Source organism: Coregonus lavaretus, assembly GCF_964263955.1.
Source record: "Coregonus lavaretus genome assembly, chromosome: 31".
In the NCBI taxonomy this organism is placed as follows: domain Eukaryota; kingdom Metazoa; phylum Chordata; class Actinopteri; order Salmoniformes; family Salmonidae; genus Coregonus; species Coregonus lavaretus.
Window position 1 is genome coordinate 31,687,921 of NC_140018.1, and position 72,089 is coordinate 31,760,009.

The window sequence follows — 72,089 nt, forward strand, 5'->3', positions numbered from 1 at the left end:
AGATAATGTGACGAGATCCTGAGGCCCATTGTCGTGCCAGTCATCCACTGCTATCACCTCATGTTTCAGTGCATGGTACCATGTCGCAAGGATCTGTACACGATTCCTGGAAGCTGAAAATGTCCCAGGTCTTCCATGGCCTGTATACTCACCAGACATGTCACCCATTGAGCATGTTTGGGATGCTCTGGATCGACATGTATGACAGCGTGTTCCAGTACCCGGCAATATCCAGCATCTTCGCAAAGCCATTGAAGAGGAGTGGGACAACATTCCACAGGCCACAATCCACATCCTGATCAACTCTATGCGAAAGAGATGTGTCGCGCTGCATGAGGCAAATGGTGGTCACACCAGATACTGACTGGTTTTCAGAACCTCTGCCCTACCTTTTTTTTAAAGGTATCTGTGACCAGTCGTGAAATCCATAGATTAGGGCCTAATTTATTTATTTCAATTCACTGATTTCCTTATATGAACTGTAACTCAGTAAACTCTTTCAAAAATGTGCATGTTGCGTTTATATTTTTGTTCATTGAATAAGGACTGGACATGCAGTTAAATGAAAGTCGGATAAATGAAAAGCTGAATTTTGGTGGGGTCTCAGATAGGGTTAATGTGACTTCTTTGCAGCCAATGTCAATATCCACTATAATGCCGGGAGCCACTTGCGGATTTGACAGCTCTAGAGCAATTCCACATCCAACACGTCAAAATAACCATACGAAACCAATTGAATAGAGCCCTAAGTGTAAGTCCCAAATGGCACCCTATCCCCTTTATAGTGCACCACTATAGTGCACTACACTCATAGGATCTGGTCAAAAGTAGTGCACTATATAGTGAACAGGGTGTTTGGAACGTACTATATATCAGGATGGATGTGTTTGTTAGTGGAGAGACCTCTTCGTCCTTTAAGCAAGGTCTCACGAGGCCTGAGTGGACTGTTGATCCCTGTGTGATTCTGCAAGCGAGAGAAGGATGAAAGCCCATCAGAGAGATGCTAGAAGGAGGGAGCTTTAAAGGCACAATCTGGGATCTGGGAATCTGTTCAATGTTTATTTCAATTCTAGTTACTCTTGATATTCATGGGAACAAGTGACGGCTGAGATTGCGGTTTTGCTGAAAACGTAGCTTTAATATATGGGATCTAGGAATCTGTCACAAAAATGTAGAGACATTCTCAAAACAAGTAGAGTGGTTGCATACCATTTCGCTGACAAATCCCAGATTTGAGATTCAACAGAGGCAAGCTAAGCCTCTAGACACAGAGAATGGGTGTGATGCCTGGCACCTACCTGCTGCCGAGTGTCATTCTCATCCCCCCGCCAACCAGCCGACTCGCTCCAGTCCCTGTTTATGCCATCTCCACACAAAAAAGGAGCTATCTAGAGCCTAAAAGGGTTCTTTGAGGTCTTTTGGTTCCAGGTAGAACTTTTTTGGTTCCAGGTAGAACCCTTCCCCCAGAGGGTTATACATGGAGCCCAAAAGATTTCTACCTGGAACCAAAAAGGATTCTCCTATGGCGACAGTCGAATAACCTTTTTTTCTATAAAGCCCTACTTTTGACCGGAGCCCTATGGACCCTGGTCGAAAGTAGTGCACTATAAAAGGGAATAGGGTGCCATTTGGGACAGAGTGCAACCTTCAAAAGAGAACTGACACTATAATCAGTCGTGTCAGCTTTGATCTTGGAGGAGAGAGGGAGAAATAATGACATGCTTTCTGGAGGTGCTTTTTTCACAATAAATGAAAGTCAAGAATACATTTGAATTTTCAGGCTAATGAGAGCTGGTCCCCCAAGGAGGAGGAGGAGGAGGAGCAGGAAGAAGAGAGGAACCGTGGTGCCGGTAATGCTGTTGTGGCCCTGAGGAGCAGAATGCTCTATACTGCAGTTTTCTATAGATGCTGCTCCCTCCTGCAATGTAAAGGAGCTCACTGTTTACCTAATGCATTTCCAAATTTTCTTCTAGTTTTGAAATGGTAATAGGCATCTATGTGGTGAGAGCCTTTAGTCTATTGATATTTACGTTAGAAACAGCTTTTATATCAGGGATCATCAACGATATTCAGCCACGGGACGATTTTTGCTTGAGCGGATGATCAGGAGGCCGGAACTTAATTACAAATAATTTGTATACTGCAAGTTGTCCACAAGAAGCCCAAACAGATACAATATTTGACTAAAACATAATAATTTCAAACCTTGCTTACATTTGTATACCAAACATTGGGAACACTTTCCTTTGCCCTCAGAACAGCCTCAATTCATCGGGGCATGGACTGTACAAGGTGTCGAAAGCGTTCTACAGGGATGCTGGCCCATGTTGACTCCAATGCTTCCGGCAGTTGTTTCAAGTTGGCTGGATGTCCATTGGGTGGTGGACCATTCTTGATACACACGGGAAACTGTTGAGCGTGAAAAACCCAGCAGCGTTGCAGTTCTTGACACAAACCAGTGCGCCTGGCACCTACTACCATACCCCGTTCAAAGGCACTTAAAATGTTTGTCTTGCCCATTCACCCTCTGAATAGCACACATACACAATCCATGTCTCAATTGTCTCAAGGCTTTAAAATCCTTCTTTAACCTGTTGCCTCTTCTTCATCTATACTGATTAAAGTGGATTAAACAAGTGACGTCAATAAGGTATCATAGCTTTCACCTGGATTCACCTGGTCAGTCTATGTCTTATAATAATAATATATATAATATGCCATTTAGCAGACGCTTTTATCCAAAGCGACTTACAGTCATGCGTGCATACATTTTTGTGTATGGGTGGTCCCGGGGATCGAACCCAGCAGGTGTTCTTAATGCTTTATATACTCAGTGTATGTCTCTCTATTATGTGTGGGAATACTTTGGAACATATTTCCCTAATTAAAATTACTTGGAGCTGATTTGCTGTTGTTTTTACAGTCTAATGTCCAACAATAAAACATAAAAAAAACGTTTTTCTCCCAGAATTATTTAAATTGTTGCTGGGGGGCAAATAAATCTCCTGCGGTCCTCCGGTTGGTGAACCCTGTTTTATGTCCTGCCTCTTTATTTTCTTGAACTATTTACCTACTGCACTTTCTATATTGTTAAAAGGTAACATTACATTATGTAAGAGTGAAAGGAAAAATGAAAACATGCATATCATACATTGTGTTTGTATAACGCTTTTCATGACACTCAAAGACTCTTACATAAAACAGTCAAGAAGTGAAAGAAAACATCACTATTTGTTACCTATTTAGGGCTCTGTTTTAACAAACCTAATGCAATGGTACAGTGCCTTGCAAAACTATTTTTTCCTATTTTGTTGCATTACAACCTGTAATTAAAATAGATTTTTATTTGGATATCATGTAATGGACATACACAAAATAGTCCAAATTGGTGAAGAGAAATTAAAAAAATAACTTGTTTCAAAAATGTCTACAAAATAAATAACGGAAAAGTGGTGCGTGCATATGTATTCACCCCCTTTAATATGAAGCCCCTAAATAAGATCTGGTGAAACCAATTACCTTCAGAAGTCACATAATTAGTTAAATAAAGTCCACCTGTGTGCAATCTAAGTGTTACATGATCTCAGTATATATACACCTGTTCTGAAAGGCCCCAGAGTCTTCAACACCACTAGGCAAGGGGCACCACCAAGCAAGCGGCACCATGAAGACCAAGGAGCTCTCCAAACAGGTCAGGGACAAAGTTGTGGAGAAGTACAGATCAGAGTTGGGTTATAAAGAAATATCCGAAACTTTGAACATCCCATGGAGCACCATTAAATCCACTATTTAAAAAATGGAAAGAATATGGCACCACAACAAACCTGCCAAGGGAGGGCCGCCCACCAAAAAAAACGGACCAGGCATGGAAGGCTTTAATCAGAGAGGCAACAAAGAGACCAAAGATAACCCTGAAGGAGCTGAAAAGCTCCACAGCGGAGATTGGAGTATCTGTACACAGGACCACTTTAAGCCATACACTCCACAGTGCTGGGCTTTACAGAAGAGTGGTCAGAAAAAAAGCCATTGCTTAAAGAAAAAAAAAGAAGCAAACACGTTTGGTGTTCGCCAAAAGGCATGTGGGAGACTCCCCAAACATATGGAAGAAGGTACACTGGTCAGATGAGACTAAAATTGAGCTTTTTGGCCATCAAGGAAAACGCTATGTCTGGCGCAAACCCAACACCTCTCATCACCCCGAGAACACCATGTTTTTCATTGGCAGGGACTGGGAAACTGGTCAGAATTGAAGGAATGATGGATGGTGCTAAATACAGGGACATTTTTTAGGGAAACCTGTTTCAGTCTTCCAGAGATTTGAGACTGGGATGGAGGTTCACCTTCCAGCAGGACAATAACCCTAGGCATACAACTAAATCAACACTTGAGTGGTTTAAGGGGAAACATTTAAATGTCTTGGAATGGCCTAGTCAAAGTTCAGACATCAATCCAATTGAGAATCTGTGGTATGACTTAAAGATTGCTGTACACCAGCGGAACCCATCCAACTTGAAGGAGCTGGAGTAGTTTTGCCTTGAAGAATGGGCAAAAATCCCAGTGGCTAGATGTGCCAAGCTTACAGAGACATACCCCAAGAGACTTGCAGCTGTAATTGCTGCAAAAGGTAGCTCTACAAAGTATTCACCCCCCCGGTGAATAGTTATGCACGCTCAAGTTTTCTGTTTTTTATGTCTTATTTCTTGTTTGTTTCAAAATAAAAAAGACTTTGCATCTTCAAAGTGGTAGGCATGTTGTGTAAATCAAAGGATACAAACCCCCCAAAAATCAATTTTAATTCCAGGTTGTAAGGCAACAAAATAGGAAAAATGCCAAGGGGTTGAATACTTTCACAAGCCACTGTAAATCTTAGCGCTGGTGGTAGCGCTATAGGTCCAGGGGTGTGTCCAATTATTTTTTGCTATTTTCACAGTGGGAATTATGGGCGCATTAGCTGGCAGTGGCACGAAAGGGCTGAGTTTTGATTAATAAATAAGTTGTAGGGCTGGCTTTTGATTAATAAATAAGTTATAGGTGTGTCGAGGCTTGACCCCTCATTGGCCAATCAAAACGGGCCCCATTTCTAAACATTTTGTTGATTCAGGTTGTGTATTTACAGTATTTTATGTATTGCGTTGTTATCAACTCCAATAGTGTATTAAATAGCCTAATGAAACATGTAGGCCTATACCATCTTTGATAAATATGTTGAACATGTTTTTCTGTCACGAATTCAGCCGAGGCTGCCCCTCCTCCTTGCTCGGGCAGGCTTCGGCGTTAGTCGTCACCGGAGTACTAGCTGCTACCGATCCATGTTTCTATGTTCTACTTGTTTTGTCTGTATTGGTGTCACCTGTTTTCCATCATGTAATTATGTCTTCCCTATTTAACCCTCTGGCTCACACTGTGTGTTGTGCGTGTTTGTCCATGTTTTGGTTGTCGTATGTGAGCGGGTTTGTTCCTCCCTGCGTGGAAGTATGTTCATTGAGATACCTACGAGTAAAGTACGTTTCTCGATCAGCTCTGTGTCCTGCGCCTGACTTCGTCCTACCGCACTACCTCCTCCAACTACACCACCACCTACACCGCTGTCCACCGTTTCACCACCTGGGTCCAGTGGGATTCGGCTCTCGCTCCCGAGGGCATACGACGGTACAGCTGCCGGGTGTCAGGGTTTCCTGCTCCAGGTAGAGCTATACCTGGCAACTATCCACCCGGCTCCCTCGGGATACGAGAGCGTGTCCGCCCTCATCTCCTGTCTGTCCAGAAAAGCGCTCGAGTAGGCCAACGCCGAGTGGGGAGGAATAGACGCAGCATCTGTCCGTTATGAGGAGTTTACCCGCCACTTTCGGGCGGTATTCGATAATCCACCGGAGTGGAGAGTGGCGGGTGAGCATCTATTCCACCTCAGACAGGGGAAGAGGAGCGCACATGATTTTGCACTGGACTTTAGGACTCTGGCTGCCAGCGCAGGATGGAATGAGAGGGCCCTTATCGACCACTACCGATGCAGCCTAAGGCATTGGCTTGAGGGGGCTAAACACCCTTTTCTCATTTTGAGTGACCATCGCAATCTGGAGTACATTCGGGCGGCGAGGAGATTGAACCCTCGCCAGGCAAGGTGGGCCATGTTCTTCACTAATTTTGTGTTTACTCTTACTTACAGACCAGGTTCCCAGAACACTAAGGCAGACGCCCTGTCCTGACTGTATGACACAGAGGAGAGGTCCATTGAGCCCACTCCCATACTTCCGGCGTCATGTCTGGTGGCACCGGTGGTGTGGGAGGTTGACGTGGACATCGAGCGGGCGTTACGTACTGAGCCCACTCCCCCCCAGTGTCCAGAGGGTCGTATGTACGTGCCGCTTGAGGTTCGCGATCGATTGATCTATTGGGCTCACACGTCACCCTCCTCTGGTCATCCTGGCATCGGTCGGACAGTGCACTGTCTTAGTGGGAAGTACTGGTGGCCCACTTTAGCCAAGGACGTGAGGGTTTATGTTTCCTCCTGCTCGGTGTGCGCCCAGTGTAAGGCTCCTAGACAACTGCCCAGAGGGAAATTACAACCCCTACCCGTTCCACAAGGGCCGTGGTCCCACCTATCGGTGGATTTTGTTACGGACCTTCCCCCCTCACAAGGAAACACCATGATCCTGGTTGTTGTGGATCGGTTTTCTAAGTCCTGCCGTCTCATTCCTATGCCAGGTCTCCCTACGGCCCTACAAACTGCTGAGGCCCTATTTACACACGTCTTCCGGCACTACGGGGTGCCTGAGGATATTGTATCGGATCGGGGTCCCCAGTTCACCTCAAGGGTCTGGAGGGCGTTCATGGAACGTCTGTGGGTCTCGATCAGCCTGACCTCAGGTTTTCACCCCGAGAGTAATGGGCAGGTGGAGAGAGTTAACCAGGATGTGGGTAGGTTTCTGCAGTCCTATTGCCAGGACCGGCCGGGGGAGTGGTTGGGTTTTATCCCCTGGGCAGAGATGGCCCAAAACTCACTCCGCCACTCATCCACTAACCTTTCTCCCTTTCAGTGTGTAGCTGGTCCACTCCAGGAGTCTGCAGTATCTCGTGGAGTGGGAGGGATCTCGTGGAGTGTTTCTATGTTCTACTTGTTTTGTCTGTATTGGTCTCATCTGTTTTCCATCATGTAATTATGTCTTCCCTTTTTAACCCTCTGGCTCACACTGTGTGTTGTGCGTGTTTGTCCATGTTTTGGCTGTCGTATGTGAGCGGGTTTGTTCCTCCCTGCATGGAGTACGTTTCTCGATCAGCTCTGTGTCCTGCGCCTGACTTCGTCCTACCGCATTACACTGACGCCTTGACATTTTCATTCTACATAGTTCTAAGTAATTGTATGGCTTCAATATAGAAATATATTTTTAAACAGCATTCACACTGATATCGGGGCTAGACCTACTGTAAATTGCATTATGGCTGAGCCATGGACATGCCAAAGGTTGTCAATAAGCAATATTAAATTCACTATTGATAAGTCTTTAAAAGAGAGTGAATAATTCTAATCAAATGCTAATCAAAACTAAACAACTTGTTTTAAATAGGCTATGTCTAAATGCAGTTACAGGCACCATAATTGCTCCCCGTGGGCATATAATATTAAGGCAATGCAGACTATGGAGGGTTTTACGCATATCCAAACTTTTCACAGAAGCTGGACATAAGATCCAATATAAAGAGCAAGGGAATGTCCGCTCATCGTTCTACTTCCCCCAAATATAATGTTTAAAAACATAAGCGAACCATCTTACAGATCACATTCACACTTCTCCAGACGGCTCCTAAATTGCATTGCATGCAAACCATGGACGTTCTCATCATGAAGCCAGGACGGTGAATCATTCTAATGACCTTATTTTTTCATCAAGTTAAACGAAAGATATGATATCATAAAATCGGCAGGATAAAAAAGACACGCACATTGCTGTTGAACCAGGCTTCGTAATAGTAGCCTACAGGCCTAGGGTAAGGGTAGCCTACGGAGGGCTTGGTTTTTTTGTGTTTATTTTCATTTTATTTTGTTTTTATTCTTATTTATTTTTATTTAATTTATTTTAGATTATCTTAAAAAAAAAAATATATATATATATATATATATTCTTTTTTTCCATTTTTCGTTCTTTTTTATATATATATTCCCCTTTATTACTTTTCAACCCCACCATCCTTTCCCTACTTTGAGTAAATTAGTGAACAACGACGCCCAGGCCTCTACTTCCGGTCTATACTTACTATCTACACCTTATGGACAGAGTTAATTTTACAATAATTCTATATATATATATATATATTTATATATATATATATATATATATATTTTTTTTTTTTGCTCCTGAACTTCTTCTACTGTCAACCTCTCTGATCATTTTCATGATGTCCATCCGGTTTGCTTCTAAATGCCATATCTTTCTAAATGTGCTCTTTCCCAAAAGCTCCCAACATACAACCTATATACTTATTATGGACACAGTATGCTTACATTATTAGCTATCTTTGTTATTATTTGTTGTTATTTGTTATTAGTCCCATCCTTCAACTCTATTCAATACCTCCCATCTATCTCTTAACACCATCCATATAGGATTTCTATTTGCCATATATATTTCAACCGTACTGTGATGTTTTACAAAAGTTCTGAACCTTTCTATTCTCATTGCTTCTACAGATTGTGAATTAAAAATAAACATTTTTGCTAAAAGTATTATTATATTATTGATTGATTGACTATGACTTTTCAGATCACCCAGTAATGCTATCTGCAAGGTTAGTTCCAGGTAAATATTGCAATCCTTTAGCCATTCCTGGACCTGTGTCCAAAAACAAGCTACAAATGGACAGAACCAAAACAAATGATCTAATGATTCGGTCTCTTCACAGCAAAATCTGCAGAGCTGGGAAGATTGTATCCCCCATATAAATAACATTCTATTGGTAGCAAGAATTTTATATAATAATTTAAATTGAAAGATTCTAATTTTTGAATCCGGTGTCGTTTTGCGTGTCAGTTCATAAACACTATGCCATGGGATCGGTACGTCAAAGATCTCTTCCCAACTATTTTGCAATCTATATGGGACGGCTGTCAATCCTTTGGTCCTTAAGTGAAACTGATATACTTTTTTATTTATCACAGTTTTCCTTAACCAATTATGTTCTTTAATGCAAGGCCGACAGACAAGTTCCTTACTTTCTCCCCCTTCAACTTTCCTCTTCCACTTTTGCGGTAAGGCTGCAATTATTTGGTTGTAATTTTGGGTAGAGCAGACATTTCCATATGTTTTTGTTAGCTGCATGTGCGACATAACTCCACCAGTCCTACCGATGATATCATTTACGAAGATTATACCTTTTTTAAACATTCTGTCAAAAAAGAAAGGTTTTTTGTCAATTAGTATATTTGAATTTAACCACAATATTTGTTGCATTATTTGTTCTGTCGTTTCTGGAGGATTAAATTGAAATTGCAACCAACTTTCTATGGCTTGTTTTAGAAATAGTGACATTTGGGAGATTATTTCCTTTTCAAATAACTGAAAGTGAGAGGTTGTAATCTGAATAAAGGGAAAAAGGCCTTTCTTGAACAGTGGGTGAGACAATCTTACTAATTTGCTTGAGAACCAGTTCGGATTTAAGTATAACTTTTGGATGACTGAAGATTTTAGTGATAAGTCTAATGCTTTAATATTTAATAATTTCTGTCCTCCGAATTCATATTCATTATATAAATATGCTGTTTTAATTTTGTCTGGCTTGCCGTTCCAAATAAAATTGAATATTTTTTTCTCATATAATTTAAAAAACTGTTTGCTAGGCGTAGGCAAGACCATAAGCAAATAGGTAAACTGGGATAATACTAAAGAGTTAATCAGGGTGATTTTTCCACAAATTGACAGGTATTTTCCTTTCCATGGTAGTAAGATCTTATCTATTTTTGCTAACTTTCTATTAAAATTTATTGAAGTGAGATCATTTATTTCCTTTGGGATATGTATTCCGAGTATATCCACATCACCATCAGACCATTTTATTGGTAAACTACATGGTAATGTAAAAATTGTATTTTTTAGTGATCCAATACGTAATATAGTACATTTGTCATAATTTGGTTTTAATCCAGAGCGGTTAGAAAATGTATCTAGATCCTCTATGAGGCTGTGGAGGGATTCTAGTTGTGGATCTAAAAGAAAACATGAATCATCTGCGTACAATGACACCTTTGTTTTTAAGCCCTGTATTTCTAATCCTCTGATATTATTATTGGATCTGATTTTAATAGCTAACATCTCGATGGCCACAATAAATAGATATGCCGATAGTGGACAACCTTGTTTCACTCCTCTTGACAGTTTAAAACTTTCTGAGAAATAGCCATTATTTACTATTTTACACCTAGGGTTACTATACATGATTTTGACCCATTTTATAAGAGATTCTCCAAAATTGAAATGCTCCAGGCATTTATATATAAACCCCAGTCGAACTTTATCAAATGCCTTTTCGAAGTCTGCTATGAATAGCAGGCCTGGTTTCCCATATTTTCCATAGTGTTCTATTGTTTCCAATACTTGCCTTATATTATCTCCAATGTATCTTCCATGTAAAAAACCTGTCTGATTAGAATGAATAATATCCGACAATACCTTTTTAATTCTATGCGCTATACATTTTGCTAGGATTTTTGTATCACAACACTGAAGTGTAAGGGGCCTCCAATTTTGTAAATGGACTGGATCTTTATATTTTCCACTTGTATCCTGTTTCAGTAATAATGAGATCAGACCTTCTTCTTGAGTGTCAGATAATCTACCATTTACATAGGAGTGGTTAAAACATGCTAATAACGGTCCTCTTAGTTTATCAAAAAAGGTTTGGTATACCTCGATTGGTATGCCATCCAACCCTGGAGTTTTCCCGGACTTAAAGTCTTTAATTGCATCCAGAAGTTCCTCCTCTGTAATTTCACCTTCACATGAGTCTTTCTGTGTGGCTGTTAATTTGACATTATCAATAGAAAACAAATCTCTACAATTAGCTTCAGTTAGAGGAGATGGAGGCGACTGAAAATAAAACATATGCTTAAAGTACTTTGTTTCTTCCTTCAAAATATCATTTGGTGAATTATGGGTGACTCCGTCAATTGTAACCAGTTTCATTAAGTTCTTTTTGGTAGCATTCCTATGTTGAAGATTAAAAAAGAATTTTGTGCATTTTCCCCCATATTCCATCCAGTTTGCTTTATTTTTATAATATATTACACTTGATCTTTCTTGAATAAGTTTTTCCATTTATTTTTGTTTTTCCTCTAATTTATTCTGAGCCTCTATGTTACAGTTTTTATTGCCATCTATCTGTTCTGTTAGACTTTCTATTTCCTTTCTTAGTATAAACTCTTTTGACCTAAATTGCTTTTGTTTTCGAGATGAGTACTGAATTGCATGGCCTCTAAAGGCACATTTAAAGGTGTCCCATACAATAAGGGGATTCACTGTACCTATGTTATGTTGGAAAAAGTCAGTTATAAATTCCTTTGTTCTAATTATAAATAAATTATCATCCAATAGGCTTTGATTAAATTTCCAATATCCTCGCCCACGTAGAAATTCAGTCAGAGTAATGTATATGCCTATTATATGATGGTCCGACCGTATTCTGTCCCCTATCAACACTTTTTTTACTTTTGGTGCCAACGAGAATGAGATAAGAAAGAAGTCAAGACGACTAGCTTGATTCAGTCTCCGCCATGTATATCTCACTAGATCAGCATATTTAAGCCTCCATATATCTACTAGTTCTAATGTATCCATGACATTCACAATTTCCTTAAGAGCGTGTGGGTGATTGTTTGTGGTGTGATTTCCTTTTCGGTCCATTGAGCTATTTAAAACAGTATTATAATCCCCCACCATAATAATATTGTCTTGAGTTGCTTGCAGGCTTGATAATTTATTATATATATTGTCAAAGAATTGTGGATCATCATTATTTGGTCCGTAAAGGTTAATGAGCCATATCTGTTTATGGTCCAATACCATATTTAAAATAATCCATCTACCTTGCGTATCTATTTGGACAATTTGCACATTCGGATCGAAATTACTATTAATTAATATCATCACCCCTTTTGAATTTCTTTGCCCATGGGAGAAGTATATTTCCCCCCCCCATTCTTTTTTCCACGCTACTTCATCTCGAATTGTTGAATGAGTTTCCTGTATACAATAGATATTATATTCCTTCTCTTTGAGCCATGTAAATATTGTTCTTCTTTTGTTATTATCAGCTAAGCCATTACAATTATAACTGGCTATACTTATTTCACCATACACCATAATGAGATACAAGTTTCAAGTCTATTTATCATTATATATGTTTGTAAATTTAGCAATAAAAAATAGCGTAATGATTGAGTGTCCATATAGCTGTACCGTGATATTTGCATTGCTACGGAGTAACCCTTCAATTGTTCTCCACTAATTCCCCCGCTAAAGCCCCTCCCCATCCCAAGTTGAGCCGTCATCCCAGTGATCAGCATCCCACCCACGTCCCTCCGTATCCCTAAGGCCCCGAGAGGCCAGGACCCATCCATCGAAAACAGCACACAGTGCCACCCACAAAACAGAAGCAGATTAACCGCCAAAAGCATTTCCAATGCTTTCACCTCTATATATATATCTATATAACTATTATTATTTTTTAAATTATGCATATCCTATTTTCCATCATTATCAATTAATATGCGTAATAATGTCGGCAGTTCACGCATAGGATTCTAACATATAACCCGGATTGCCATTGTATTACATTTAATTCATTGACAAGCAATTATTATCCTAGCAAATAATTCCTGCGGTCCATCCCATACCCCCCCCCCCCCCCAACATCCCCCCCCCCCTCACAACAGATGCCAGACAAGCACACACACACATACTCACATACTCCAACACACTCAACCCCCCTCCTCCACAATCCACCATAAAATCCAATACTCAACGGCTGTTATATCCCAGAGCCCAACTCGAGAAATAACTTGATCTACGAGTGCACATACAGTTAAAGCTGATAGAGAAAGCATGCAGATTGAGCAGAAATTGATAACAATGTGAGATTTGATTAATCTACTTAATCTATGTCAAGTCCTAATTGATGGAGATCAGATCCACCCTCTTCACCTGAGACACAAACACTCTGATCCCCTGTTGTAACCATTTTCCCAAGCATCTCCATGCGGTCAGACCTTTGATTATTTTGTGCCACCTGGGCCACAATGATAAACCCCCTCTCTGATTGTCCGAGTGTGACCCCCTCCCCATGGGTTACTGCAGCCAGTGTTGCCAGCACTGCCACTACCTGGGTGGGCGTACCCCACCGGAATCCCCACCGGCTAGGTAAAAGGTCGTCAAGGTTCTCATTAGCAGCTTTGAGAATTTCCTTGTATATTATGCTCTCCCATCAGGGGGCTCTGGCTTTGTAGGACCAACCCTGCCAGGCAGACTCAGAATCTTGAGGGGGCGGTGCTGCTCAAGTAGGTCTCTGACCGCATTTATTTCTCTGTTTAGGCTGCATATTCACAGCAGGTCCATAAAATAGATGGGAACTTCTCTTTGGTGTATGGGTCGCTCAGGTGGGTGTCCAGGTTATAGGGTTAGGGATCTTTCCATCATGATAGGACAATGAATAATTAGATTAGATGTATACTATATTTAAAAATGTATATCCCTCATCTACACAAAATTGAAAGCTCTCTCTCTCACTACCCCTGCTCATAGACCCCCGGTCGGCTCTGGGATATGCAACCATTTCCCCTCTCACTCACTTAACGCCGCACCTTTTCAAACACAAAAATGCACACCACATGGTTGACTGCGGAAGAAATGGGCCGAGCGTGCAAACGCACCCGCATCCACATCTGCCGCAAGGGGGAAAGGACGCCAGAGAGAACACAGGACCAACCACAACAACCATCCGCCAAAACAACAACCTCCCGCCAAAAAAGCCATGTTCTAATTATTTGTATTTAAAGATGTATTATTCTGCTTGTTATATCGTTTTATCCATTTATAAAATACTATACTTACTATAAATGTTATTTAATATTACAATCCCTATCATTGCTAGTATCAGGTGCTCCAATATTTGACTCCTCTATTACAACTTTTAGAATAGCCATGGAGTAGTCTTTGTGTCTCTGAACATTTGGTTGTCAATATATAATTTATCCACCACTAGTGCAACACGTTTCCCTTTTAATCTGTTTTCCTTGAAGATTGGATACAGAACTTTGCGCCTTTCTACAATCTCCTTCGGGAACTGATCATTCATGCCTATTTTCGTGCCAGCAAGTCTTTTTCCCAGGCTTTTCACCATAGCTTTATCCTTAAAAAAAGCAAATTTGGCAACGATTGGGCGCTCATATTTCTGTCCTCTTTTTCCGAAACGATGTACACGTTCGAGTTGGATTTTATCGACAGCCTCGAGTGGGATTTGTAGCGCTGTATGCAGGAAGTCCTTCATTATATTCTCTGTTATTTCTCCCTCCTTTTCCTGAATACCCGTAAGAACTAGATTTTCCCTCATCGATCTAGTTTGGATGTCTAGTAAGGCTTCTCTCAGAAGATTGTTCTCCTTTTTTAATTCCCTAACGTCCGTTTCCATTTTAGAGACTGTCACTTTTATTTATTTGGTTTCTTTCTCCATTACCAAAGCTTTTTCGTCACTCATTTGAAGACTCGCTTTCAACTCTTTTACGTCTTTACTGACCAATTCTAATATGCCCAATTTGTCATTTATCGACTTCAACAGGTCGCTTTCCACACTTACCATACCCAGTGGTGAAAAGCATATATCATCTGTATCAGTCGATGAGTCGCGTTTCCTTTTGGGGATCGGCTCTCCACGCTTGTCTTCAGTCATGTTTGGGTGTTGCTTGTTGTAGTAAAATTTGTCGATATATTTCTCTAGCCTTATGATCTTATTTCTGTTATTATCCAGATTGAATTATATTAACTGCGAATATATGAAATGCTAATATTTAGTCTAACTTACTGATTTTGAATATTATGTTTTTATCTTGAGGTGTTTTGTACCGATTTCTATTCAATACGCCATCTTGTCTACGCGTGCCCCGCCCGGAGGGCTTGGTTATTAATAATAGAAAACAAGCAATTATTACAGGAAGATAACTTCTAAATACGAGGGTCACCAGCATCATCTCATCTCTCGTTTCATGATGGGCATATGGACACATGTAGCCTACATGGAGTAACACGACTCAGGATATGACCCAGATGCAGACACAGGAGACGGAAGGTTCAATACACAGAGTAGTTTATTAAACCACAGCAGGCAGGCAAAGGGCAGGTCGAGGACAGGCAGAGGTTCGTAATCAGGTCCGAGTCTGACAGGTACAGGTCGGCAGGCAGGCTCAGGGTCAGGACAGGCAGAATAGGTCGGAACCGGGAGAACTAGAAAACAGGGACTAGAGAGAACAGGAGTACGGGAAAAGAACACGCTGGTAGGCTTGATGAGACAAGACTAACTGGCAACAGACAAACAGAAAACACAGGTATAAATGCACAGGGGATAATTGGGAAAATGGGCGACACCTAGAGGGGGGTGGAGACAAGCACAAGACAGGTGAAACAGATCAGGGTGTGACATGGAGGGGGTTTTACGCATGTCCAAAATGGGAGCTGGCTACAATAATGTAGGCCTACAATACATAGATACAAAGGGGATGTCCGCTCACTGTTTTTTTGCTGCTCAAAAACATGATATTTTAATAAAGCTTCGGTGAGTAATGATTTATTTCAAAGCAGTCTCATGAGCCAAACCCTTTATTGATAGGCTTGGCTACTTTGCGAACGCATTGGGCAGGACAAAAAATTAAACAGCCTTCATTGAGCGGAGTGGAGGCTATGCTTAGTTTTTAATCAAATGAAATGAAATGGAAAAAAAATATATATTAATACGATGGTTACTGGCACAAAAAGTACATCTCCTCTCTTGTTCTCTGTGCATCCCAGCTGGAGAGGTTGCGCTTCCGCTCACCAAGACCTGCTTTTCGTTGGTGTTATGTCTCCAGATGTGTGCTGCATCAAATTGTCACTATTGTGCTTGTTTTCAAGGACACACCTCAAATATTGCCACCCCTGACACCTTTCTTCTCTTCATGTCTAAAGGTAGGCAGGTATGGCTGAGCATAAACTGAGAGCCAACTAGAACCCACCGTGAATAACTGGTTTATCCGAGAGGATCATGGTCCTTCCCCACATACAGGTGGTATTCATGCCAAGTGTGAGAGAAAGACCACCTGAGCTGAGAGAGAGAGAGAGAGAGAGAGAGAGAGAGAGAGAGAGAGAGAGAGAGAGAGAGAGAGAGAGAGAGAGAGAGAGAGAGAGCATGGACATTCTGAGGCTGCACACGTCTCTGGATATATGTGGAAAGCCCAAGGTAAGTAATCTTAATCACGATAATCATCATGATCATCACGATTAAGACAGCTGCATAAACAGAGAAACACTGAGGAAAACAGATAAACTGTACGTGCGTGCCTGCGTGCTGTGTGTGTGTATGCGTGCAACAGGATAGCAACAGGATATCTCTTCATGCAGGTGATTTAGTGTTGGATGCACTGATAACAACAAACACATGCAACAAATCAATGTAATCCTCGCTGCACACAATGTCACGGTGGGGCCATACTTGCAAACATTAGAATAAGTTTAAGTTGAAACTTTTTCTCTGTCTCAAAATGAGCATCAGCCAATTAAAATTGTTGACGTAGTTGCACGTGATCAAACGCTATGTAAGCTGTTCCTATCACATAACCTGGTAGACTTAGCCCTATGCTAACCTGCACAGCTAGTCGTAATTATATCCGGTTTAAATTCAGTAACGGACAATTAAAATTGTTGACGCAATTGGACATGATCCAATCAAAGCAACCAGATCACGGGTGTTTGACTGGCTGTAGAGTGCCTAGCTCCAAGTAATTGTTGCAGATCGTGGAAAAGGTTTGAATCTCACATGAGTTTCTCCCCCCTTAGAAATGTAGAATTACATTAATTGTGGTACTGTGTTGAGAACAGAAGTACAGCCAATACCTTGTAAATGAATATTACGTCTTTACTTTATTATTAATACATTTAATAAGGAGTTTCTTGTTGGAGTTCCTCATGCAGACTGACACAAAGGCTACTGGCACTACTAAATAAATAATTGTCGCTACTATAGCCTATATTACATAGCCGTGTAGGCTATACTTTCATGTACAATGATTTATTAGCATTATTATAATCATCCACTTCATCACATATACGTTATTTGGTTCGAGCATCAGCAGTGAACAGTGTTTTCTCTAACAAAAATGCTTGATGCAAGCGGTGCTCAAACCCACAGTTAATGACAAAGATTTGACAAGTCCATAAGGCTCTTCAACTTATTTCTTTACAATGTACGATAAACTTAAATGTTGTATAGACCTCCTTTATCTTTTTTCCATAAAAGCACATAGACGTGTGTGAAACGGATTAGCAAAAATGTGAGATTTTGCCTTTTACATTTTGTCTAACGTTAGTAGCTAGTAGCATAGTCAATGATGCATCATGCAGACCAAGAGGAACAAAAGTAAACCTTGAATTTGGAGGTATAAAATATCCCTCTGGTGGCCAAGTTGACCTATTTTAAGAAATGCCATTAGTTGGTGGATATAACGTTTAAGATCTTTGATATACTGATGCGAAATTTGTTACAGGAAATAATCACTGCCAGCTGGGTCAGGTTAGCATAGGGCTTAGTGTGGCAGACTATATGTAGCTAATATGTAGTGTTTGATCACGTGCAGCTACGTTGACGATTTTAATTGGCTGATGCGCATTTTGAGATAGATAAAATGTTTAAACTTAAATGTATTCTAATGTTCACAAGTATGGCCCTGAAGTGTTTTTGTGCTGCATGCATATCTAGTAGTTCCAGGAATACAAGACAAGATTTTGATTGATAGTGTCCGAATATATATTTTATTTTCAGGTGGAATAACAACAAGTTATGACTGAAAAGGCAAGAAATTGTCTCATTGTACCAGAGGCTCCTCTCTTTCACAGCACACTGACATATCAAACAAAATGCTTCAAACAACACGCTTCAAAAGGCAAAACACAAATGTTAGATCATTCATGAAAGACATCCATTTTGAATAGTAACGTCCCATTGCCAATTTATTTATATATACAGTGTGTGCAAATGTAGCAAGTTATGGAGGTAAGGCCAAATAATTACAATTAGTATTAACACTGAAATGATAGATGTGCAAGAGATGATGTGCAAATAGAGATACTGGGGTGCAAATGAGCAAATTAAATAACAATATGGGGATGAGGTAGTTGGGTGGGCTAATTTCAGATGGGCAGTGTACAGGTGCTGTGATCGGTAAGGTGCTCTGACAACTGATGCTTAAAGTTAGTGAGGGAGATAAGAGTCTCCAGCTTCAGAGATTTTTGCAATTCATTCCAGTCATTGGCAGCAGAGAACTGGAAGGAATGGCGGCCAAAGGAGGTGCTGGCTTTGGGGATGACCAGTGAGATATACCTGCTGGAGCGCATGCTACGGGTGGGTGTTGCTATGGTGACCAATGAGCTAAGATAAGACGGGGATTTGCCTAGCAGTGATTTATAGACGGCCTGGAGCCAGTGGGTTTGGCGACGAATTTGTAGTGAGGACCAGCCAACAAGAGCATATAGGTCACAGTGGTGGGTAGTATATGGGGCTTTGGTGACAAAACGGATGGCACTGTGATAGACTACATCCAATTTGCTGAGTAGAGTGTTGGAGGCTATTTTGTAAATGCTGATCTAGTTGTTATTTTCAGATGGAATACAGGTTATGACTGAAAAACCTAACTCTGACAAGATTGTCACACTAGCAGCTTCTTTTCCCCACAGTGCACTGAAAGGAAGTGAATTCAAGACTCTTTCATGATAGACATCCCAGGTAATTTCAAATGGTGACGTCCCATTTCAGATGCAGAATGCTAGACTTGACCTTCCTCCACTCTGACCTCTGACCCCTCGACTGTCATTGTAGACAGTGACCTCTGTAGTGAGTCACGGGGAGGGGGCAGAAGCAAACAAGGGTGAGTGCCCAATTAAGGATAGTGTGCCGTTGTCTCCAGACAAATGGGAATTGTTTCAATGACAGAAGCCATTCTGAAATGACTGGGGCTTGACAAAACATTCATCCCAGTTGGATTGTAAATGTCTGTAATTTTCTTATGTTTGGTAATTCCAGCCAGTTAATGTCTGTCATGTGACTCTGATATGCAGTCAATATAGGCGAACAAAATCCAGGTTTTTTAATGGTGTTCAATGGCGTTACCCAGTGCACACTCAGCATATGCTTTAGCTACTAAAATGTGCTTTTCAGGTAACATGAGTCACCTTGCAGCATCCCCTCCAGAGTGGATCTTCATTTACGACCTGCCTGCCTGAGCTGCCTCTCCTCTTGTTCTGCACATATTGAAAGCATAAAGGGCAACTCCACCACTTTTCAACATCATTTTCATTATCTCTGTAGTAACTTGACAAGGAATGCCCACACGCATTTCAATATTACTTTCCTTTACTTTCAACCTAAGAAATAAAAGGTGTACAGCCATGTATAAATGGTACAAATACAGCAAAACGATACAGCCCACTCAACATGTGGTAGAGTCGCATTGTACAGATTCGACTCTGGGTGATGACATCATCAAAGGGGAAAGGTCACGGTCACTGGCAATAATAACCATGCACACATGAATATTATTCATACTATACTGCAGGTAAGTACAACACATATTCAATGTCATGATTTATATAGTGTCCACACTATAACACTTTCCCCCCCTCAATTTAAACCACCCCTATAAGGAAAACATAAGGTTAACAAGTAAACCACATTAGTGTTTTCTTTTCTTTACTTCACAACACTGTAGAACTTCTGCTGGTGTTACTGTAAATGTAAAAAAATAATAATAATGACAGTCCTTGTTTTTTTTCAACTAGGTCTGCTGCTCCAAATAAACACTAACACCACGAGTCTCTCAGTCTCAACTACTGAGTTAGTCTTTCAGGAGGCTTGAAACCATGCTGTGATCTATGCAGTACTCCTGGTGTGCCACGAGACACAGGTAAGGCGTGTCCCAGTGGAGCTGGGTCTGAGGGCACAGGAGCGGGTTGGGTGTTTGTGAGAGAATGTCCATCACTGAATGCCCCTGTTTCTCAGATACTGTTTCCTGTGGGGTTTCAACTTGTATACTAAGACTCACAGCTGTTCCGTCTGAAAACATGGTCTTGTCTTTGTCATAGCGCAGGCGGAGGTGGTCCTAGTGTCTGCGCATGACTCGACCATCAGTCAGTTTGACCACAAAGGACACTGGACCACTCTGACGCAGAATGATACCTTGCAACCAGCGTTGGCTGCTTGTGAAGTTGCGGATGTAGACAGTGTCATTGGGTTTTAACTGTCTCTCCCTCGCGTGGTGGTCATGTCTCTCTTTTTGTTTCTCCTGTTTCTGTTCCACTCATGCTTTGATGTCTGGACGCAGTAGATCCAGGTGAGATTTTGGCTTTCTGCCCATCAACATCTCAGCTGGAGCCTGTCCTGTTGTTGTTTGTGGCGTGATGCGGTACTGGAACAAGAACCGAGAGAGCTTAGTTGTGATGGTTCACCCAGTCATCCTTTTGAACCCCTCTTTTAGTGTCTGCACAGCCCGCTCCGCTAAGCCGTTTGAGGCCGGGTGAAAGGGAGCGCTGCGGACATAGCGAATGCCATTTCTCCGCATTAATTCTTGGAACATGTCACAGGTAAAGGTTGTTGCGTTGTCTGACACAAGAGAGTCAGGCAGACCATGGGTTGCAAACACCTGCCGAAGCTTTTCGATGGTTGTGGTCGCTGTGATGTTGCTCATGATGTGAGCCTCCAGCCACTTGGAGTGTGCGTCCACCATGACAAGGAACATGTGACCCACGAAAGTGCCTGCAAAGTCATGAGGGATCCCCTGCAGAAGATTGTCCATTATCCTCTGGAAAATGGCTGAGCTGGACACCACTCCGAAAACCAAGCGGTTGTACCTGAACAAGCCTTTGTGCATGTTGACTGTGACATACTCTTTTGAGTCCTCGTCCAGGAGCAGCTGTTGGTAGACGTGACTCATGTCAAGCTTTGAGAACGTCTTGCCTCCTGCAAGCGTCGCAAACAGGTCCTCCACCAGCTTAGAGGCCCTGTTGATGGTGAGTTTGTAGTCCCCACATATACGCACCGTGCCGTCACTTTTCAGAACGGGAACGATTGGAGCTGCCCAGCGGGAGAACTGAATGGGAGTAATGATGTTTGTTTCCTGCAGCCGCTCCAACTCATCCTCCACTTTCTTTTTCATGGTGTAAGGCACTGTTCTGGGCTTGAAAAAGCGAGGCTCAGCCTGAGGATCCAAGAACAGCTTAATTACAGTGCCCTGCAGTGTGCCCAGTTCATCTTTGAAAATGTCAGGGTACTTTTGGATGACATCCTCAGTCACTCGTGTGTGTTTTATCTCACCCCATTTCAGTTGTATTTTGTTGAGCCAATCACGCCCTAGTAAACTAGGCCCATTCCCTTTCACCACCAGGAGCCATGCTCTCGCTTCCTGGCTGTTGTATGCAGTGTCCACCTCTAGAGCCCCCAGCAATTGTATGGTCTCCCTGGTGTACGTACAGTGGCTTGCGAAAGTGGTCACCCCCCTTGCCATTTTTCCTATTTTGTTGCCTTACAACCTGGAATTTAAATTTGATTTTTTGGGGGTTTGTATCATTTGATTTACACAACATGCCTACCACTTTGAAGATGTAAACTATTATTTTTGTGAGAAACAAACAAGAAAGAAAAAAATAAATAATAATTGAGCGTGCATAACTATTCACCCTCCCAAAGTCAATACTTTGCAGAGCCACCTTTTGCAGCAATTACAGCTGCAAGTCTCTTGGGGTATGTCTCTTGGCACATCTAGCCACTGGGATTTTTGCCCATTCTTCAAGGCAAAACTGCTCCAGCTCCTTCAAGTTAGATGGGTTCCGCTGGTGTACAGCAATCTTTAAGTCATACCACATATTCTCAATTGGATTGAGGTCTGGGCTTTGACTAGGCCATTCCAAGACATTTCAATGTTTCCCCTTAAACCACTCGAGTGTTGCTTTAGCAGTATGCTTAGGGTCATTGTTCTGCTGGAAGGTGAACCTCCGTCCCAGTCTCAAATCTCTGGAAGACTGAAACAGGTTTCCCTCAAGGATTTCTCTGTATTTAGCGCCATCCATCATTCTTTCAATTCTGACCATTTTCCCAGTCCCTGCCAATGAAAAACAACCCACAGCATGATGCTGCCACCACCATGCTTCACTGTGGGGATGGTGTTCTCGGGTGTTGGGTTTGCTCCAGACATTTTCCTTGATGGCCAAAAAGCTCAATTTTAGTCTCATCTGACCAGAGTACCTTCTTCCATATGTTTGGGGAGTCTCCCACATGCCTTTTGGCGAACGTGTTTGCTTCTTTTTTTCTTTAAGCGATGGCTTTTCTCTGGCCACTCTTCCATAAGCCCAGCTCTGTGGAGTGTACGACATAAAGTGGTCCTATGGACAGATACTCCAATCTCTGCTGTGGAGTTTTGCAGCTCCTTCAGGGTTATCTTTGGTCTCTTTGTTGCCTCTCTGATTAATGCCCTCCTTGCCTGGTCCGTGAGTTTTAGTGGGTGGCCCTCTCTTGGCAGGTTTGTTGTGGTGCCATATTCTTTCAATTTTTTAATCATGAATTTAATGGTGCTCCGTGGGTTGTTCAAAGTTTCTGATATTTTTTTTATAACCCAACCCTTATCTGTATTTCTCCACACCTTTGTCCCTGACCTGTTTGGAGAGCTCCTTGGTCTTCATGGTGCCGCTTGCTTGGTGGTGCCATTTGCTTAGTGGTGTTGCAGACTCTGGGGCCTTTCAGAACAGGTGTATATATACTGAGATCCTGTGACACTTAGATTGCACACAGGTGGACTTTATTTAACTAATTATGTGACTTCTGAAGGTAATTGGTTGCACCAGATCTTATTTAGGGGCTTCATAGCAAAGGGGGTGAATACATATGCACGCACCACTTTTCGGTTATGTATTTTTTCGAATTTTATGAAACAAGTCATTTTTTCATTTCACTTCACCAATTTGGACTATTTGTGTATGTCCATTACATGAAATCCAAATAAAAATCCAATCAAATTACAGGTTGCAATGCAACAAAATAGGAAAAACGCCAAGGGGGATGAATACTTTTGCAAGGCACTGTACACAGTCTGATCCCTGCCGGTGTGAGGGCGGAAGCCTGTTTTGAGCCCCACATTTGTTTGTAGGTCTCCTCACTGATGACAGAGGCAGAGGCCCCCGTGTCAACCTCCATCCGCATCTGCTTTCCATCTACCTCCACTGTAGCATAGATTGGCTCTGCACGCGGCTCACTCACATTAAACATGTTGTAGGAACAATGCTCTTCCCCCTCCTCTGTGCTCTCTAGGTGGTGCGCTGCTGACTGCGGCTTCGTTGCTGTGAACTTGCCCTGTCCAGTCCGCCCGCCCTCTGGCTTGCTCCTAGGACCCCTGCATTTTTTAGCTAAATGTCCCTTTTTGTTGCAATTGTGACAGACAGTATCCTTGAACTTACAGTTGTTTGTATAATGTGTTCCTCCACATCTGAAACATTCCACTGCTTTTCCCCTTTTTCCTGCCGCCTCTTTTGTCACCTGATGCACTGCACAACTTCCACTGTAGGTAATCTCCATCCCTTGAGATAATTCAAATGCTCTCTTGAAATTCAGTGTAGCTTCCCCCAGCAAATGGCGCTGTATGCTGTCCTCATTAATGCCACAGACTAATCTGTCATGGAGCATGTCCTCTAACATAGCCCCAAACTCACAATGTTCAGAGAGTTCACGTAATTCAGCAACAAAGTTAGCCACAGACTGACCTGTTGTTCGGAAATGGCAGTTAAACTTGAACCTCTGGACAATCACTGAAGGCTTTGGATTGTGGTGAGTCTGAACGAGAGCAACTAGATCCACAAAAGGAATTTCTCCCGGTTGCCGTGGTGTAGCGAAATTCCTCATTAGCTTGTTGTTCCGTCCAGTCCTTGTTCTCTTCCACAAATTCAGTGATAGTCCCAAACATTGCCATTATAACGGCAGCCATAAACTCATTGCAGGTTTTGCAAAAAATCACCTGTGATGTCACAGAGAAAAATATTTTTTAGGACCTTGTCATTTTAACCACAGATCAAGGAAATGTTTTCAAATCAAATCAAATTTTATTTGTCACATGCACGAATACAACAGGTGTAGTAGACCTTACCGTGAAATGCTTACTTACAAGTCCTTAACCAGCAATTTAAAAAAGTTACACAATAAAATAACACCAAGGCTATACACAGGGGGTACCGGTAATGAGTCAATGTGCTGGGGTACAGGTTAGTCGAGGTAATTTAGGTCATATGTACAGTACCAGTCAAAAGTTTGGACAAACCTACTCATTCAAGGGTTTTTCTTTATTTTTACTCTTTTCTACAGTGTAGAATAGTATTGAAGACAATATGAGAGTGATGGAGTGATGCAGCACTCCATCACTCTCCTTCTTGGTCAAATAGCCCTTACAGAGCCTGGAGGTGTGTTGGGTCATTGTCCTGTTGAAAAACAAATAATAGTCCCACTAAGCGCAAACCAGATGGGATGGCGTATCGCTGCAGAACGCTGTGGTAGCCAGGTTGGTGCCTTGAATTCTAAATAAATCACAGACAGTGTCACCAGCAAAGCAACCCCACACCATCACACCTCCTCCTCCATGCTTCACGGTGGGAACCACACATGCGGAGATCATCCGTTCACCGACTCTGCGTCTTACAAAGATGTTGGGGTTGGAACCAAAAATCTAACATTTGGACTAATCAGACCAATGGACAGATTACGACCGGTCTAATGTCCATTGCTCGTGTTTCTTGGCCCAAGCAAGTCTCTCCTTCTTATTGGTGTCCTTTAGTTGTGGTTTCTTTGCAGCAATTCAACCATGAAGGCCTGATTCACACAGTCTCCTCTGAACAGTTGATGTTGAGATGTGTCTGTTACTTGAACTCTGTGAAGCATTTATTTGGGCTGCAATTCCTGAGGCTGGTAACTCTAATTAACTTATCCTCTGCAGCAGAGGTAACTCTCGGTATTCCTTTCCTGTGGCGGTCCTCATGAGAGCCAGTTTCATCATAGCGCTTAGAGGCCCTGGTTATTTTTTTTGCGACTGCACTTAAATTAGCTTTCTAAGTTCTTGAAATGTTCCGGATTGACTGACCTTCATGTCTTAAAGTAATGATGGACTGTCGTTTCTCTTTGCTTATTTGAGCTGTTCTTGCCATAATATGGACTTGGTCTTTTACCAAATAGGGCTATTTTCTGTATACCACCCCTACCTTGTCACAACACAACTGATTGGCTCAAATGCATTAAGAAGGAAATAAAATTCCACAAATTTACTTTTAAGAAGGCACACCTGTTAATTGAAATGCATTCCAGGTGACTACCTCATGAAGCTGGTTGAGAGAATGCCAAGCGTGTGCAAAGCCATCATCAAGGCAAAGGGTGGCTACTTTGAAGAATCTCAAATATGAAATATATTTGTTGATTTGTGTAACACTTTTTTGGTTACTACATGATTCCATATGTGTTATTTCATAGTTTGGATGTCTTCACTATTATTCTACAATGTAGAAAAGTGTAAACATAAAGGAAAACCCTGGAATGAGTAGGTGTGTCCAAACTTTTGACTGTGGTCCTTTGTGGCTCAATTGGTAGCTCAATTGGTAGAGCATGGCACTTGTAACGCCAGGGTAGTGGGTTCGATCCCCGGGACCACCCATACGTAGAAATGTATGCACGCATGACTGAAAGTCGCTTTGGATAAAAGCGTCTGCTACATGGCATATATATATGTATATATTTTTTTTACTGTATATGTATGTAGGGGTAAAGTGACTATGCATAGATAATAAACATCGAGTAGCAGCAGCGTAAAAAAGGGGGTCAATGCAAATAGTCAGGGTAGCCATTTCATTAACTGTTTAGCAGTCCTATGGCTTGGGGGTAGAAGCTGTTAAGGAGCCTTTTGGACTTAGAATTGTCGTTCCGGTACCACTTGCTGTGCGGTAGCAGAGAGAACAGTATATGACTTGGGTGGCTGGAGTCTTTGACCATTTTTAGGGCCTTCCTCTGACACCGCCTGGTATAGATGTGCTGAATGGCAGGAAGCTTGGCCCCAGTGATGTACTGGACCGTACTCAGTACCCTCTGTAGCGCCTTGCGTTTGGAAGCCGAGCAGTTGCCATACCAGGCGGTGATGCAACCAGTCAGGATGCTCTCGATGGTGCAGCTGTAGAACTTTTTGAGGATCTGAGGACCCATGCCAACTCTTTTCAGTCTCCAGGCTGAATAGGCTTTGTCATGGCCTCGTAACGACTATCTTTGTGTCTTTTGACCATGATAGTTTGTTAGTGATGTGGACACCAAGGAACTTGAAGCTCTCGTCCCGCTCAGATACAGCCTTGTCGATGTGAATGGGGGCGTGCTCGGCCCTCCTTTTCCTGTAGTCACGATCCGATCCTTTGTCTTGCTCACGTTAAGGGAGAGGTTGTTGTCCTGGCACCACACTGCCAGGTCTCTGATCTCCTCCCTATAGGCTGTCTCGTCTGCAAACTTAATAAAAACATAATGATGGTGTTGGAGTCGTGCGTGGCCACACAGTCATGGGTAAACAGGGAGTACACCCCTGAGGCTCCCCCATGTTAAGTATCAGTGTGGCAGATTTGTTGTTGCCTACCCTTACCACCTGGGGGTGGCCCGTCAGGAAGTCCAGGTTCCAGTTGCGGAGGGAGGTGTTTAGTGCCACGGTCCTTAGCTTAGTGATGAGCTTTGAGGGCACTATGGTGTTGAAAGCTGAGCTATAGTCAACGAACAGCATTCTCACGTAGGTGTTTCTTTTGTCCAGGATGGAAAGGGCAGTGTGGAGTCCAATAGAGATTCCGTAATCTATGAATCTATTGGGGCGGTACGCAAAGTGTAGTTGGTCTAGGGTTTCTGGGATAATGCTGTTCATGTGAAGCATGACCAGCCTTTCAAAGCATTTCATGGCTACATGCGTGAGTGCTACGGGGCACAAGTCATGTAGGCAGGTTACCTTTCTTGGGAACAGGGACTATGGTGGTCTGCTTGAAACATGTAGGTATTACGGACTCGGTCAGGGACATGTTGAGGTTGAAAATGTCAGTGAAGACAATTGCCAGTTGGTCAGCGCATGCTCTGAGTATGCGTCCTGGTAATCCGGCTTTCCCTGCGGCCTTGTGAATGTTGACCTGTTTAAAAGTCTTACTCACATCGGTTACGGAGAGCGTGATGACACAGTTGTCCGGAACAGCTGGTGCTCTCATGCATGGTTCAGTGTTGCCTGCCTCGAAGCTCACATAGAAGGCATTTAGCTCGTCTGGTAGGCTCACGTCACTGGGCAGCTCGAGTCTGGGTTTCCCTTTGTAATCCCTAATAGTTTGCAAGCCCTGCCACATCCGACGAGCGTCAGAGTTGGTGTAGTAGGATTCAATTGCCTGTTTGATGGTTCGTCGGAGGGCATAGCGGGATTTCTTATAAGCGTCCGGATTAATGTCCCAATCCTTGAAAGTGGCAGCTCTAGCATTTAGCCCAGAGCAGATGTTGCCTGTAATCCATGGCTTCTGATTGGGATATGTATGTGCGTCACTGTGGGGATGACGTTGTCGATGCACTTATTGATGAAGCCGGTGACTGATGTGGTATACTCCTCAATGCAATCGGAAGAATTCCGGAACATGTTCCAGTCTGTGCTAGCAAAACAGTCCTGTATCTTAGCATCCGCATCATCTGACCACTTCCGTATTGAGTGAGTAACTAGTACTTCCTGCTTGAGTTTTTGCTTGTAAGCAAGAATCAGGAGGATAGAATTTTGGTCATATTGCCAAATGGAGCGTGAGGGAGAACTTTGTACGCGTCTCTTTGTGTGGAGTAAAGGTTGTCTAGTTTTTTTTTCATTCTGGTTGCATATGTGACATGAAATTAGGTAAAACGGATGTAAGTTTTCCTGCATTAAAGTCCCGGGCACTAGGAGCACCACTTCTGGGTGAGCATTATCTTGTTTGCTTATGGCCTTATACAGCTCGTTGAGTGCGGTCTTAGTGCCTGCATTGGTTTGTGGTGGTAAATTCAGCTACAAAAATCATAGATGAAAACTCTCTTGGTAAATAGTGTGATGTACAGTTTATCATGAGGTACTCTACCTCAGGCGAGCAAAACCTCGATACTTTCTTAATATTAGAGATCGCGCACCAGCTGTTATTGACAAAGAGACACAGACCACCACCCCTCGTCTTACCGGAGGTTGTTGTTCTGTCTTGACGATGCACGGAAAACCCAGCCAACTGTATATTACCCATGTCCTCGTTCAGCCACAACTTGGTGAAACATAAGATATTACAGTTTTTAATTCCCATTGGTAGGATAGTCTCGAACGGAGCTCATCCAGTTTATTCTCCAGTTATTGCACGTTCGCCAGTAGGACGGATGGTAAAGGCGTATTATCCACTCGGCGAAGAACTCTCACCAAGCACCAGGATCTGTGGCCCCTGTATCGACGTCTCCTCTTCATGCGAATGACGAGGATTTGTGCCTGGTCCGGGAGGAGCAGTAAATCCTTCGCCTCCGATTCATTAAACAAAAAATCTTTGTCCAATCCGAGGTGAGTAATCGCTGTTCTGATGTCCAGAAGCTCTTTTCGGTCATAAGAGATGGTGGCAGAAACATTATGTACAAAAAAAGATGCAAACAATGCAAAAATACACACAGAATAGCACAATTGGTTAGGAGCCCATAATGCGGCGGTCAAACCCTTCCGGCGCCATTCTGTCAGATACACTATGAAGTGGGGAAAAAAGGATTTAGTCAGCCACCAATTGTGCAAGTTCTCCCACTTAAAAAGATGAGAGAGGCCTGTAATTTTCATCATAGGTACACGTCAACTATGACAGACAAATTGAGAAAATAAAATCCAGAAAATCACATTGTAGGATTTTTTATGAATTTATTTGAAAATTATGGTGGAAAATAAGAATTTGGTCACCTACAAACAAGCAACATTTCTGGCTCTCACAGACCTGTAACTTCTTCTTTAAGAGGCTCCTCTGTCCTCCACTCGTTACCTGTATTAATGGCACCTGTTTGAACTTGTTATCAGTATAAAAGACACCTGTCCACAACCTCAGTCACACTCCAAACTCCACTATGGCCAAGACCAAAGAGCTGTCAAAGGACACCAGAAACAAAATTGTAGACCTGCACCAGGCTGGGAAGACTGAATCTGCACAAAGTAAGCAGCTTGGTTTGATGAAATCAACTGTGGGAGCAATTATTAGGAAATGGAAGACATACAAGACCACTGATAATCTCCCTCGATCTGGGGCTCCACGCAAGATCTCACCCCGTGGGGTCAAAATGATCACAAGAACGGTGAGCAAAAATCCCAGAACCACATGGGGGGACCTAGTGGATGACCTGCAGAGAGCTGGGACCAAAGTAATAAAGCCTACCATCAGTAACACACTATGCTGCCAGGGACTCAAATCCTGCAGTGCCAGACGTGTCCCCCTGCTTAAGCCAGTACATGTCCAGGCCCGTCTGAAGTTTGCTAGAGTGCATTTGGATGATCCAGAAGAGGATTGGGAGAATGTCATATGGTCAGATGAAACCAAAATAGAACCTTTTGGTAAAAACTCAACTCGTCGTGTTTGGAGGACAAAGAATACTGAGTTGCATCCAAAGAACACCATACCTACTGTGAAGCATGGGGGTGGAAACATCATGCTTTGGGGCTGTTTTTTTGCAAAGGGACCAGGACGACTGATCCGTGTAAAGGAAATAATGAATGGGGCCATGTATCGTGAGATTTTGAGTGAAAACCTCCTTCCATCAGCAAGGGCATTGAAGATGAAACGTGGCTTGGTCTTTCAACATGACAATGATCCCAAACACACCGCCCGGGCAACGAAGGAGTGGTTTCGTAAGAAGCATTTCAAGGTCATTTCAAAGCATTTCGAGGAATGGGCCAAAATACCAGCAACAGTGTGTGAAAACCTTGTGAAGACTTACAGAAAACGTTTGACCTGTGTCATTGCCAACAAAGGGTATATAACAAAGTATTGAGAAACTTTTGTTATTGACCAAATACTTATTTTCCACCATAATTTGCAAATAAATTCATTAAAAATCCTACAATGTGATTTTCTGGATTTTTTTTTTCTCATTTTGTCTGTCATAGTTGACGTGTACCTATGATGAAATTACAGGCCTCTCTCATCTTTTTAAGTGGGAGAACTTGCACATTTGGTGGCTGATTAAATATTTTTTTCCCCCACTGTACATACAAACGTATGTGGACACCCCTTCAAATTAGTGGATTTGGCTATTTCGGCTAAATCGAGCACACAGCCATGCAATCTCCATAGACAAAGATTGGCAGTAGAATGGCCTTACTGAAGAGATCAGTGACTTTCAACGTGGCACCTTCATAGGATGCCACCTTTCCAACAAGTCAGTCCGTCAAATTTCTGCCTTGCTAGAGCTGTCCCGGTCAACTGTTATTGTGAAGTGGAACGTCTAGGAGCAACAACGGCTCAGCCGTGAAGTGGTTGGCCACACAAGCTCACAGAACAGGGCCGCCGAGTGCTGAAAAGTGTAATGCATAAAAATCGTCTGTCCTCGGCTGCAACACTCACAACCGAGTTCCAACCTGCCTCTGGTAGCAACGTCAGCACAAGAACTGTTCATCGGGAGCTTCCTGAAATGAGTTTCCATGGTCGAGCAGCTGCACACAAGCCTAAGATCACCATGCCCAATGCCAAGTGGTGTAAAGCTCACCGCTATTGGACTCTGGAGCAGTGGAAACGCGTTCTCTGGAGTGATGAATCACGCTTCACCATCTGGCAGTCTGACAGACGAATCTGGGTTTGGCGGATGCCAGGAGAACGCTACCTGCCCCAATGCATAGTGCCAACTGTAAAGTTTGATGGAGGAGGAATATTGGTCTGGGGCTGTTATTCATGGTTCGGGCTAGGCCCCTTAGTTCCAGTGACGGGAAATCTTAACGCTACAGCATACAATGACATTCTAGATGATTCGGTGTTTCCAACTTTGTGGCAACAGTTTGGCGAAGGCCCTTTCCTGTTTCAGCATGACAATGCCCCCGTGCACAAAGCGAGGTCCATACAGAAATGGTTTGTCGAGATCGGTGTGGAAGAACTTGACTGGCCTGCAAAGAGCCCTGACCTCAACCCCATCGAACACCTTTGGGATGAATTGGAATGCCGACTGCGAGCCAAGCCTAATCACCCAACATCAGTGCCCGACCTCACTAATGCTCTTGTGGCTGAATGGAAGCAAGGCCCCACAGCATGTTCCAATATCTAGTGGAAAGCCTTCCCAGAAGAGTGGAGGCTGTTATAGCAGCAAAGGTGGGACCAACTCCATATTAATGCCCATGATTTTGGAATGAGATGTTCGACGAGCACATACTTTTGGTCATGTAGTGTATGTAGACACTGGTTTGGTGCTGGAGATGATGAATATGAGGTTGAAAAGTGGTGGAATTGCCCTTTAAGCATTTCCCTGTACACAACACAACAAGCTGACTTTGAAAAACAGATCTCTCTCTCTCTCTCTCTCTCTCCTCTCCTCTCTCTCTCTCTCTCTCTCTCTCTCTCTCTCTCTCTCTCTCTCTCTCTCTCTCTCTCTCTCTCTCTCTCTCTCTCTCTCTCTCTCTCTCTCTCTCTCTCTCTCTCTCTCTCTCTCTCCTCTCTCTCTCTCTCTCTCTCTCTCTCTCTCTCTCTCTCTCTCTCTCTCTCTCTCTCTCTCTCTCTCTCTCTCTCTCTCTCAACAGCATCCATCTAACAACCACTTCTGCTCCCATCAACTGTTCCCAGGCATGGCTAGGGTGAGATGGGGTACAGCCAAACTAATCATACTGCAAATAACACAGCGCTATATACCAGCTCATCAGTGCACAGCTGCCACCCAAACACCCCCAATCTGTAAGATTGCATTCCAAATGGCACCTCTATTCCCTATATAGTGCAATACTTTTGACCAGAGTCCTATGTGCCCTGGTCAAAAGTACTGCTCTATATAGGGGACCATTTGGGACGTATCCTAAGACATCACAATGGCAACGTGTATGCTGTGTATGCTACTGTGTCTGAGTGGTAGCCACTGTTCTGTTTGTCTGTCTGCACTCTGCAGGAGGACAGACAGGACAGGTTGACAGGCCAGTGACAAGTCAGAGTGACCTGTAGGGGGTTGTAAACCCACCATTGTAAGCACTGGAAATGTTAGGTCACTCTCTTGTTTTCTCCTCAAATGTTTTAAAACTCTCTCTCTCTCTCCCTCTCTCTCTCTCATTCTCTCCTCTCTCTCTCTCTTGTTCTCTCTCTCTCTCTCTCACTCTCTCTTTAATAGATTCTGGTCTGATTTAGAAAGGTTCATCCCTAAAGCTCAATCCCATGGTCATGCATTACAGTCTGGAATTGGTTGAGGAAGCATCGTTGGAAGGCTCTGTATGATTGTATTTTTCTATTTGTTAAGGTGGAATCCATTGGGAATAAGTGGAGGTGACAGTGGGTGGAGGCTATGATAACCAATGACATTTTACTGGTTGCAAACATACAGTATCGGGGCGGACTGGCCATCTGGAAATTCTGGCAAATGCCAGAGGTGCCGGACCATCTTTTAGTTAGGTGGGCTGGTCGAAATTGACACACAAAAAAACGGCGGGCGGCCCATGGGACTGTTAAGATTTATTTAATGATTTTTGTGCAATTTCTTTGTTGTCATAATAATATATAAAGAGCATTTGGCTGATCAGTGGGCAACGGCCGGGGTGGCTGGTGTGGCTAAAATGCCATGGCTACATTTTTGTCCCAGTCCGCCCCTGAAACATACAGTATCATTCAATGAGAATTGATATTCGTAAAGCTATATCTAGTTCTACCCAGAATATTTTTGGAGTCTTAGATTTGTCTTATTTTGGGGTTTATATGTTACCACCTATCATTCATTGAGAAGAGGTACACCTTATTTTGTAAGCTAAGGCATACTTCTTTTAAATGTATTTGTATTTATTATTATTAATTTAGGGGTGGATCAGCTTTAATTTTGCAACTAGATTGTGGCTTCTATCAATGTAATTGTCTGCATCATTTCCAATACCCCATATATATATTTTTATAAATATATATACAGTGGGGAGAACAAGTATTTGATACACTGCCGATTTTGCAGGTTTTCCTACTTACAAAGCATTGTATGATTTTTAAGCAATTCATTTGCATTTTATTGCATGAAATAAGTATTTGATCACCTACCAACCAGTAAGAATTCTGGCTCTCACAGACCTGTTCGTTTTTCTTTAAGAAGCCCTCCTGTTCTCCACTCATTACCTGTATTAACTGCACCTGTTTGAACTCGTTACCTGTATAAAATATATCTGTCCACACACTCAATCAAACAGACTCCAACCTCTCCACAATGGCCAAGACCAGAGAGCTGTGTAAGGACATCAGGGATAAAATTGTAGACCTGCACAAGGCTGGGATGGGCTACAGGACAATAGGCAAGCAGCTTGGTGAGAAGGCAACAACTGTTGGCGCAATTATTAGAAAATGGAAGAAGTTCAAGATGACGGTCAATCACCCTCGGTCTGGGGCTCCATGCAAGATCTCACCTCGTGGGGCATCAATGATCATGAGGAAGGTGATGGATCAGCCCAGAACTACACGGCAGGACCCGGTCAATGACCTGAAGAGAGCTGGGACCACAGTCTCAAAGAAAACCATTAGTAACACACTACGCCGTCATGGATTAAAATCCTGCAGTGCACGCAAGGTCCCCCTGCTCAAGCCAGCGCATGTCCAGGCCCGTCTGAAGTTTGCCAATGACCATCTGGATGATCCAGAGGAGGAATGGGAGAAGGTCATGTGGTCTGATGAGACAAAAATATAGCTTTTTGGTCTAAACTCCACTCGCCGTGTTTGGAGGAAGAAGAAGGATGAGTACAACCCCAAGAACACCATCCCAACCGTGAAGCATGAGGTGGAAACATCATTCTTTGGGGATGCTTTTCTGCAAAAGGGACAGGACGACTGCACCGTATTGAGGGGAGGATGGATGGGGCCATGTATCTCGAGATCTTGGCCAACAACCTCCTTCCCTCAGTAAGAGCATTGAAGATGGGTCGTGGCTGGGTCTACCAGCATGACAACGACCCGAAACACACAGCCAGGGCAACTAAGGTATGGCTCCGTAAGAAGCATCTCAAGGTCCTGGAGTGGCCTAGCCAGTCTCCAGACCTGAACCCAATAGAAAATCTTTGGAGGGAGCTGAAAGTCCGTATTGCCCAGCGACAGCCCTGTAACCTGAAGGATCTGGAGAAGGTCTGTATGGAGGAGTGGGCCAAAATCCCTGCTGCAGTGTGTGCAAACCTGGTCAAGACCTACAGGAAACGTATGATCTCTGCAATTGCAAACAAAGGTTTCTGTACCAAATATTTAGTTCTGCTTTTCTGATGTATTGTCACGATCGTTGATGAACGGGACGGACCAAGGCGCAGCGTGATATGCGTACATGTTTATTAAATATCAAACACAACGACAAAATAACAAACAAAACGAACCGTGAAGTCCAAGGCACCCATACCATACCATACCATACCATACCATACCATACCATACCATACCATACCATACCATACCATACCATACCATACCATACCATACCATACCATACCATACCATACCATACCATACCATACCATACCATACCATACCATACCATACCATACCATACCATACCATACCATACCATACCATACCATACCATACCATACCTTAATACGGAACAAGATCCCACAACCCCCTAGTGCCAATAGGCTACCTAAGTATGGTCCCCAATCAGAGACAACGAGCGACAGCTGCCTCTGATTGGGAACCACACCGGCCAACATAGATCTAGAAGATCTAGATCTAAACCTAGAAAACACAACATAGAACATACCACACAGAAAATACACACCCTGACTCAACAACTACGAGTCCCCAGAGTCAGGGCGTGACATGTATCAAATACTTATGTCATGCAATAAAATGCTAATTAATTACTTAAAAATCATACAATGTGATTTTCTGGATTTTTGTTTTAGATTCCGTCTCTCACAGTTGAAGTGTACCTATGATAAAAATTACAGACCCCTACATGCTTTGTAAGTAGGAAAACCTGCAAAATCGGCAGTGTATCAAATACTTATTCTCCCCACTGTATATTATTTTATTATTATTATTATTATTATTATTATTATTATTATTATTATTGTTATTATTATTTATTATTTATTTAAAAACATATTTTCCTTTGTTATTTTCCACTAACCCTACCACCCCTCCCTTAATTGGAGTACACTAATGGTCAACAACACATAGGCTTCTACTTCCAGATTATATATACTACAGTATATACATTTTACGGACACAGTATATTTTACATTAGTTATCTTTTCTTTGTTTTTAGTCCCATCCTTCAGCTACCGTCAACCTCTTCCATCTATCTCTGACGACCATTCAGTTTTGATTTCTATTTGCCATATATTTTTCAACTGTGCTGTGATGTTTCACAAATGTTCTGAACTTATATACAGTTTACGGACACAGTATATTTTACATTAGTTAAACATATTTGTGGGCTTTGAATTTTATTTTTTCCTCAGGGGTTTTCTGTGAGCAGCAGCAGCAGACATGGTGAACATGCAAAGCCGTTTTTCTTCCACCAGGAATACCACGAAGACCCACATCGGGGGGCCAGTATAAAAAAAAAAAATGTATTCACTAACTGTAAGTCACTCTGGATAAGAGCGTCTGCTAAATTACTAAAATGTAAATGTAAATGTAACTACTACTTCTTTGAATAATTAAACAACCTCCAGAGGATTCGATTAATCAATGACAAACTCATGCAAACAAAGAAGTGTTCAGAAGGGATTTATGTATCTCTCTCTCTCGCTCTATCTCTTTCTTTCTTTCTTTCTTTCTTTCTTTCTTTCTTTCTTTCTTTCTTTCTTTCTTTCTTTCTTTCTTTCTTTCTTTCTTTCTTTCTTTCTTTCTTTCTTTCTTTCTTTCTTTCTTTCTTTCTTTCTTTCTTTCTTTCTTTCTTTCTTTCTTTCTTTCTTTCTTTCACCCGAGACTCGCTGGGTGTGAACAGACCATCTTTTACACTCAGACAGATTGTAATAGTTGTCACAGCAGGGGAGTTATTGACATGCTAGCGCTTAAAAATATGATTTTATATTGTTTGAGAAAAATGATTATGCTCTGCTTGGCTTGCAAGGGTTTTACTTTTCGATTCTAGCCTGTTTTTATTATTGTCTTGGTCCCCCACTCTAAATCTGCACTGCTTTACACACGGCAGTTATCAATCCCCTTTTTATTTTTTTATTTTTTTAGATGGCCTTTTTCAAAAACCTATTAAAGCCAAGCTGGCCAGTTAAAGTGAAAGTGAGTTTGTATCTTACAGAACAGTCTAATTAAACATACAAATCTGGAAATAAATACCATGATCATTCGCCTTTAGAGCGGCAGAGGAGGAGGAGGAGAGGGAGGAGCGAGGAGAGGGAGAGAGAAATTGGAGAGAGAGGGAGCAGCTGCGGTCTTCAAAGGGAAATGTAGCTAGCACTCAGTTCAGCCTCTGCAAGAGAGCACTACTTTTGACCAGAGCCCTATGCACCCTGGTCAAAAGTAGTGCACTATATAGGGAATAGGGTACTATTTGGGACGCAGATCGGGTCTGGGGCAGCAGGGTGATCAGGAGCCTAAAGGCTTACAGCCAATTGCTCATGAATGTATTTATTTTCCCGGCAGCCTCCGGACCAACTGCTTTATGTATTCCAGACCAACAGCAGGTAAGCAGGGGTCAGCCGCTCAGCCCACATCTGTGAGCGAGATTCAGATCCAGAGGGGGGCTGGGTTTGGGGGAGAGAGAGAGAGAGAGAGAGAGAGAGAGAGAGAGAGGGGAGGTGGGCCCATTTGGGTGAGACAGAGAGAGAGAGGGGGTTGAGGGGTGGAGGGAGCCTATTACCCTTCCAGGGGTGACCAGAGGTCCCCCTTCCGGAATCCAAAGCCGCTTCCTGGGCCCCGCCTGCACTTTATCATGGCCAGACAGGGCCTGGTGTTGGTGAGGAATGGGCAATAAGCAGCAAGGCTCCTCTGGATGTCATTCAAGGCCTGACCATTCATCTCCCCCACTCTCTACTCCCCTTCACCACCTTCACACATTTGCTGCTAAGCCTCTTCCACCTTTATCTTATCACGCTGGGCTGTAGCTATGGGGTGCATCCCAAATGGAAGCCTATTCCTTATATAGTGCACTTCTTTTGACCAGAGTCCATTGGGCCCTGGTCAAAAGTAGTGCACTATAAGGGGAATAGGGTGCCATTTGGGACACAGACCATGGATTTGGTGGAGGGGGGAGAGAAGAGATGAGATGCCGGTTTTCTCTGAATTTATCCACCCTAAATAAAGTCAAGGTTTATATTCTCCTCTGTGATCACTGATTGTTTGGCTGCAGCCGCTGCCCAGTCCTTTTCAATTTGCAATAAACTTTACGGCTGCTGTTGGGCTCATTGAAATATTATCATTAGAATGAGGGAACAACACAATATGCTCAATGATAAAATGCAGACTACGTAACAAATAGGACAATCCAGCTATTATGTCCAGGCCTGTTAAATCATCCCTGTGCATCCCAAATGGCACCCTATTCCTTTTATAGTGCACTACTTTTGACCAGGGCCCATGAGCTCTGGTCAAAAGTAGTGCAGTATATAGGGAATTGGGTGCCATTTGGGACACAGCCTGTGTTTGGGGAAGAGAGACAAAGAATACTCCCCAACACCTCTAGTCAATGACAACTACTTACAGGCAGAGGGTAGCACCATAACATGCACATTAAATTGATTATAAAGGCAGATTAATCATTTGAGATTTAGGGTTTATTAAGATGTATCTGGAGTGCTGCTATCTAGACAGCGATTGCTATTCTGAGGGCTGACACATTTAGCATTTAATTAACTCTGATAGCACTAAGCACAGTGTGAGTCCCAAATGGGGTGCCATTTGGGAGGCAACCAGAGTACAGAAAGTGTATAGACACCATCTTATCTAGTGGAGTTTGATTGGGCCAGGGAAGGTGGACAGGACACCCATCCCTCCAGGGTAATGGCTGCCATAGGGAATACAGTGAGGGAAAACAGTATTTGATCCCCTGCTGATTTTGTACGTTTGCCCACTGACAAAGAAATGATCAGTCTATAATTGTAATGGTAGGTTTATTTGAACAGTGAGAGACAGAATAACAACAAAAAAATGTTATAAATTGATTTGCATTTTAATGAGGGAAATAAGTATTTGACCCCCTCTCAATCAGAAAGATTTCTGGCTCCCAGGTGTCTTTTATACAGGTAACGAGCTGAGATTAGGAGCACACTCTTAAAGGGAGTGCTCCTAATCTCAGTTTGTTACCTGTAAAAAAGACACCTGTCCACAGAAGCAATCAATCAATCAGATTCCAAACTCTCCACCATGGCCAAGACCAAAGAGCTCTCCAAGGATGTCAGGGACAAGATTGTAGACCTACACAAGGCTGGAATGGGCTACAAGACCATCGCCAAGCAGCTTGGTGAGAAGGGGACAACAGTTGGTGCGATTATTCGCAAATGGAAGAAACACAAAATAACTGTCAATCTCCCTCGGCCTGGGGCTCCATGCAAGATCTTACCTCGTGGAGTTGCAATGATCATGAGAACGGTGAGGAATCAGCCCACAACTACACAGGAGGATCTTGTCAATGATCTCAAGGAAGCTGGGACCATAGTCACCAAGAAAACAATTGGTAACACACTATGCCGTGAAGGACTGAAATCCTTCAGCGCCCGCAAGGTCCCCCTGCTCAAGAAAGCATATATACAGGGCCGTCTGAAGTTTGCCAATGAACATCTGAATGATTCAGAGGAGACTGGGTGAAAGTGTTGTGGTCAGATGAGACCAAAATCAAGCTCTTTGGCATCAACTCAACTCGCCGTGTTTGGAGGAGGAGGAATGCTGCCTATGACCCCAAGAAAACCATCCCCACCGTCAAACATGGAGGTGGAAACATTATGCTTTGGGGGTGTTTTTCTGCTAAGGGGACAGGACAACTTCACTGCATCAAAGGGACGATGGACGGGGCCATGTACCGTCAAATCTTGGGTGAGAACCTCCTTCCCTCAGCCAGGGCATTGAAAATGGGTCGTGGATGGGTATTCCAGCATGACAATGACCCAAAACACACGGCCAAGGCAACAAAGGAGTGGCTCAAGAAGAAGCACATTAAGGTCCTGGAGTGGCCTAGCCAGTCTCCAGACCTTAATCCCATAAAAATCTGTGGAGGGAGCTGAAGGTTCGAGTTGCCAAACGTCAGCCTCGAAACCTTAATGACTTGGAGAAGATCAGCAAAGAGGAGTGGGACAAAATCCCTCCTGAGATGTGTGCAAACCTGGTGGCCAACTACAAGAAACGTCTGACCTCTGTGATTGCCAACAAGGGTTTTGCCACCAAGTACTAAGTAAAATCGATTCAAATCAAATTTTATTGGCCACATGCGCCGAATACAACAGGTGTAGACATTACAATGAAATGCTTACTTACAGCCCTTAACCAACGATGCATTAATTTTTTATAAAAAAAAACTTAAATAAAACAACAACAAAAAAGTGGAGAAAAAAAGTGCAGAAGTAAAATAAAATAACAGTAGGGAGGCTATATATACAGGAGGGTACCGATGCAGAGTCAATGTGCGGGGGCACCGGCTAGTTGAGGTAGTTGAGGTAATATGTACATGTGGGTAGAGTTAAAGTGACTATGCATAACTAATTAACAGAGTAGCAGCAGCGTAACAAGATGGGGTGGGGGTGGGGGGGCAGTGCAAATCGTTTGGGTAGCCATGATTAGCTGTTCAGGAGTCTTATGGCTTGGGGGTAGAAGCTGTTGAGAAGTATTTTGGACCTTGACTTGGCACTCCGGTACCGCTTGCAGTGCGGTAGCAGAGAGAACAGTCTATGACTAGGGTGGCTGGAGTCTTTGACAATTTTGAGGTCCTTCCTCTGACAACGCCTGGTATAGAGGTCCTGGATGGCAGGAAGCTTGGCCCCAGTGATGTACTGGGCAGTACGCACTACACTCTGTAGTGCCTTGCGGTCGGATGCCGAGCAGTTGCCATACCAGGAGGTGATGCAACCAGTCAGGATGCTCTCGATTGTTCAGCTGTATAATTTTTTGAGGATCTGAGGACCCATGCCAAATCTTTTCAGTCTCCTGAGAGGGAATAGGCTTTGTTGTGCCCTCTTCATGACTGTCTTGGTGTGTTTGGACCATGATAGTTCGCTGGTGATGTGGACACCAAGGAACTTGAAGCTCTCAACCTGTTCCACTACAGCCCCGTCGATGAGAATGCTCAGTCCTCTTTTTTTTTTCCTGTAGTCCACAATCATCTCCTTTGTCTTGGTCACGTTGAGGGAGAGATTGTTATCCTGGCACCACACAGCCAGATCTCTGACCTCCTCCCTATAGGCTGTCTCATCTTTGTCGGTGATCAGACCTACCACTGTTGTGTCGTCGGCAAACTTAATGATGGTGTTGGAATCGTGCCTGGCCATGCAGTCATGGGTGAACAGGGAGTACAGGAGGGGACTGAGCACGCACCCCTGACGGGCCCCCGTGTTGAGGATCAGTGTGGCAGATGTGTTGTTACCTACCCTTACCACTTGGCGGCGGCCCGTCAGGAAGTCCAGGATCCAGTTCCAGAGGGAGGTGTTTAGTCCCAGGATCCTTAGCTTAGTGATGACCTTTGAGGGCACTATGGTGTTGAATGCTGAGCTGTAGTCAATAAATATCATTCTCACGTAGGTGTTCCTCTTGTCCAGGTGGGAAAGGGCAGTGTGGAGTGCAAAAGAGATTGCATCATCTTTGGATCTGTAGGGACGGTATGCAAATTGAAGTGGGTCTAGAGTTTCTGGGATAATGGTGTTGATGTGAGCCATGACCAGCCTTTCAAAGCACTTCATGGCTACAGATGTCAGTGCTACGGGTCGGTAGTCATTTAGGCAGGTTATCTTAGTGTCCAGTCAGGGACATGTTGAAAATGTCAGTGAAGACACGTGCCAGTTGGTCAGCACATGCTTGGAGTACACGTCCTGGTAATCCGTCTGGCCCTGCGGCCTTGTGAATGTTGACCTGCTTAAAAGTCTTACTCACATTGGCTACAGAGAACGTGATCACATAGTCATCCGGAACAGCTGGTGCTCTCATGCATGCTTCAGTGTTGCTTGCCACGAAGCGAGCATAGAAGTGGTTTAGCTCGTCTGGAAGTCTTGTGTCACTGGGAAGCTAGCGGCTGTGCTTCCCTTTGTAGTCTGTAATAGTTTTTAAGCCCTGCCACATCCGACGAGCGTCAGAGCCGGTGTAGTACGTTTCAATCTTAGTCCTGTACTGACTCTTTGCCTGTTTGATGGTTCGTCGGAGGGCATAGCGGGATTTCTTATAAGTGTCCGGGTTAGAGTCCTGCTCCTTGAAAGCGGCAGCTCTACCCTTTAGCTCAGTGCGGATGTTGCCTGTAATCCATGGCTTCTGGTTGGGGTATGTACGTACGTTCACTGTGGGGACGTCGTCATCGATGCACTTATTGATGAAGCCAGTGACTGATGTGGTGTACTCCTCAATGCTATCTGAAGAATCCCGGAACATGTTCCAGTCTGTGCTAGCAAAACAGTCCTGTAGCTTAGCATCTGCGTCATCTGACCACTTTTTTATTAACCGAGTCACTGGTTATGGTCAGATTTGCCAAATGGAGGGCGAGGGAGAGCTTTATATGCGTCTCTGTGTGTGGAGTAAAGGTGGTCTAGAGTTTTTTTTCCTCTGGTTGCACATTTAACATGCTGGTAGAAATTAGATAGAACTGATTTCAGTTTCCCTGCATTAAAGTCCCCGGCCACTAGGAGCGCTGCCTCTGGATGAGCGTTTTCCTGTTCACTTATGGCCTTATACAGCTCATTCAGTGCAATCTTAATGCCAGCATTGGTTTGTGGTGGTAATAGACAGTTGAAGATGAAAACTCTCTTGGTAAATAGTGTGGTCTACAGCTTATCATAAGATACTCTACCTCAGGCGAGCAAAACCTCGAGACTTCCTTAGTATTTGATTTTGTGCACCAGCTGTTTTTTTACAAATATACACAGACTGCCACCCCTTGTCTTACCGGAGTCAGCCGTTCTATCCTGCCAATGTAGCGTATAGCCCGCTAGCTGTATGTTGTCCATGTCGTCGTTCAGCCACGACTCTGTGAAACATAATATATTACAGTTTTTAATGTCCCGTTGGTAGGATAACCGTAATCTTAGGTAATCTAACTTATTTTCAAATGATTGAACATTGGCTAATAGGATTGATGGAAGAGGCAGTTTACTCGCTCGCCGTCAGATCCTTACAAGGCACCCCGACCTACGTCCACGATATCTCTGTCTCTTTCTCATGCGAATGACAGGGATTTGGGCCTTGTCGGGTGTTTGTAGGATATCCTTCGCGTCTGACTTGTTGAAGAAAAAATCTTCGTCCAATACGAGATGAGTAATCGCTGTCCTGATATCCAGAAGCTCTTTTTGGTTATAAGAGACGATGGCAGAAACATTATGTACAGAATAAATTACAAATAACGCAGAAAAACACACATAATAGTACAATTGGTTAGAGGGCTGTAAAGGTCATGTTTTGCAGAGGGGTCAAATATTTATTTCCCTCATTAAAATGCAAATCAATATATAACATTTTTGACATGCATTTTTCTGGATTTTTTTGATGTTATTCGGTCTCTCACTGTTCAAATAAACGTACCATTAAAATTATAGACCGATCATGTCTTTGTCAGTGGGCAAACGTACAAAATCAGCAGGGGATCAAATACTTTTTTCCCTCACTGTGCATGGTCATGAAGGGATCCAGCTTTTTAGCAAACCCTTTTCCTAACCTTAACCTAATTCCCCTAAACTGCTACTTTAATTATCCTAACCTGCTATGTAAGTTCTCCTAACCTGCTACGAAAAGTCAAATCGGACGTACATAAAAAAAAAAGCTGGATCCATTCTACCCTTGACCGGAATACATGGACCTGACTCACATTTTAAAGGTAGACTCAGCAATATGACACTATGACACTATTAGATCTTGTGGATTATTTCTGTAAGCAGGAGGTCATCCTACTGTGTATGATGATGTCATATTACTGTGTCCACCTTTAAGGAATAAAATTAAAAGGAAGAGTGGTTCACATGGAATTACTTAATGATCATTGTGATCACAACTTCCAATATGACTTTGGCCAGCAGTTCAATCTCATGGAGAATGCTTAAAGGGGCAATCTGGGATTGGTATGTAAATGTTTTTTTTTACTTTTACATTCACTATATATACAGTCACTATATTATTGGCACCTTGATAAATATGAGCAAAAAGACAGTACAAAATAAACAATACAAATACTGAGCTATATTTTATGTTAAAAAAACTGGGAAATTATATTATTTTAGACTAATACAATTGCTCAGAGAAAGAGATTTAGTTTAACAAGTAATAAAAACAATTCTAAAAAAGATAAGGGTCAAAATTATTGCCACCCCTGTTTTCAATACTCCAACACCCTCCCCTTGCAAGGATATCAACATTGAGCCTTTTTCTAAAATGTTTTATGAGATTGGAGAACACATCAAATCAAATCAAATCAAATTGTATTTGTCACATACACGTGTTTAGCAGATGTTATTGCGGGTGTAGCGAAATGCTTGTGCTTCTAGCTCCGAAAGTGCAGTAATATCTAACAAGTAATATCTAACAATTTCACAACATATTCCCAATACACACAAATCTAAGTAAGGAATGGAATTTAAGAATATATACATATATATACAAGCAATGACAGAGCGGCATGGACTAAGATACACTAGAATATTATAGAATACAGTATACACATATGAGATGAGTAATGCAAGATATGTAAACATTATTAAATGTTGTGTTCCATTCCAAGTGGCCAGTGATTTCAATAGGCAGCAGCAGCCTTTAGTGTGCTTGTGATGGTTATTTAACAGTCTGAAGGCCTTCAGATAGAAACTGTTTTTATTCTCTCGGTCCCAGCTTTGATGCACCTGTACTGACCTCGCCTTCTGGATGATAGGGGTGAACAGGCAGTGGCTCGGGAGGCTGATGTCCTTGATGATCTTTTTGGCCTTCCTGTGACATCGGGTGCTGTAGGTGTCCTGGAGGGCGGGTAGTTTGCCCCCTGTAATGCGCAGACCGCACCACCCTCTGGAGAGCCCTGTGGTTGTGGGTGGTGCAGTTGCCGTACCAGGCAGTGATACAGCCCGACAGGATGCTCCCAATTGTGCATCTGTAAAAGTTTGTGAGGGTTTTAGGTGCCAAGCCAAATTTCTTCAGTCTCCTGAGGTTGAAGAGGCTCTGTTGCGCCTTCTTCACCACACTGTCTGCGTGGGTGGACCATTTAAGTTTGTTAATGATGTGTACGCCAAGGAACTTGAAGCTTTCCCCCTTCTCCACTGCGGTCCCATCGATGTGGATAGGGGGGTCCACCCTCTGCTGTTTCCTGAAGTCCACGATCATCTCCTTTGTTTTGTTGATGTTGAGTGAGAGGTTATTTTCCTGGCACCACACTCCCAGAGCCCTCACCTCCTCCCTGTCTCGTCATTGTTGGTAATCAAGCCTACTACTGTTGTGTTGTCTGCAAACTTGATGATTGAGTTGGAGGCGTAATTGGCCACGCAGTATGGGTGAACAGCGAGTACAGGAGGGGGCTGAGCACGCACCCTTGTGGGGCCCCAGTGTTGAGGATCAGCGAAGTGGAGATGTTGTTTCCTACCTTCACCACCTGAGGGCGGCCCGTCAGGAAGTCCAGGACCCAGTTGCACAGGGCGGGGTTCAGACCCAGGGCCTCAAGCTTAATGATGAGCTTGGAGGGTACTATGGTGTTGAATGCTGAGCTATAGTCAATGAACAGCATTCTTACATACATGTATGTATTCCTCTTGTCCAGATGGGATAGGGCAGTGTGCAGTGTGATGGCGATTGCATCGTCTGTGGATCTATTGGGGCGGTAAACAAATTGAAGTGGGTCTAGGGTGACAGGTAAGGTAGAGGTGATATGATCCTTGACTAGTCTCTCAAAGCACTTCATGATGACAGAGGTGAGTGATACGGGCGATAGTCATTTAGTTCAGTTCCTTTGCTTTCTTGGGTACAGGAACAATGGTGGCCATCTTGACGCATGTGGGGACAGCAGACTGGGATAGGGAGAGATTGAATATGTCCGTAGCCAGCTGGTCTGCGGATGCTCTGAGGACGCGGCTAGGGATGCCGTCTGGGCCGGCAGCCTTGCTGGGGTTAACATGCTTAAATGTCTTACTCACGTCGGCTATGGAGAAGGAGAGCCCACAGTCCTTGGTAGTGGGCCGTGTCGGTGGCACTGTGTTATCCTTTTTTTTGGAGCTAATAATGTAAAAAATAATACATAAAAAAAACAAAATACCGCAACGTTTCCTAAGAGCTAGTCGTGAGGCCACCATCTTCGTTGGCGGGATCTCAAACCATTCCCTCATACATAAACTTTTCAGATCCTTGATATCTTTAGTCTGCTCTTATGGACTGCCCTCTTTAATTTAACCAACAGGTGTTCAATGAGTTTCAAGGCCGGAGACTGTGATGGCCATGGCTAAATGTTGAGTTTGTTGTCAGTTAACTATTTATTTGTGGATTTTGATTAGTGCTTGGGGTTATTGTCTCGCTGGAAGATCCACTTGTGGCCAAGTGTCAACCTCCTGGCAGAGGCAACCAGGTTTTGGACTAAATTATCCTTGTACTTTAAAGTTCATGATGCCGTTGACCTGAACAAGGGCCCCAGGACCAGTGGTAGCAAAATTGTCCCATAACATCAAAGATCCACCACCATATTTTAACATAGACATGAGGTACTTTTCTGCATATGTTTCTGTTTTTCATCGCCTGGCCAAAGAGCTATATTTTCATGTCATCTGACCATAGCATCGGTTCCAATCCAAGTGCCAATGCCGTTTACCTAACTCCATGAGGTGCTATGATTTGCTAGGAAGCAAACAATGACAACCTACCAGCTAACAATGACAATCAACCACAAGATGTGGATGGCGATCAGCATGTGGAGGGACATGTGCCTCTGGCTCCATGTGATAAAACCACTCGGGTAACCCATTATAGAGTTGAACTCCCCACTAGTTTTCATGGGGATTGCAAAGATAAGGAATGTTTTTCTTTGTGGAAATCACGTTTAGAGCTAGCTGTTAAGGCATGTATTGAGACTCACATGATTACCAACACGGCTAAGTGGGGATGCTCCCTATTTCATCTTGCTCTTGTGACTGATTGGATTTGAACCAGGTCTCCTGCATGTCACAAGACTGTGCTAGCCCACTTAGCTAAATCCTATGGGAGGAGCTCAGGAAGCTAACACAAGTCTTCAAGTATCCACCAAGGTTACTCATCAAAAAAGCCACCTCGGTCACCTCTAGGGGGGGTTACAGGTATTATATTGATGTCCATTTACATAGTTTATACCACATGTACCCATAGGCTGCCCCCCCCAAAAAATTAATAGACAAAATAAACACATACAGAGAAATTACTATAGTAATCACACAGAATTTTCTAATAATAAAATTGGTAGGTAAATGAAAGAGAAACAAAAAGAGGTGGGCCTACACCCCCAACGCCACATCCCCCCAGTCCAACATGTCTACGTCCAACCCCCTGCATTAAACAGCATGATCAGTACACAGGTGCAGCTTGTGCTGGGGACAATAAAAGGCCACTCTAAAATGTGCAGTTTTGTCACACAACACAATGCCACAGATATCTCAAGTTTTGACGGAGCGTGCAATTGGCATGCTGACTGCATGAATGTCCACCAGAGCTATTACCAGAGAATTGAACGTAAATTTCTCTACCATAAGCTGCCTCCAACGTCATTTTAGAGAATTTGGCAGTATGTCCAACCGGCCTCACAACCACAGACCACGTGTAACCACGCCAGCCCAGGACCTCCCACATCCGACTTCTTCACCTGCGGGATGGTCTGAGACCAGCCACCTGGACAGCTGATGAAACTGTGGGTTTGCACAACTGAGGAATTTATGCACAAACTGTCAGAAAACGTCTCAGGGAAGCTCATCTGCGTGCTCGTTGTCCTCATCAGGGTCTTGGCCTGACTGCAGTTAAGCATCGTAACCGACTTCAGTGGGCAAATGCTCACCTTCAATGGCAACTGGCACACTGGAGAAGTGTGCTCTTCACGGATGAATCCCAATTTCAACTGTACCGGGCAGATGGCAGACAGCGTGTATGACGTCGTGTGGGCGAGGGGTTTGCTGATGTCAATGTTGTGAACAGAGTGCCCCATTGTGGCGGTGGGGTTATGGTATGGGCAGACATAAGCAATGTTCAACGAACACAATATCAATGGAAATTTGAATGCACAGAGATACCGTGACGAGATCCTGAGACCCATTGTCATGCCATTCATCCGCCGCCATCACCTCATGTTTCAACATGATATTATACGCCCCATGTCGCAAGGATCTGTACACAATTCCTGGAAGCTGAAAATGTCCAATCTCTTCCATGGCCTGCATACTCACCAGCCATGTCACCCATTGAGCATGTTTGAAATGCTCTGGATCGACGTGTACGATAGCGTGTTCCAGTTCCCGCCAATATCCAGCAACTTTGCACAGCCAGTGAAGAGGAGTGGGACAACATTCCACAGGCCACAATCAACAGCCTGACCAACTCTATCCGAAGGAGATGTGTCATGCTGCATGAGGCAAATAGTGGTCCCCTACTTTTTTTTTTGGGGGGGGGGGGGGGGGGGCGGGGGGTATCTGTGACCAACAGATGCATATCTGTATTGCCAGTCATGTGAAATCCATAGATTAGAGCCTAATGAATTTATTTCAATTGACTGATTTCCTTATATGAACTGTAATTCAGTAAAATCTTTGAAATTGTTGCATGTTGCGTTTTTCTTTTTGTTTTTGTTCAGTGTATATAATCATTGAGGGCCCATGCCAAACCTTTTCAACCTCCCGAGGGGGAAGAGGCGCTGTCGCGCCTTCTTCACGACTGTGCGCGTGTGTGGACCATTTTAAGTTCTTAGTGATTTGAACACCGAGGAACTTGAAGCTCTCGACCTGCTCCGCTGCAGCCCTGTCGATGTGGATGGGGGCGTGCTCATCCCCCCATTTCTTAGGTTCCACGATCAGCTCCTTTGTCTTACTGACGTTACGGGAGAGGTTGTTAAATGTTGTTGTTCCGGCCCCACAGTGCCAGGTCACTGACCTCCTACCTGCAGGCTGTCTCATCGTCGCCGGTGATCAGGCCAACCACCGTCGTGTCTTCAGCAAACTTGATGATGGTGTTGGAGTTGTGTGTGGCCACGCAGGAGTGGGTTAACAGGGAGAACAGGAGGGTACTAAGCACACACCCCTGTGGGGCCCCAGTGTTGAGGGTCAGCGTGGCGGAGGTCATGTTGCCTACCCTCACCACCTGGGATCGGCCCGTCAGGAAGTCCAGGATCCTGTTGCAGAGGGAGGTGTTCAGTCCCAGGGTCCTAAGCTTGGTGTCAAGCTTGAAAGTGGGCAATGGTGTTGAACGCTGAGCTGTAGTCAATGAACAGCCTTCTCACATAGGTATTCCTCTTATATAGGTGGGTGAGGGCAGTGTGGAGTGCAATTGAGATACCGTCGTCTATGGATCTGTTGGACCGGTATGAAAATTGGAGTGGGTCTAGGGTGTCTGGGATGATGGAGTTAATGTGTGCCATAACCAGTCTCTCAAAGCACTTCATGATTACATATGTGAGTGCTACAGGGCGGTAGTCATTGTGGCATGAAACCTTAGAGTTCTTGGGAACAGGAATGATGGTGGTCATCTTAAAACATGTGGGGTTTACAGACTGTGACCCGCGGCCTTGCGGGTGTTGACCTTATTAAAGACTTTCCACACATCAGCCTCAGAGAGCGAGATCACCCAATCTTCTGAGTCGGTGGCGGCCCTCACACCCGGCACGATGTTGTTATTGTCAAAGTGTGCATAAAATGCATTGAGTTCATCTGGTAGAGAGGCTTCGTTTGGCAGATCCTCGCTGGGTCTTCCTTTGTAATCCATTATGTCCTTTTGCTTGTTTGATGACTCTGCAGAGGTCGTAGCGGGACTTCTTGTACTTGTTCCTGTCCTCAGCCGTAGCCTCAGGGTTGTCTGTGATAGCCCTGTGTGTGGTAGCCCTATCATTTAGTTGAACGCCAACCTCAGTGTTAATCCATGGCGTTTGATTGGGGAAACAGCGAACCTTCACTGTGGGGACAACGTTGCAGATGCATTTCCTAATGAAGCCGGTGACGGAGGTGGTTAGCTCATTGATGTTATCGGCGGAGTCCCGAAACATATTCCAATCAGTGCTAGCAATGCAGTCCTATAGCAAAATCTCTGATTCTGGTGACCATTTCTCAAAGGAACGAGTCACAGGTAATTCCTGTTTGAGCTTCTGCTTGTAAACAGGAAGCAGGAGTACAAAGTCATGATCTGATTTGCTAAATGGCAGATGTGGGAGGGCATTGTATGCTTGCTTGTGGATATAATAATAGTGGTCTAGGACTTTATCGCTCCTAGTGGCGAGGGAGACGTGTTGATGGAAGTTGGGCATCACATGTCTTAATGATGCAGAATTAAAATCGCCGTCAACCAGAAAAGCAGCCTCTGTATGTACGTTTTCCTGTTAGGATATAGCCTCGTACTGTTCGTTAAGTGCCAGGTTATCCTGAGGTGGAATGTATACAACAGTCACGATAACAGCTGAAAACTCCCTTGGGAGGTAGAAGGGTCGGTATTTGACTATCAGATATTCCAAGACTGGTGAACAATCGGTCGACACTTCCACCAAACTCGAGTCAGCACACCAGTTATTGTTGATGAAGAGGCAAACCCCTCTCCCCCTCGATTTGTTCTATCCGCTCGGTGAATGGAGAATCCATCATGTTGGATAGCCATTGGGGGTATCTTGTCCGAGAGCCGTGTTTCAGTATTGCAGTTTCGAGAGTCCCGTTGGTAGCAAATCCACAATTGGAGGTCATCATCTTATTATCAAGTTACTGGCCAGTAGAATGGAGGGAAAAGGTGGCCGGTTCTCCCTTTGTCTTAATCTCACTAAGATCCCCCCTGTCTTGCCTCTCTAACGTCAGCGTTTCCACTTGAGTTGCCTGAAAATTGGGGCAGATGAGTTGAAGTTGAAGCTAGAATTGAGGTAAGTAACTGCTGATCTGATGTTCAAAAGTTCTAGTCGGTTGTAATAAATGATAGCAGATATACAGTGGGGAGAACAAGTATTTGATGCCCTGCCGATTTTGCAGGTTTTCCTACTTACAGAGCATATAGAGGTCTGTAATTTTTATCATAGGTACACTTCAACGGTGAGAGACGGATTCTAAAACAAAAATCCAGAAAATCACATTGTATGATTTTTAAGTAATTCATTTGCATTTTATTGCATGACATAAGTATTTGATACATCAGAAAAGCAGAACTTAATATTTGCAATTACAGAGATCATACGTTTCCTGTAGGTCTTGACCAGGTTTGCACACACTGCAGCAGGGATTTTGGCCCACTCCTTCATACAGACCTTCTCCAGATCCTTCAGGTTTCGGGGCTGTCGCTGGGCAATACGGACATTCAGCTCCCTCCAAAGATTTTCTATTGGGTTCAGGTCTGGAGACTGGCTAGGCCACTCCAGGACCTTGAGATGCTTCTTATGGAGCCACTCCTTAGTTGCCCTGGCTGTGTGTTTCGGGTCGTTGTCATGCTGGAAGACCCAGCCACGACCCATCTTCAATGCTCTTACTGAGGGAAGGAGGTTGTTGGCCAAGATCTCACGATACATGGCCCCATCCATCCTCCCCTCAATACGGTGCAGTCGTCCTGTCCCCTTTGCAGAAAAGCATCCCCAAAGAATGATGTTTCCACCTCCATGCTTCACGGTTGGGATGGTGTTCTTGGGGTTGTACTCATCCTTCTTCTTCCTCCAAACACGGTGAGTGGAGTTTAGACCAAAAAGCTCTATTTTTGTCTCATCAGACCACATTACCTTCTCCCATTCCTCCTCTGGATCATCCAGGTGGTCATTGGCAAACTTCAGACGGGCCTGGACATACGCTGGCTTGAGCAGGGGGACCTTGCGTGCGCTGCAGGATTTTAATCCATGATGGCGTAGTGTGTTACTAATGTTTTTTTTTGAGACTGTGGTCCCAGCTCTCTTCAGGTCATTGACCAGGTCCTGCCGTGTAGTTCTGGGCTGATCCCTCACCTTCCTCATGATCATTGATGGCCCACGAGATGAGATCTTGCATGGAGCCCCAGACCGAGGGTGATTGACCAACATCTTGAACTTCTTCCATTTTCTAATAATTGCGCCAACAGTTGTTGCCTTCTCACCAAGCTGCTTGCCTATTGTCCTGTAGCCCATCCCAGCCTTGTGCAGGTCTACAATTGTATCCCTGATGTCCTTACACAGCTCTCTGGTCTTGGCCATTGTGGAGAGGTTGGAGTCTGTTTGATTGAGTGTGTGGACAGGTGTCTTTTATACAGGTAACGAGTTCAAACAGGTGCAGTTAATACAGGTTATGAGTGGAGAACAGGAGGGCTTCTTAAAGAAAAACTAACAGGTCTGTGAGAGCCTGAACTCTTACTGGTTGGTAGGTGATCAAATACTTATGTCATGCAATAAAATGCAAATTAATTACTTAAAAATCATACAATGTGATTTTCTGGATTTTTGTTTTAGATTCCGTCTCTCACAGTTGAAGTGTACCTATGATAAAAATTACAGACCTCTACATGCTTTGTAAGTAGGAAAACCTGCAAAATCTGCAGTGTATAAAATACTTGTTCTCCCCACTGTATTTTGTGAAAATAAAGTCATAATAAATGACAAAAGTATCACAAAATAGCAAAGTTGGGTCGAAGTATGCAAAACGGCATCCATCCAGTACGGCGCCATTTTACTCCTCATCAGTGTAGGTGAGGGGTTTTCATGCTGAACAGTTTCCTGTGTGTATCAAGAATGGTCCACCACCCAAAGGACATCCAACCAACTTGACACAACTGTGGGAAGCATTGGAGTCAACATGGGCCAGCATCCCTGTGGAATGATGCAACTCAATATAAAGGAAGGTGTTCCTAATGTTTGGTATACTCAGTGCATATAGTTTGTTTGTATGTACGCTGTACGGGGTTATTGCCATCTAAGAGCCAACATATTTTTTTGCACTGCCTGGCAGTAGGAATCGTTTCTGATTGATTGAGAGAGCCAAGGAGCTATAATCGTTAAGTAGCAGTAGATGCAACACATGGAACATTTACATTCATGCACTTCAAAATGAATTTTGTAATTTTGACCCAGTGTTCCCTGGTATTCAGCCTACAACCCTCCTCCTTCCCGACGGAGCAGGGCCGGGTGGCCTACATCATCTCTCTGTTGACGGGTCGGGCGCTTTCCTGGGCTACCGCGGAGTGGGAGAGCCAAACTCCGGCGTGCTCTGACTCCTACCATTTCACCCAGGAGCTACGCAAGGTGTTTGACACCTCTCGGGTGGTGTCGGGGAACGAGGCCGGGAGGTGGCTCATGGCCTGTTGGCAGGGTGACCGTTCGGTGGCGGACTACTCCGTGGAGTTCCGGACCCAGGCTCGAGAGGCAGGATGGGAGGAGACTGCCCTGTCATGCTTTACGCCCAGGAGCTATCGGAGGGGATGAAGGACGAACTCTCCTTCAGGGAGCTGCCTGAGCGACTGGACGGCCTCGTCGAACTCTCAGTGCAGGTAGACAATCGCCGGCGTGATAGGGGTGCATGAGAGAGGGATGACGCAAGGTGCGCCTCCGCATCCCCCTATCAACCCAGAGGCTTTCCGCCGATTCAGAGAGGAGACGCCTCAGGATGGGGGCTATGCAGCTAGGGTGGCGCGCTTGTCCAGGATGGAGAGGCAGAGGCATCTGTGCCAGGGACGTTGCCTGTACTGCGGCCAGGCAGGTCACCACTGCGACTCATGCCCAGAGAAGCCGGGAAACGGGAGGGCTCGCTAGTATCGGGAGGGGTGCTTGCGAACCGAAACCCCAACTCCAGAGACTGTCAGACTTTTCTCACCGTCAGGGTTCAGTAGGCCCGCGCTGCGCGTCGGGCGCATGCACTGGTGGATTCTGGGGCCGCAGGAAACCTGATGGACGCGGGGTTGACCCAAGGGTGGAGCGTTCCGTTACTCTCCCTCTCCGAGCCGGTTCCGGTCATGGGCCTGGACGGCCGGCCGTTGGGGTCGGGCTTCATCACCGGCTATGGGATGATATCCAGTTTTTCATTGTGGACTCTCCGGAGTGTCCTCGGGCACCCCTGGCTGGTCGCCCACAAACCCCGGATAGACTGGTCCACAGGGATGCTCATCCAGGAGGGAGGCTCCGCCACCGTCCTGTTCAGGTCTCCACATACTATTCATCAGCCCAAACCACCGTACCAGACCACCTCCCAGTCCTCACCTCTTCCCCAGGTCCCACAATCCAAACCGCCTACCGCCCTAGCGGCGGTTGCCACCGGGAGGACGGCGGCTACAGACTTCTTCACCGGCCCAGACCTGGCAGGCGTTCCCCGGGAGTATTGGGATCTGGGGGAGGTGTTTAGTAAGAGGCGTGCCAGAGGCCTACCTCCTCACAGGCCTTACGACTGCGGTATCGATCTCCTGCCGGGCACCATGCCCACACGAGGGCGATTGTTTTTTCCGGCCGGAGACGCTGGCCATGAGGGAGTATTACGACGAGGCACTCGTCGAGGGTCACATCCGTCCATCTACCTCACCGTGGGCGCGGGCTTCTTCTTTGTGGGGAAAAAGGACAGTGGGCAGCTGCCGTGCATTGATTACCGGGCGCTCAACAACATCCTGGTTAAGAACCGCTACCCACTCCCCCACATGACGACGGCATTCGAGTCATTGCAGGGAGCCCGGGTCTTCACCAAGCTGGACTTACATAATGCCTACAACATGGTGAGGATTCGGGATGAGTGGAAGACGGCTTTTAACACACCCAGTGGGCATTACGAGTACCAAGTCATGCCGTTCGGTCTAGCCAACGCGCCTGCGGTGTTCCGGGACCTCCTCGACTGCAGCGTCTTTGTGTATGTGGATGACACCAGCTCAACGTTAAGTGTGTGTTCCACACAGAGACAGTCTCCTTCCTGGGGTTCATTGCCACCCAGGGGAACCTACGGATGGACCCAGCCAAGGTCAGCACGGTACTGGATTGTCCCCAGCCAACTACAAAGGTTTTTAGGGTTCACAATTTTTTATAGCCGATTTATTTGCAATTTTAGCTCCCTAGCCGCTCCCCTGACAGCCCTCACCCAGACGAGCGTACGCTCCTTCACCTGGACCCCGGAAGCGGGGAACGGTTTTGATGCGCTAAAGCGGCGCTTTACATCGGCCCCGGTCCTTGGGCATCCTGATCCGTCCCTGCCATTCATTGTAGAGGTGGATGCTTCAGACGTTACGATGGGAGCAATACTGTCCCAGCCGTTCCTCACGGACGGTAAGACTCACCCCTGAGCGTTTTTCTCCCGTCGGCTGTCCCCGGTGGAGCAGAAATACGACGTGGGGAACCGTGAGCTGCTAGCGGTCAAGCTCGCCCTGGGGGAGTGGAGGCATTGGCTAGAGGGGGCCGCCCATCCATTCGTCATATGGACTGACCACAAGAACTTAGCCTACATTCAGGGGGCCAAGAGGCTCAACTCGCACCAGGCCAGGTGGGCGTTGTTCTTCACCAGGTTCCGGTTCACCATCTCATACCGTCCGAGGTCGAAGAACACCAAGCCTGACGCGCTCCCCCGGCAGTTCGACCCCGTGGACCTGGTGGAGAGGGATGACCCCATTGTCCCCAACGCCCTGATTGCTGCGCCAGTTTCGTGGGGAATTGATAGGCTGGTCAGAGCAGGGCTACAGCGGGAGCCCGATCCGGGCGGAGGTCCATCGGGGAGGATATATATATGTACCAAAGGCTGCGTGCTCGCGACTGCCTCAGTGGGCACATGCGTCGGACCTCACCAGTCATCCGGGGGGTGCCAGGACGTTGGAGTTCCTGCGTAGGAGGTTCTGGTGAGGGGGATACCTGCGCCTTCATGGCTGCTTGCCCGATGTGCGCGCGCACGAAGAGCTCACGTCAGCACGCGGCAGGGCTGCTCCGACCCCTGCCTATCCCCAAGCGCCCCTGGTCCCATATCTCCCTGGACTTCATTTCCGCCCTACACCCATCTGATGGATACACAGTCATCCTGGTCGTTGTGGACCGGTTCTCGAAGGCTGCCCACTTCATTCCCTTTCCCAAACACCCGTCGGCCCGCGAGACGGCAAAGTTGGTGGTGCAGCACATTTTCCGGGTCCATGGCCTTCCCCAAGATGTGGTGTCGAATCTGGGCCCTCAGTTCGCCTCCAGGTTCTGGAAGGAGTTCGCCACCTGCTTTGGAGCCTCTGTCAGCTTGTCTTCCGGCTTCCATCCCCAGTCGAACGGGCAGACGGAGCGCGTCAACCAGGATCTGGAGGGGGTGGTGAGGTGCTACACCTCCAGCAACCCAGCTACGTGGAGTCAGCGACTGGCGTGGGCGGAGTACGCCCACAACATCCTTCTCTGCTCGTCCACCGGCCTGTTCCCCTACCAGTGCCAATACGGGTACCAACCTCCCCATTCCCCGAGATAGAGTAGGAGGCACCGGTCTCGTCGGTCCAGGCCCACATCAGTCGCTGTCGCCGCATCTGGAGGCAGGTACGGGCGGCGCTTAAGCGGGCCTCGGTCAGGTCTCAACATCAGGCCAACCGCAGGCGTTGCCCGGCCCTTGTCTCTCGCCCGGGACAGAGGGTGTTTTTTTTATAAAACCTTTGACGCCGCCCATAAAACCTGAGGATCACCGACTGAATTTTTGTTAATCATTATGAAGTACGAAAAAGTACGAAAATGTATGCACTCACTACTGTAAGTCGCTCAGACAAGTTACTCATCACGCGAGCGTGGTCACCGAACCACCTGTGTTACATTTCATCCCCTTTTGACCTCCTCCTTTAAGAGACCCATCAAGTCACAGGACCAATGCCTAGGTTTTAGCTCAGCAGGCTAACAAAGTCTTAACCCAGTCAGTCACATGTTACCTTTAAATTAACTACCCTTGCCGGAGACTTGAAACTATGCCTTCAGGTGCTCATCACATAAGCATGGATCACCAAACCACGCTATTTTGATGAGTAACCTTGCTGGGTCATGAAGACTTATATTAGTATAGCAGATGGGGATCTGTCAAACTCACTCCTTAGACTAAAGTGCAGTGGTGTAAAGTACTTAAGTAAAAATACTTTAAAGTACTATTTAAGTACTACTTGAATGGCGCCGGAGGAGATGGCTGCCGTTTTACGGCCTCCTAACCAATTGTGCTATTATGTGAGTTTTTTCGCGTTATTTGTAACTTATTTTGTACGTAATGTTTCTGCCACCGTCTCTTACGACTGAAAAGAGCTTCTGGATATCAGGACAGCGATTACTCACCTTGTGCTGGACAAAGATTTTTTCTTCAAATAATGGGACGTGAAGGATTTACTTCAGACACCCGACAAGCCCAAATCCCCGTCATTCACAGGAGAAAGAGACAGAGATATCGGGGACGTAGGTTGGGGTGACTTGTGAGGATCCGACGACGAGTGGGTAATCTGCCTCTTCCATCAGTCTTATTAGCTAACGTACAGATGGGGATCTGTCAAACTAAGTCCTTAAACTCAAGTATGGTGGTGTAAATTACTTAAGTAAAAATACTTTAAAGTACTACTTGAATGGCACCAGAGGAGATGGCTGCCGTTTTACGGGCTCCTAACCAATTGTGCTATTATGTGAGTTTTTTTGCGTTATCTGTAACTTATTTTGTACATAATAATTCTGCCACCATCTCTTACGACAAAAAGAGCTTCTGGATATCAGGACAGCGATTACTCACCTCGTGCTGGACGAAGTTTTTTTCTTCAACGAAAGGGACGCGAAGAATTTACTTCAGACACCCGACAAGGCCCAAATCCCTGTCATTCGCAGTAGAAAGAGACAGAGATATCGGGGACGTAGGTTGTGGTGCCTTGTAAGGATCCGACGGCGAGTGGGTAATCTGCCTCTTCCATCAGTCTTATTAGCCAACGTACAATTGTTGGAACAAAATTGACGAGCTACGATCACGAATATCCTACCAATGGGACATTAAAAACTGTAATATCTTATGTTTCACCGAGTCGTGTCTGAACAATGACATGGATAACATACAGCTAGAAGTGTTTACGCTGCATCGGCAAGATAGAACAACACTCTCTGGTCAGGCAAGGGGTGGAAGTCTGTGTAAATTATTTGTAAACAACAGCTGGTGCACAAAATCTAATATTAAGGAAGTCTTGAGGTTTTGCTCGACTGAGGTAGAGTATCTCATGATAAGCTGTAGACCACACTATTTACCAAGAGAGTTTTCATCTATATTTTTCGTTGCTGTCTATTTACCACTACAAACTGATGCTGGCACTAAGACCGCACTCAATGAGCTGTATAAGGCCATGAGAAAATAGGAAAACGGTCATCCAGAGGCGGCGCTCCTAGTGGCCGGGGACTCTAATGCAGGGAAACTTAAATCCGTTTTACCTAACTTCTACCAGAATGTTAAATGTGTAACCAGAGGAAAAAAAACTCTAGACCACCTTTACTCCACACACAGAGACGAGTACAAAGCTCTCCCACGCCCTCCATTTGGCAAATCTGACCATAATTATATCCTCCTGATTCCAAAAACTAAAGCAGGAAGTAACAGTGACTCCGTCAATAAAGAAGTGGTCAGATGATGCAGATGCTAAGCTACAGGACTGTTTTGCTAGCACAGACTGGAATATGATCCGGGATCTTCCGATGACATTGAGGAGTACACAACATCAGTCACTGGCTTCATCAATAAGTGCATCGATGACTTCGTCCCCACAGTGACCGTATGTACATACGTACGGAAATCTAACCGGAAGCTTATAAGAAATCCCACTATGCCCTCCGACGAACCATCAAACAGGCAAAGCGTCAACACAGGACTAAGATTGAATCATATTACACCGGCTCCGACGCTCGTCAAATGTGGCAGGGCTTGCAAACTATTACAGACTACAAAGGGAAGCACTGCTGCGAGCTGCCCAGTGACATGAGCCTACCAGAGGAGCTAAATCACTTCTATGCTAGCTTGGAGGCAAGCAACACTGAAGCATGCATGAGAGCATCAGCTGTTCCGGATGACTGACAGCTGATGTGAGCAAGACCTTTAAACAGGTCAACATTCACAGACAGATTACGAGCATGTATACTCTGAGCATGCGCTGAACAACTGGCAAGTGTCTTCACTGATATTTTCAACCTGTCCCTGACTGAGTCTGTGATACCAACATGTTTCAAGCAGACCACCATAGTCCCTGTGCCCAAGAACACTAAGGTAACCTGCCTAAATGACTACAGACCTGTAGCACTCACGTCTGTAGCCATGAAGTGCTTTGAAAGGCAGGTCATGGCTCACATCAACACCATCATCCCAGAAACCCTAGACCCACTCCAATTTGCATACCACCCCAACATATCCACAGATGATGCAATCTCTATTGTACTCCACACTGCCCTTTCCCACCTGGACAAAAGGAACACCTACATGAGAATGCTATTTATTGACTACAGCTCAGCGTTCAACAACATAGTGACCTCAAAACTCATCACTAAGCTAAGCACTCTGTGATTTAACACCTCCCTCTGCAACTGGATCCTGGACTTCCTGACGGGCCGTCCCCAGGTGGTAAGGGTAGGTAACAACACATCTGCCACGCTTATCCTCAACACGGGGGCCCCTCAGGTGTGCGTGCTCAGTCCCCTCCTGTACTCCCTGTTCACCCATGACTGCATGGCCATGCACGACTCCAACACCATCATTAAGTTTGCCGACGACACAACAGTGTTAGGCCTGATCACAGACAACGATGAGACAGCCTATATGGAGGAGGTCAGAGACCTGGTTGTGTGGTGCCAGGATAACAACCTCTCCCTCAATGTGATCAAGACAAATTGAGATGATTGTGGACTACAGGAAAAGAAGGACCGAGCACGCCCCCATTCTGATCGACGGGGCTGTAGTGGAGCAAGTTGAGAGCGTCAAGTTCCTTGGTGTCCACATCACAAACAAACTATCATGGTCCAAACACACCAAAACAGTCTTGAAGAGGGCACCACAAAGCATATTCCCCCTCTGGAGACTGAAAAGATTTGGCATGGGTCCTCAGATCCTCAAAAGTTCTACAGCTGCACCATCGAGAGCATCCTGACTGGTTGCATCACTGCCTGGTATGGCAACTGCTCGGCCTCCGACCGCAAGGCACTACAGAGGGTGGTGCGTACGGCCCAGTACATCACTGGGGCCAAGCTTCTTGCCATCCAGGACCTCTATACCAGGCAGTGTCAGAGGAAGGCCCAAAAATTGTCAAAGACTCCAGCCACCCTAGTCATAGACTGTTCTCTCTGCTACCGCACGGCAAGTGGTACCGGAGCGCCAAGTCTAGGTCCAAAAGGCTTCTTAACAGCTTCTACCCCCAAGCCATAAGACTCCTGAACAGCGAACCAAATGGCTACCCAGAGTATTTGCATTGTCCCCCCCCCACCCTCCAGCCCCTCTTTTAACGCTGCTGCTACTCTCTGTTTATTATCAATGCATAGTCACTTTAACTATACCTACATGTACATACTACCTCAATTACCTCGACTAACCGGTGCCCCCGCACATTGACTCTCTACCGGTACCCCCTGTATATAGCCTCACTACTGTTATTTTACTGCTTTTATTTTTTACAACACTCCATCACTCTCCTTCTTGGCAAAATAGTCCTTACTCAGCCTGGAGGTGTGTTGGGTCATTGACCTGTTGAAAAACAAATGATAGTCCCACTAAGCCCAAACCAGAATGCTGTGGTAGCCATGCTCGTTAGGTGTGCCTTGAATTCTAAATAAATCACAGACAGTGTCACCAGCAAAGCACCCCCACACCATAACACCTCCTCCTCCATGCTTTACAGTGGGAACTACACATGCAGAGATAATCCGTTCACCCACACCGCGTCTCACAAAGACACGGCGGTTTGAACCAAAAATCTCAAATTTGGACTCAAGACCAAAGGACAAATTTCCCCCGGTCTAATGTCCATTGCTCATGTTTCTATACCCAAGCAGGTCTTTTCTTTTTATTGGTGTCCTTTAGTAGTGGTTTCTTTGCAGCAATTCAACCATGAAGGCCTGATTCACACAGTCCCCTCTGAACAGTTGATGTTGAGATGTGTCTGTTACTTCTGTTACTTCTGAATTCTGTGATGCATTTATTTGGGCTGCAATTTCTGAGGCTGGTAACTCTAATGAACATATCTTCTGCAGCAGAGGTAACTCAGTTGATTGAGATGTCATTGAAAATAAATGTTTTTGTTTTTGATTATTGGATTGTAATATTTTGTTCTTCCTGAATTGAATGCCTTCAATTCGAATTGAGCCCAACCCTGAACCAAGCACTCATCAAAATCCACAAATAAATGGTTCATTGACCACAAAATCAACATTTTGCAATGGCCATCTCAGCCTCCCGTTGACAACCTGTGGTTTGAATTGAAGAGGGCAGGCAGTTCATAGGCGAAGACAAAGGTTATCAAGGATCTGGAAATATTCTGTATGAAGGAATGGTCTAAGATCCCTCCCAATGTGTTCTCAATTTCATAAAACATTTGAGAAAAAAGACTCAGTGCCGTTATCCTCGAAAGGTGAGGTATTGAAAGGGGTTTGGCTGCTGGGGGGCAAGGCCCGGGGTCATTCTCATGCATGGGCCACTTTTCCATTATAACTCCAACACCTTCACAACCCCCTGCCCTGCTCCCATCTCTCTCTGTTCCCTCTCCCCCTCTTCCCCTCTCCTCCTTTTCTCCTCTTCTCAGAGGCCCAGCAGGACTTGGCCTGCCTCCCATCTGGTGTCTGAGTGAGGCCCCAGCCAGCCAGCCATGAGCAGAAGCACTGCTGCTGCCCCCACAGACATTAGCAAGTCAATGAAAGCTAAATCATCCCCTCTCATCTCTCCTTTCTTCCCTCTTTCCTTTCTTCAGCTGGCCAGTGGGAGACACCATGGAGAGTCTCTCTCTCGGTTTTCTCTCTCTCGCTCAATTCAATTCAAATGGGCTTTATTGGCATGGGAAACAAATGTTTAGATTACCAAAGTGAAATGAACAACAAACAAAAGTGAGAAGAAGTCTCCTGAGTGGCGCAGTGGTCTAAGGCACTGCTGTGCAGTGCTAACTGTGCCACTAGAGATCCTGGTTCGAATCCAGGCTCTGTCGCAGCCGGCCGCGACCGGGAGACTCATGGGCGGCGCACAATTGGCCCAGCGTCGTCCAGGGTAGGGGAGGGAATGGCCGGCAGGGATGTAGCTCAGTTGATAGAGCATGGTGTTTGCAATGCCAGGGTTGTGGGTTCGATTCCCACGGGGGGCCAGTATAAAAAAAAAAAAAAAAAAAAAAAAATGTATTCACTAACTGTAAGTTGCTCTGGATAAGAGCGTCTGCTAAATGACTAAAAATGTAAAAGAAACAAATTTAACAACATCAATAAAAAAGTATAAAAATTAACACTAAACATTGCACTCAAAAAGGTTTCCAAAAGATAAAGATATTTCAAGTGTTATATTATCGGTTATGTACAGTGTTTTAACAATGTGCAAATAATTGCAGTACGAATAATTTACATTTACATTACATTTTCGTCATTTAGCAGACGCTCTTATCCAGAGCGACTTACAAATTGGTGCATTCACCTTATGATAGCCAGTGGGACAACCACTTTACAATATTATAATTATTATTTATTTTTTTGGGGGGTGGGGTAAAGGGGGGGGGGGGGGGGGGGGGGGGGTAGAAGGATTACTTTATCCTATGGCGGAAAGATAAATAAACAGATAAATATTGGTGGTATTCACAACATTGTTGTGCTCCACTGGTTGCCCTTTTCTCATGGCAATGGGCCACAAATCTTGCTGCTGTGATTGCACATTGTAGTATTTCACCTAACAGATATTGGAGTTTATCAGTGTTTGATTTGTTTTCAAATTCTTTGTGGGTCTGTGTGATCTGTGGGAAATATGTGTCTCTAATGTGGTCATTCATTTTCGTGGACAGTGGGCACATATCCTGTCTTCTCTTGAGAGCCATGTCTGCCTATGGCGACCTCTCTCAATAGCAGGACTATGCTCACTGAGTCTGTACATAGTCGAGGATTTCCTTAAGTTTGGGTCAGTCACAGTGGTCAGGTATTCTGCCACTTTGTACTCATTGTTTAGAGCCAGATAGCATTCCAATTTGCTCTGTGTTTTTGTTGATTCTTTCCAGTGTGTCAAATAGTTCTCTTTTTGCTTTCTCATAATTTGGTTGGGTCTAATTGTGTTGCTGTACTGGGGCTCTGTGGGGTCTGTTTGTGTTTGTGAAGAGAGCCCCAAAACCAGCTGGCTGAGGGGACTCTTCTCTAGGTTAATCTCTCTGTGGGTGAGGGCTTTGTGGTGGACTGTGTGAGCATTGCTTCCTTTTAGGTGGTTGTAGAATTTAACAGCTCTTTTCTGGATTTTGATAATTAGCAGGAATAGTCCTAATTCTACTCCACATGCATTATTTGGTGTTTTACGTTGTACGCAGAGGATGTTTTTGCATAATTCTGCATGCAGAGTCTCAATTGAGTGTTTGTCCCATTTTGTGAATTCTTGGTTGGTGAGTTGACCCCAGACCTCACAGGTATAATTCCTTGTGTGCTCTAGGGCAACAGTGTATGAACATAATTTATATTTGTTGTCCTGGCAACTGGACCTTTTTTTGAACACCATTATTTTTGTCTTACTGAGATTCACTGTCAGGGCCCAGGTCTGACAGAATATGTGCAGAAGATCTAGGTGCTGCTGTAAGTCCTCCTTGGTTGGGGACAGAAGCACCAGATCATCTGCAAACAGTAGACATTTGATTTCCGAGTCAAGTGCGGTGTGGCTGGGTGCTGCAGACTGTTCTAGTGCCCTCACCAATTTCGTGAAATACAGTATATGTTGAAGAGGGTGGGGCTCAAGCTGTATCCCTGTCTCACCCCAAGGCCTTGAGGAAATAAATCTGTGTGTTTATTGCCAATTAAAACTGCACAACTGTTTGTGTACATTGATTTTATAATGTCATGCATTTTCCCCCCAACACCACTTTCAATTGATTTGTATAGCAGACCCGCATGCCAAATTGAGTCAAAAGCTTTTCGGAAATCAACAAAGCATGAGAAGACTGCTTTTGTTTTGTTTTGTTTGTTTGTCAATAAGGGTGTTTAGGGTGTATACGTGGTCTGTCATACGGTATTTTGGTAAGAAGCACATTTGACATTTGCTCGGGACATTGTTTTCACTGAGGAAATGTTGGAGTCTGCTGTGTATGATACTGCAGATAATTTTTCAGAGATTGCGGTTGTCGCAGATTCCACTGTAATTATTGGGGTAAAATGTATCTCCACTTGGTTCCAAATATTGGGGTAGATACCAGAGCTGAGGATAATGTTGAAGAGTTTAAGAATAGCCAATTTGAATTTGTGGTCAGTATTTCTTATCATTTAGTTTAGTATACCATCAACAACACAGGCCTTTTTGGGTTGGAGGGTTTGGATTTTGTCCTGTAGCTCATCCAATGTAATGGGAGAATCCAATGGGTTCTGGTGGTCTTTAATAGCTGATTCTATGTTTTGTAAATTGTCATATACTGTATGTGTTTTTGTTCTTTGTTCTTTGTTAAATGGCCGAAAAGTTTGGCGAAGTGGTTTATCCATACATCTCCATTTTGGATAGACAGCTCTTCGTGTTTTTTTTTTTTTTAGTATGTTACAATTTTCCCAGAAGGTATTTGATTCTCTCTCACAGACAAGAGGGTTTTATCTCTGTCTGTCTGTCAGTCTGTCTGTCTGTCTGTCTGTCTGTCTGTCTGTCTGTCTGTCTGTCTGTCTGTCTGTCTGTCTGTCTGTCTGTCTGTCTGTCTGTCTGTCTGTCTGTCTGTCTGTCTGTCTGTCTGTCTGTCTGTCTGTCTGTCTGTCTGTCTGTCTGTCTGTCTGTCTGTCTGTCTGTCTGTCTCTCTCTCTCTCTCTCTAAAGCACATTGGAGGAAAAAATAAGAACTATGAGGGCTGTGTGTGGACACTATTACAACACAGCGCTCACACAACACATGAGAAATAATATTCTCTGGATTATCACAAACGTCCAATGAATATGATCCATAATGATTGATGTTAAGATATACTGTACATGAAGAGAGACTGGATATCGAATAAATCAAAATCAGTCATGAATAACCAGGGGTTGTAACCAAAATTATTCTACAATCGTTTAGTTCTGAACAGAGCCATTATTTTTTTCATTCCGTTCCACTGTTCCGACCCGCAAAATAAAGTTCTGAACAGGTTCGAACAAAAAAAAAGTACTGGTTTATATTATTCCTTTCTGTTCCTTTTTAAATCTCTGAAATATGCATATATTTACATTTAGCTCGACATTAGATTACTTCACTAATCAGGGCGGATAGAGCAGCTTGCTGTGGAGGGGGTAAGTGATTTAATCTGTAAAGGAAAGTCGTTAAGAGCTACTTTTATTTTGCTGCAACAGCATGGCTTAATCATAATGAAAAACAAACACACACACTGTGATGCCAGTCACAGTGTAGAGCGCGAGATGCAACTGACATTTTTAGGGTGAGGAGAGAGCGAGAGAGGATGGAGGAATCTTGACTTGAAGTGCTGGGCATCTTGTTATGACATGCATTATCTGAATTAGGCCCACAGAATTGGAGGAACTTTTAATGTCTTTGAACTTCCGAGTCGGTATAACGTTGGACCAGAGCAAACGTTAGCTAGCTAGCTAACAAGTTTGTGTGTGCACAGCAGCACTAGAATTAAAAACACGTCTTACCTTTTTGTAGTTAATAAATCCAATGTGAAACGTGATAACTATAGTATCCTTAACTAGCTTTGAAAAAGTCAATCCATTCTTCTCTAATTAAACATATTTTCCTAGTTTCTGAATTACGCTTTTAACGTTGTCAGTAGGCTACAGTAACCTATGCTTCGGAGGGGAGGGGCAGGTAGCCTACATACACACGCACAACCAATGGCAAAGATTTCCAGCTGGAATAAGTTTGAGTAACAGATTTTTGTGGGCCTGGGAAAAAATGCCCGGAACATAAAAGAACGTTATTAACCTGTTCCCATTCTTTTAAAATAACAGTTCTGTTCCGGAACAGTATAGATCACTTTCGTTTTCGGGTTCTGTTCCTCAAATAATTTTGTTATTTTCCAGTTTTCGGTTCTGTTCCCTGAACTGGTTCCAACACTTTCAGTCAGGCAGGGGAAAATGTATATAACATATGATTGAAGTATACGGACAGTTGGAGAAAGGGAGTTTTTTTCTATAGAGAGACCTGTGGTACAGTCAGTGGCATACCGCACGGTCTGAACAAGGCCCCCACCCCCTCAATCCCCCAGAAATTAGCAGTTTCATAGCTAATCTTGTGCAATTCTACACATTTTGCCATGAGGCTGAGATAAAATGTTGCATTTTTAAAGCTAAATTCCTCAAATTCTACGCATATTGCCATGGGCAGAGAGGAACATGTGCAGTTTTATAGCTAATCGCATGTTATTCTACACATTTTGCAATGAGGCTGAGAGAATGGGAACAGTATATTCCTCCAGAACTCCATAAGCGGCAGCTAAATATTGATCCCATTAATGAAACAAAAGGCTTCTGATGCAAGGCAGTCTAGCGAGACCCTTATTAATGTTTCCGACCTGTAATGTGAGAGCAATTTCCATCTGTGGGCACACGGCACACGGCTGACTCTGAATATGAGAAATAAAGTGGAGGGGATGATTGTTAATATTTAATTGCTCGGGGGACCTGCATGCAACTTTTATCTCTTCCGCAACGTGTAATTTGCATCTCTGTGGTCGGTGAGCCCAGAGGACAGCGATGGAGTCGACCTGCCTGCCTGCAAGCCATCCAGCCAGCCATCCAGTCAGCCAGCCAGCCAGGTAGCGGAGCTACAAGAGGCAGATCCAGGACCAGGCACACTGCCAACCACCCTCCGCCCTCTAAAGTGTGCAGACAGGCAGGGAAGACTGATAGAGGTAGGGGTCGTGGGGCCGTGGGGGAGCGGAGTGTTCTTTGGGGATGGCTGGGTGGGAGAGGTGGGAGGGAGGCATGCATTTGGGTTAGGGGGGATAGATTGGTGCCAAATATGCATGGCCACGGAGGAGAGGAGGATACAATGAGATTGGGGTAGGCTGGAAAGGGATGGAGTGGTGGAGCAGAGGGCAGATGGGAGAGGAGGAGAGGGGAGAAGGAGAGAGGGACAAGACAGAGGAGAAGAAAGAGGTAGAGGGCAGAGGGGAGGAAAAGGGGGAGGGTCTGGCTGTGTGTGTAGGAGACAGACAGTCGGGGTGAGTGCTGTGCCACCACTGTGTTCTAACACTACTCATCGCGCCTCAAGAGGTTCTGATATTTCTTAGTTTCTTAATTTTTGGGTTATGTGTGTATTGTTTTTTACATTATTAATATCATCTGCAAATCTGTGTAAGTGACCATTAAACTTTGATTTGATTGACACTCTTATTTGTTATATCTTTAATCTGAGTCTGGAGATACTTGTCCTCAGACCTGGAGGGAAGCCAAAGTCATTCCGCTACCTAAGAATGTTAAAGCACCATTTACTGGTTCTAACAGCCGACCAATCAGCTTGTGTTTGAACAGATACAATGCTATTTCTCTGTAAACAAATTAACAACAGACTTTCAGCATGCTTATATAGAGGGTATATAGAAGGGCACTCAACATGTACTGCACTGACACAAATGACTGATGATAGGTTGAAAGAAATTGATAATAAGAAGATTGTGGGATCTGTATTGTTAGATTTCAGTGCAGCCTTTTATATTATTGACCATAACCTGTTATTGAAAAAAACATGTTATGACTTTTCAACTTGTCCAATATCGTGGATTCAGAGTTATCTATCTAATAGAACACAGAGTGTTTCCTTTAATGGAAGCTTCTCTAATGTTAAATATGTAAAGTGTGGTGTACCGCAGGGGAGCTCTCTTGGCTCTTCACTGTTTTCTATTTTTACTAATTACCTACCACTAGCCTTAAGTAAAGCCTGTGTGTCTCTATATATGCTGATGATTCCACATTCCACATTAACCACAGCTAGTGAAATCACTGCAACCCTAAACAAAGAGTTGCAGTCAGTTTTAGAATGGGTGGCCAGTAATAAACTAGTCCTGAACATCTCTAAAACTAAAAGCAATGCATTTGGTACAAATCATTCCCTAAGTTCTAGACCTCAACTGAATCTGACAATGAATAATGTGGCTGTTGAGCAAGTTAAGGAGACTAAATTATTTGGTGTTACCTTAGATTGTAAACTGTCATGGTCAAAACATAATGATTCAACAGTTGTAAAGACGGGGAGAGGTCTGTTTTGATTATTGCCCAGTCATATGGTTAGGTGCTGCAAAGAAGGACCTAGAAAAACTGCAGCTGGCCCAGAACAGAGCGGCACGTCTTGATCTTCACTGTTTCTGTCTTATTGAACTGATTATTTTTCAAGATACTGATTATATTTCATACTTGTATATCAAGTGTCGTGTCATAGGGAGGAGTAAGCAAGGGGGTAAAGAAACATCCCACTGGGCAAAAACATATTGAATCAACGTTGATTCCACGTAATCTCAACCCCAAAAAATGTATGTGATGACGTTGAAACAATGTGGAAAACTGATTGGATTTGCAAAAAATCATCGAAGTAAGGGCATTTCGTATTTTCTTTGACCCAACTTTTAAACCAAATCCATTGAATCCGTTGAATTCATGTTAGTTGACAACTCAACCAAATGTAAATCAAAACTAGACATTGAACTGACATCTGTGCCCACTGGGATAATCTAAGCATGAATCACTTTTCCTCAGACCTTTCACCATTAATCAACCTGAACAGACCCCGTGTCCTCAGATAGCCCTGCATCCTGTTTCCAACACCATGTTAATAAATAAGAGCAAGAGGAGAGGTGAATTAAGGTTAGTCCCTTTATGGTGTAGATTTATCCCCAGATCTGTTTGTGGCAAGTCCCAGGATGAAGATCACATGTGAGGGGAATGAGTGTGCTCTATAAACAGTGTCAGAGAGGAAATAAGAGCAACGATCCCTGAAACTAGGACTGTAAAACCCAAGCTACCATATTTAGAGTACACAACATAAAATTGGTTGAGCAGGACATCGGCTGTAATTGCATATGTGTGTGCGTGTGTGTTACAGCCAGAATGGATTCCAGATTGTGTCCGTTAAAAACCATTCAGGGTTCAAGCGCTCGAGAGCGAGTTTAGTTGGCAGTATGTATGCCAGACAACCGTTTCAGGACAGTCTGGAGTAAACTGTATAGTTAGAGTTCTATCTACATGCATAAAAAGGATAAAGGCCTTGTGAATTCACACTCTCCCCTAGACCAGGGCTCTCCAACCCTGTTCCTGGAGAGCTACCGTCCTGTAGGTTTTTGCTCCAACCCTAATCTAGCGCAGCTGATTCTAATAATTAGCTTGTTGATAAACTGAATCAGGGATTGGAGTGAAAACCTACAGGAGGGTAGCTCTCCAGGACCTGGTCAAAAGTAATGCACTATATAGGGAATAGGGAGCCATTTGGGATGCAACCCCAGTTTCTCGCCCTCTACTACTCCCCACACACTGCTCCTCCAGCTTGTTTTCCAGACCAAACCGAATTCCCACAGGCAGGTGGTAGGGGGTGGAAGGGGTGGAGGGGTGGAGGGGGTAAGGGGGTAGGGGGGTAGATGGTGGGGGGTCATTGGACATGTTTTGTAGTTAAAGCTGTAACTCACCTCCTGCAGCCCTGTGTGTGTGTGTGTGTGTGTGTGTGTGTGTGTGTGTGTGTGTGTGTGTGTGTGTGTGTGCGTGTGTGTGTGTGTGTGCGTGCGTGAGTGTGTGTGCGTGAGTGTGTGCGTGCGTGCGCATGTGTGTGAGTGTGCATGTGCATGTGTGTGTGTGTGTGTGTGCGTGCGTGCGTGCGTGCGTGTGTGTGAGTGTGTGTGTGTGTGCGTGCGTGTACATGTGTGTGAGTGTGCGTGTGTGTGTGTTGTAGTTAAAGCTGTAACCCACCTCCTGCAGCCCCCAGAGCTTTAATTACCAAGAGCAGCATAGTGTGGAGCTGACACCCACCCACACAGAGAGGCAACTAGATCCCTCTGTGTCCTACCGATACCTACACAGGGAGGGGAGAGGGGACAAATAGTCGCACACACTTGGAGGGACGCACACACACATATACAATAGCCCTCCCTTGAATGTAATAGTGGGGTTATCACCCACAGACAGGAGAAAAAAAGCAACACACCTCACACTGGGATTAACACACAAGCAACAGAGATTATCCCCAATCTGTAGAATAGCCACATTCACTGACTCCCCGCAAGAATCTATTGCAGGTCATCTGAGCAGTTGTGTTGTTTGAATGGGTGACTGATTGAAGTGATCCAGGGTAAATGGAGGAGGAGGTTTTGCTGGCTGAATGAATAGATGTAAATCAATTTTGTGTAGCACATGGGGATGTGTGAAAAACACTCCTCAACCAGAAGTGTCCCCACTTACGCCGCCGAATAGCAAGCTTTTCGCGTGACATGACTGAATAGACGCTTCAGGAGGGTGGTCACGTGTGCTAGCAAAGAAGAGGTCCTGGGTTTGAGCTTCAGTGTGAGCCAAATCAGGAGGAAGTGGTACTCGCTAAGCAAGCAGCACTTGGAAACCAACAACCTCCAAACCTCAAACTGTTGCTCACAGAACAACATCAGAAACCACTTCTCGTAGTACTAGCCTACTGCCCTGACACTGTCTGAATCCCAAATGGTACCCTATTCCCCATATAGAGCACTACATTTGACCAGGGCTCTGGTCGAGATTAGTGCATTTAATAGGCAATAGGGTGCCATGTGGAATGAATCCACTGAATTACATATTTTCTGTGGTCCAAAAAACATGACTACAAAAGATAATTCCATGTGGCTGCTTTGTATTAATATTTAATAGACCACCACCAGATATAATAAAACCTACAAAAACAATAAGAGGCCCTACCTATGTTACAGAGCTGTCTGTGGTGTGTTACAAGATTCACTGCGTCCCAAATCGCACCTTTTATATTATTGACCATAACCTGTTATTGAAAAAAACATGTTATGACTTTTCAACTTGTCCAATATCGTGGATTCAGAGTAATCTATCTAACAGAACACAGAGGGTTTCCGTAATCACTATGTAGTGCACTAATTTTCAACAAGGCCCATGGGGTCTGGTGAAAGTATTGCGATATATAGGGAATAGGGTGCTATTTAGGACACAGCCCATGAGTCCCACCAGGTCCCCTTTCCTTATCACATGGAGTAGAGGAAGGGAACAGGGGCCATCTCACTCCCCCATCCACACCAACGCAAATCAAATCAAATTGTACAACAGGTACAGTGAAATGCTTACTTCAAGTTCCAAGTTCTAATGTCATGTACACAAGTACAGTGAAATGCCTTTCTTGCAAGCTCTAAACCCAACAATGCAGTTATCAATATAAGTGTAGTACTAAAAATAACATAAGGTAGAACAAAAAAATTAAAATAAGAAATATGAACACGAGAAAGGAAGTAAGCTATATACAGGGTCAGTTCCAGTACCATATTTACAATGTGCAGGGATACTGGAGTGATGGAGGTAGACATGTATAGGGGTTAGGTGACTAGGCAAGAGGATATATGATAAACAGAGTAGCAGCAGCATATATGATGATTGTATGTTAGTGTGTGTGTGTGTGTGTAGAGTCACTGTAAATGTGTGTGCATGTTATGTGTGTGTGAGCAAATGGAGTGTGTGTGTGCGTGTGTGTGTTGGAGTGTCAGGTGTGCGTGAGTGTGTAGAGTGCTGTGAGTGTGCATAAATAAAGGTGGGGAGGTCAACTCGTCTAGCCATTTTGTTAACTATTTAGCAGTCTTATGGCTTGGGGATAGAAGCTGTTCAGGAGCCTGTTGGTGTCAGACTTGGTGCACTGGTACCACTTGCCGTGCGGAAGCAGAGAGACCAGTCATTGGCTTGTGTGGCTGGGGTCTTTAACGATTTTCCAGGCCTTCCTTCCACACCGCCTGATATAGAGGTCCTGGATGGCAGGGAGCTCGGCCCTAATGATACACTGGGCTGTCCGCACCACCCTCTGTAGAGCCATGCGATCGAGGGTGGAGCTGTTGTCATACCAAGCAGTCAAGATTCTCTCAATGGTGCAGCTGTAGAACTTTTTGAGGATCTGAGGGCCCATGCCAAACCTTTTCAACCTCCTGAGGGGGAAGAGGCGCTGTCGCGCCTTCTTCACGACTGTGCGCGTGTGTGTGGACCATTTTAAGTCCTTAGTGATTTGAACACTGAGGAACTTGAAGCTCTCGACCCGCTCTACAGCAGCCCCTTCAATGTGGATGGGGGCGTGTTCACCCCCGATTTCCTGTAGTCCATGATCAGCTACTTGGTCTTAC